The sequence below is a fragment of the Rana temporaria genome, chromosome 10, assembly GCF_905171775.1.
Source record: "Rana temporaria chromosome 10, aRanTem1.1, whole genome shotgun sequence".
NCBI classification, from domain to species: Eukaryota; Metazoa; Chordata; class Amphibia; order Anura; family Ranidae; genus Rana; species Rana temporaria.
The window spans coordinates 8,320,281-8,392,369 of NC_053498.1; the positions used below are offsets into that span (position 1 = coordinate 8,320,281).

General features: G+C 44.6%; 1 protein-coding gene and 2 long non-coding RNA genes across 3 annotated transcripts; all 3 read right to left on the reverse strand.

Annotated features, from left to right (window-relative positions):
- Nucleotides 1-8,124: 8,124 nt before the first annotated feature.
- LOC120915969 lies at nucleotides 8,125-19,272 on the reverse strand. The gene is made up of 5 exons (XR_005743922.1): nucleotides 19,081-19,272; nucleotides 14,791-14,843; nucleotides 13,493-13,540; nucleotides 9,618-9,787; nucleotides 8,125-8,307 (listed from the first exon to the last, which is right to left on the reverse strand). It is a non-coding gene; the product is annotated as an uncharacterized LOC120915969 (long non-coding RNA).
- A 15,220-nt stretch (nucleotides 19,273-34,492) lies between these two features.
- On the reverse strand, nucleotides 34,493-43,209 carry LOC120916266 (zonadhesin-like). Its single transcript, XM_040327142.1, has 4 exons — nucleotides 43,109-43,209; nucleotides 39,729-39,781; nucleotides 37,502-37,540; nucleotides 34,493-35,026 (listed from the first exon to the last, which is right to left on the reverse strand). Exons 2-4 carry the CDS (start codon nucleotides 39,766-39,768, stop codon nucleotides 34,632-34,634), a joined length of 474 nt encoding a protein of 157 aa, XP_040183076.1. The 5' UTR covers nucleotides 39,769-39,781; nucleotides 43,109-43,209; the 3' UTR covers nucleotides 34,493-34,631.
- A 15,643-nt stretch (nucleotides 43,210-58,852) lies between these two features.
- On the reverse strand, nucleotides 58,853-66,078 carry LOC120916269. Its single transcript, XR_005743977.1, has 4 exons — nucleotides 66,020-66,078; nucleotides 63,601-63,653; nucleotides 61,956-61,985; nucleotides 58,853-59,133 (listed from the first exon to the last, which is right to left on the reverse strand). It is a non-coding gene; the product is annotated as an uncharacterized LOC120916269 (long non-coding RNA).
- Between the last annotated feature and the right edge of the window lie 6,011 nt (nucleotides 66,079-72,089).

The window sequence follows — 72,089 nt, forward strand, 5'->3', positions numbered from 1 at the left end:
AGACTGGGTAATGTGTTGGGATCTATACTGGTATGGACTGGGTAATGTGTTGGGATCTATACTGGTATGGACTGGGTAATGTGTTGGGATCTACACTTGGTATGGACTGGGTAATGTGTTGGGATCTATACTGGTATGGACTGGGTAATGTGTTGGGATCTATACTGGTATGAATGGGGTAATGTGTTGGGATCTATACTGGTATGGACGGGGTAATGTGTTAGGATCTATACTGGTATGGACTGGGTAATGTGTTGGGATCTATACTGGTATGAATGGGGTAATGTGTTGGGATCTATACTGGTATGGACGGGGTAATGTGTTAGGATCTATACTGGTATGGACTGGGTAATGTGTTGGGATCTATACTGGTATGGACTGGGTAATGTGTTGGGATCTATACTGGTATGGACGGGGTAATGTGTTATGATCTATACTGGTATGGACTGGGTAATGTGTTGGGATCTACACTTGGTATGGACTGGGTAATGTGTTGGGATCTATACTGGTATGGACTGGGTAATGTGTTGGGATCTATACTGGTATGGACTGGGTAATGTGTTGGGATCTACACTTGGTATGGACTGGGTAATGTGTTGGGATCTATACTGGTATGGACTGTGTAATGTGTTAGGATCTATACTGGTATGGACTGGGTAATGTGTTGGGATCTATACTGGTATGGACTGTGTAATGTGTTGGGATCTACACTGGTATGGACTGGGTAATGTGTTGATATCTACACTGGTATGGACTGTGTAATGTGTTGGGATCTACGCTGGTATGGACTGGGTAATGTGTTGGGATCTATACTGGTATGGACTGGGTAATTTGTTGGGATCTACACTGGTATGGACTGGGTAATGTGTTGGGATCTATACTGGTATAGACTGGGTAATGTGTTGGGATCTATACTGGTATGGACTGGGTAATGTGTTGGGATCTATACTGGTATGGACTGGGTAATGTGTTGGGATCTATACTGGTATGGACTGGGTAATGCGTTGGGATCTATACTGGTATGGACTGGGTAATGTGTTGGGATCTATACTGGTATGGACTGGGTAATGTGTTGGGATCTATACTGGTATAGACTGGGTAATGTGTTGGGATCTATACTGGTATGGACTGGGTAATGTGTTGGGATCTATACTGGTATGGACTGGGTAATGTGTTGGGATCTACACTTGGTATGGACTGGGTAATGTGTTGGGATCTATACTGGTATGGACTGGGTAATGTGTTGGGATCTATACTGGTATGAATGGGGTAATGTGTTGGGATCTATACTGGTATGGACGGGGTAATGTGTTAGGATCTATACTGGTATGGACTGGGTAATGTGTTGGGATCTATACTGGTATGAATGGGGTAATGTGTTGGGATCTATACTGGTATGGACGGGGTAATGTGTTAGGATCTATACTGGTATGGACTGGGTAATGTGTTGGGATCTATACTGGTATGGACTGGGTAATGTGTTGGGATCTATACTGGTATGGACGGGGTAATGTGTTATGATCTATACTGGTATGGACTGGGTAATGTGTTGGGATCTACACTTGGTATGGACTGGGTAATGTGTTGGGATCTATACTGGTATGGACTGGGTAATGTGTTGGGATCTATACTGGTATGAATGGGGTAATGTGTTGGGATCTATACTGGTATGGACGGGGTAATGTGTTAGGATCTATACTGGTATGGACTGGGTAATGTGTTGGGATCTATACTGGTATGAATGGGGTAATGTGTTGGGATCTATACTGGTATGGACGGGGTAATGTGTTAGGATCTATACTGGTATGGACTGGGTAATGTGTTGGGATCTATACTGGTATGGACTGGGTAATGTGTTGGGATCTATACTGGTATGGATGGGTAATGTGTTATGATCTATACTGGTATGGACTGGGTAATGTGTTGGGATCTATACTGGTATGGACTGGGTAATGTGTTGGGATTTATACTGGTATGGACTGGGTAATGTGTTGGGATCTATACTAGTATGGACGGGGTAATGTGTTGGGATCTATACTGGTATGGACTGGGTAATGTGTTAAGAATGAAAGGATCGCACATCATTTGATGGAAATGAAAATTATCCCCCTACAGAGGGCTGAATTCAAAGACACCCCGAAAATCAAAGTGAAAAAATTATGCAGCAAGCTTGTTCATTTTGCTGAAATTTCATTGTAACAATTCAGAATGGTCCTCAGTAGTTAGTATGGCCCCCCAAGTGCTTGTATGCATGCCTGACAACATCAGGGCATGAGACGACGGATGGTGTCCTGGGGTATTTCCTCCCCGATCTGGACCAGGGCATCACTGAGCTCCTGAACAGACTGAGGTGCAACCTGGCGGCACCGGATGGACCGAAACATAATGTCCCAGAGGTGTTCTTTTGGGATTTAAGTCAGGTGAGCGTGGGGGGCCATTCAATAGTATCAATTTCTTCATCCTCCAGGGACTGGCTGCATGCCCTCACCACATGAGGCCGGGCATTGTCGTACACCAGGAGGAACCCAGGACCCACTGCACCAGCGTAGGGTCTGACAATGGGTCCAATGATTTATCCCGATACCTAATGGCAGTCAGGGTGCCATCGTGTAGCCTGTAGAGGTCTGTGCGTCCCTCCATGGATATGCCTCCCCCGACCATCACTGATCCCCCACCAAACCGCTCATGCTGAATGATGTTAAAGGGCAGCATAAAGTTCTCTGCGGCTTCTCCAGACCCTTTCACGTCTGTCACATATGCTCAGGATGAACCTGCTCTCATCTGTGAAAAGCATGGGGCAGTAGTGGCGGACCTGCTAATTCTGGTGTTCAATGGAAAAGGCCAATCGAGCTCCACAGTGTCCAGCAGTAGACACAGAGCACACTAGAGGACGTCGGGCCCTCAGGCCACCCCCATGAAGTCTGTTTCTGATTGTTTGGTCAGAGAAATTTACACCAGTGGCCTGCTGGAGGTCATTTTGTAGGGCTCTGGCAGAGCTCATCCTGTTCCTCCTTGCACAAAGGAGCAGATACCGGTCCTGCTGATGGGTTAAGGACCTTCTACGGCTCTGTCCAGCTCTCCTAGAGTAATCGCCTGTCTCCTGGAATCTCCTCCATGCTCTTGAGACTGTGCTGGAAGACACGGCAAACCTTCTGGCAATGACACGTATTGATGTGCCATCCTGGAGGAGTTGGACTGCCTGTGCAACCTCTATAGGGTCCAAGTATCGCCTCGTGCTACCAGTAGTGACACTGACCCTAGAGGGTCCAAGTATCGCCTCGTGCCACCAGTAGTGACACTGACCCTAGTAGTGACACTGACCCTAGTAGTGACACTGATCCTAGCCAAATGCAAAACTAGTGAAAAACAGTCAGAAAAGATGAGTAGGGAAAAAAAAATGTCAGACACCTCCACCTGAAAGTTGGCTGCATTTGCTGTGCACAGTTGGCTGCACTTGCTGGGCACAGTTGGCTGCACTTGCTGGGCACAGTTGGCTGCACTTGCTGGGCACAGTTGGCTGCACTTGTTGGGCACAGTTGGCTGCACTTGCTGGGCACAGTTGGCTGCACTTGCTGGGCACAGTTGGCTGCATTTGATTGGCATATTGGCTACATTCGCTGGGCACAGTTGGCTAAAAATGATCGGCACAGTGGCTGCATAGGATGGGGCACAGTTGGCTGCATAGGATGGGAACAGTGGCTGCATAGGATGGGGCACAGTTGGCTGCTTTTGCTAGGCACAGTTGGCTGCACTTGCTGGGCACAGTTGGCTGCATTTGATTGGCATATTGGCTACATTCGCTGGGCACAGTTGGCTACAAATGATCGGCACAGTGGCTGCATAGGATGGGGCACAGTTGGCTGCATAGGATGGGGCACAGTTGGCTGCATATGATGGGGCACAGTTGGCTGCATAGGATGGGAACCGTGGCTGCATAGGATGGGGCACAGTTGGCTGCACTTGCTAGGCACAGTTGGCTGCACTTGCTGGGCACAGTTGGCTGCATTTGATTGGCATATTGGCTACATTCGCTGGGAACAGTTGGCTACAAATGATCGGCACAGTGGCTGCATAGGATGGGGCACAGTTGGCTGCATATGATGGGGCACAGTTGGCTGCATAGGATGGGCCACAGTTGGCTGCATATGATGGGACACAGTTGGCTGCATAGGATGGGGCACAGTTGGCTGCATAGGATGGGGCACAGTGAGGCTGCATTTGAAGTTTTTGCTTCAGTTTTACCAGAATTTTTTAGTTTGTTTGCGCCCTCCCAAAAATTTGGAGCACCAGCCGCCCCTGGTTGCAGTTCCATCTTTGTTGCATTTTTTGATAACTTTTTCTCCAGTATTATGACTGTAAAGCTTTGCTGATCTTCTTGTTGCCTTCACCTTTCTTGTGTAAGAAATTGTTTTCTCTTTCTCAGCATTTGATTGGCATATTGGCTACATTCGCTGGGCACAGTTGGCTAAAAATGATCGGCACAGTGGCTGCATAGGATGGGGCACAGTTGGCTGCTTTTGCTAGGCACAGTTGGCTGCACTTGCTGGGCACAGTTGGCTGCATTTGATTGGCATATTGGCTACATTCGCTGGGCACAGTTGGCTACAAATGATCGGCACAGTGGCTGCATAGGATGGGGCACAGTGGCTGCATAGGATGGGGCACAGTTGGCTGCATAGGATGGGGCACAGTTGGCTGCATATGATGGGGCACAGTTGGCTGCATAGGATGGGAACAGTGGCTGCATAGGATGGGGCACAGTTGGCTGTACTTGCTAGGCACAGGTGGCTGCACTTGCTGGGCACAGTTGGCTGCATTTGATTGGCATATTGGCTACATTCGCTGGGAACAGTTGGCTACAAATGATCGGCACAGTGGCTGCATAGGATGGGGCACAGTTGGCTGCATATGATGGGGCACAGTTGGCTGCATAGGATGGGCCACAGTTGGCTGCATATGATGGGACACAGTTGGCTGCATAGGATGGGGCACAGTTGGCTGCATAGGATGGGGCACAGTTGGCTGCATAGGATGGGGCACAGTTGGCTGCATAGGATGGGGCACAGTTGGCTGCATAGGATGGGGCACAGTGAGGCTGCATTTGAAGTTTTTGCTTCAGTTTTACCCGAATTTTTTAGTTTGTTTGCGCCCTCCCAAAAATTTTGAGCACCAGCCGCCCCTGGTTGCAGTTCCATCTTTGTTGCATTTTTGGATCACTTTTTCTCCAGTATTATGACTGTAAAACTTTGCTGATCTTCTTGTTGCCTTCACCTTTCTTGTGTAAGAAATTGTTTTCTCTTTCTCCGGCCTTGTGACATTTCTCTTCTATGTGGCGCCATTGCTGACACCATGAAATGGGAGGGGTTTTCTTTGTTAAGCAACATCCTTTTATAATCAACTGTCTGCTGGACATCTGTTTAATAATTAGGATTTTGTTGTCTAAAATGTAGCTTTGCTCCTAAGACTTTAGTTAGGGGTGTATTTAATTTTGCAACATGGTCTTGAATAGTGATGACACTCCTTGTACTCATACGTTGGCAGTACGTCAAAGAAGCTCTGCAGCACAGAAAGAAACACAAATGATGCAACCAGTACATGATTGATAACGACCAGGGCTTTTTTTTCTCGGAAAATAGGTACAGGAACTCAATCATGATGATTCCCCCCCCCCCCCCCCCCACGGCGCTTAGACCCACCCTCCAAACCACATCAAACAGTGAGTGTGGTCAAATGTCACTAACAGTTGGAGGGTCTTAAAGGGCTTGTAAAGGTAAATGTTTTTTCACCTTAATGCATCCTATGCATCCTACCGACCTAGACTGAGATTTTTTTTTTTTTTAACTGGGCTATTTATTACACACACGCCACAGCTGCACAGGACAGGGGATGAATGGGAAGCGCTCTGTGCTCAGTGGCTTCCTGTTCATTCACAAACGGAAGCATAGTAGACCGTGTTTACTATGCTTCAGTTATGAATGAACACAGTGAGTGAGTGTGTTAACTTTGATCATTTAGAAAAGGAAGGCACTGGTAAATGACACAGTGGCAGCGAGGAAGAAGACAGCGGTGGCGAGGAAGAAGACAGTGGTGGCGAGGAAGAAGACAGCACAAGAAGAAGACAACACCGGAAGATGACAGCTCTGGGAGATGATGGTTCCTGCAATATACAGTGGGCTAGATTCAGGTAGGGGCGCGCATTGTTACGGCGGCGCAGCGTATCGTATTTACGCTATGCCGCCGTAAGTTAGAGAGGCAAGTGCTGTATTCACAAAGCACTTGCCTTCTAAGTTATGGCGGCGTAGCGTAAATGGGGCCGGCGTAAGTGCGCGTAATTCAAATGTGGATGAGGGGGGTGTGTTTTATGTTAATTCTTGGTGACCCGACGTGATTGACGTTTTTCCCGAACGGCACATGCGCCGTCCGTGGAATTTCCCAGTGTGCATTGCTCCAAAGTACGCCGCAAGGACTTCATTGGTTTCGACGTGAACGTAAATTACGTCCAGCCCTATTTGTGAACGAATTACGCAAACGACGTAAAAAAATTCAAATTTCGACGCGGGAACGACGGCCATACTTAACATTGCATGCGCCTCCTAATAGCAGGTGTAGCCTTACGCCGAAAAAGACTAACGTAAACGACGTAAAAAAAAGTGCCGGGCGTACGTAAATTTGTGAATCGGCGTATCTAGGTCATTTGCATATTCTACGCCGAAAACGTCGGAAGCTCCACCTAGCGGCCAGCGTGAGAATTCACCCTAAGATACGACGGTGTAGGAGACTTACGCCAGTCGCATCTTAGGCTAATGTCGGCGTATCTTGCTTTCTCAATACAGAAAGAAGATACGCCGGCGCAGCTTTGAATTTACACGCCGTATCTATAGATACGCCGGCGTAATTCATTGCTGAATCTAGCCCAGTGTGTTTACAGAGAAAAAAAAAAGTAGAACGCAAAATGCATGGAAGACGCGGGTTTAAAAACGCACTCCAAAACGTGCTGGAAAAATGCATCAAGCGCAGCCGCATAGATGTGAACCTAGACTTAGTGGGCCAGATTCAGAAAGAAGATACGACGGCGTATCTCCTGATACGCCGTCGTATCTCTGAGTACGGCCAACGTATCTATGCGCCTGATTCAGAGAATCAGTTACGCATAGATAAGCCTAAGATCTGACAGGTGTAAGTGTTTTACACCGTCGGTTCTTAGGCTGCAATTTCATGCTGGCCGCTAGGTGGCGCTTCCGTTTGTTTACGCGAGGAATATGCAAATTAGTATTTACGTCGATTCAGAAACGAACGACCGCCCGGCGCTTTTTTTTTATGTTGTTTGCATTCGGCTTTTTCCGCCGTATATTTACCCCTGCTATATGAGGGGTATGTGCGGCGTATCCTATGTTAAGTATGGCCGTCGTTCCCGCGCCGAGTTTTGAAATGTTTACATCGTTTGCGTAAGTCGTACGCGAATACGGCTGGACGTAATTTACGTTCACGTCGAAAGCAATGACGTCCTTGCGACGTCATTTGGAGCAATGCACACTGGGATATTTTACGGACCGCGCATGCGCCGTTCAAATAATATGGCAAAAACGCGGGGTCAAGCCCAATTTAAATAAAACACGCCCCCTACATCCCCATTTGAATTACGCAGCCTTACGCCGCAACACATACGTTACGCCGCCGTAACTAAGGGCGCAAGTTCTTTCCGAATAAAGAACTTGCGCCCAAAGTTAGAGCGGCGTAACGTATCGGAGATACATTACGCGGGCCGGACAGATACGCCATTGTATCTGAATCCGGCCCAGCGATTGGATTGACCCCAGGACCTAAGGGATCAACATTTTTGGCATTAATATATCATTGCTCAGCTTTGGCATCCCTTATATAAGGATCAGGTATTCTCTGGCGACCTTATTTGTCTTCTGAATGCTTCTCTCTGGAATGGATATCTTTTTGTTCCAGCACACTGCACATAACTTGTAATTTTATGAGATCCGGTTCTATTATAAGGACATTGTTCCCATGTCCTCCTGATGAAGATGTTTAAACACTTGAAACGCGTTGTAATCAGTCTTAAAAATGTGATAAAAAATTGTCATGTTTATAACATAGGTATTACATCAAGCAGGATTTCTAAATTCCATGATAATCTTTATTTATAATGAATTTAGGAAATGAAACAACACATGTACTTTCTGTGCATATTTAGTATTGGTTGAATTTTAGATGTATTTTTTTTTTTTTTTTGCTCTTTACAAGGACAGGTTACATGGCGTTTGGCACTGAATATTCCACAGCCAGAGGTCTTCTCTTCTATAATAAAGAAAAACAAAGAAATTAAAAAAATATATTTTATGGGTTGCAAATATAATAGAAGAAGCACCAATTTTTTTCTTTAATGTGTTTATGTTAAACATGTATAGGAAAAAAAAAGGCAGCGCTGCTCCAACCCCTCCAAATCCGTATCAAATGTTACATAACTGCAATAACGATCTCATGATTAAAGTGCTAGTGCAAAAAGTGTAACAAATATTTAATCAAAGTACCACATATATCATATATAAAGTGCTAAATATATATATATATATATATATATATATATATATATATATATATATATATATATATATATATATTTAAAGTGGAGGTTCACCCGGAAATGTAAATTTTTAACATTAGATTGAGGCTCATTTTGTCTAGGGGAATCGGCTATTTTTTTTTAAAATCAAAGCAGTACTTACCGTTGTAGAGAGCGATCTTCTCCGCCGTTTCCGGGTATGGGCTGCGGGACTGGGAGTTCCTATTTGATTGACAGTCTTCCGACAGGCTTCCGACGGTCGCATCCATCACGTCACGATTTTCCGAAAGTAGCCGAACGTCGGTGCGCAGGCGCCGTATAGAGCCGCACTGACGTTCGGCTTCTTTCGGCTACTCGTGACGCGATGTATGCGACCGTCGGAAGCCTGACGGAAGACTGTCAATCAAAATAGGAACGCCCATTCCCGAAGACCATACCCGGAAGCGGCGGAGAAGATCGCTCTCTACAACGGTAAGTACAGCTTCGATTTTAAAAAAACTAGCCGATTCCCCTAGACAAAATGATCATGAATCTAAGGTTAAAACATTTTTTTCGGGTGAACTCCCGCTTTAAAATGTGAAAAATAATTCAAAATAATCAATAATTCATAAAGTGCTCTGTGAGAACGTTGAATGACAAAACGCATAGGGCGGAGCAAGGACAGCTGACAGCTTGGCAGTACCGTCCGGAGACGACAGGCGATACAAAAGAGTGTTTTTACCCTAGTGTTGGGCAGACACTATGGACATACGAGTGGAAATACATATGTTTAAAAAAAAAACTTTTTTTTTTATATGTTTATCAATTTTTGAGAGAAAAGATAGGGGTACAAAAGCTCAAAAAAAGTTTTTCGGAAGGAACCATAAAACCTTCGCCATACACAATAAGCCTGATTTTAACAATCTCACACTGTTGTGACTCTGTGTCATGCCGATCCTGGCGCCGAGCTTCCTGCATAGGAAATGTGAACACTTGGGGAAATTATGAATTCTCCTAATTTAAAACATAAAACGCAGCAAATAATGACCTAATTTGGGTTACTTACTCTTTAGCATTTTTTTTCTGGAACACAGCGATTCCCTTTTATACGATGTCTGCTCTTCATACATCTACAGCCGTATTCACACACCGAAATACACACCTTACCGGGGGGCTGACAATAAGCTGAACAGCTGGAGCACCGGGACATCTCGGCTCCAAAGGGGCAAGCTTTACCTGCAGTGAAAATGTATTAATCATATTAAAAAAAGAACAGAAAGATAAATAAAGTTCTCAAGTCATGTAAATATTTAATTTTCCCTTTCCTGAATGCATCTATTTGAAAACATATATTTTGTTATAAACCATAAAAAATCAATACAAGCAGGGATGGACTGGCCATTGGGACTACAGGGAGTTTCCCGGTGGGCCGATGGCTCAGGGGGCCGGCTTCAGTGACAGCGGACCGCCGCCCCCCCTCCGCTCCTCTGTCTCTCCCTCCCCACAGGGAGGACAGAGGAGCATGGGGGGAGGGGACAGACAGCTGACTCAACAGCTATGGCCTGGGAGTTTCTCACTTCTGCCTAATCTTGTCCCATAAGGGGGGGGGGCACCGAACTGATTCTTTGCCCCGGGTGAAATATTGTCTAGCTTCCCCTCTGGTACTGCCTATAAGAGTACCAGTACCAGATGTTCTACTCTAATAAAGTAAAATGGTTAGTGACTAGTGAAGGGGGAGAGGGGGCTTGGGGGTGGCCGGGGGGGTGCGGGAGTTGTCCGGCTACCATGGGAGAGACCTGTCAAAGTGGGCCAGTCTGGATGAAGTCCAGGGCCAAATTTTTGTCCCAGTCCAGCCCTGAATACAAGTGATATCCGTCCTTCCTTCCTTCCTTCCTTCCTTCCTTCCTTCCTTCCTTGCTTCCTTCAACCTCCTGTCCTTCCTTGCTTTCTTCTCACCCTTCTTTAAACCATTCTTTTTAACTTTCCTTGCATTCCTTTCTTCCTTCTTCCCCTTCTTCCTTCCTTTTCCCCACCCTTCTTTCCCTCATCCTTTTTATCTGTCCTTACCCTCCTTTCTTCCTTCCTCTCCCCTTCTTTTTACTTTCTTGCTTCCTTCTTCATTCCTTCATTCTATTCTTCCTTCCTTCCTTCCTTCCTTCCTTCCTTTCTTTTCTCTTCTCCTCTCCCACTATTCCTATCTTTTTTCCTTCCTTAGGCTCCATTCACATCTAGGTGGACGAAATCGCGGCGTTTTGTACCGCGATTTGCGGCGACAAAACGCAGCGATTGTCCGCCTAGATGTGCCCCTAGGATGTGCCCCTCTATGGAGATGGTTCCTGAACGCCCGAAAGCCGCCTGAAAAAAAGGTCCGGAACCTTTTTTTCAGGCGGCAGGCGTACGGCGTTCGGCGTGGAGATGTGAACCATCTCCATAGAGGGCAATGTGTTTCCAGCCCTCTGGCGGCAGCGGCGTCACACTACAGGCGACAAAACGCCTAAGTGTGAATGGGGACTTTTTTCTTTCAATTTAAGAATTTAGGGCCTTCGTGTGTCTTTCTATAAACACTGAAGGCATCTATTTAAAAATATATTTTTGGTTATAAACCATAACAAATAAATTCCTTCTTTCCTCCCCCTATCCTTCCTCCCTTGCTTCCACCCATCCTTTTTAACTCTCCTTACATTCCTTTCTTCCTTCCTCCCCTCTTCTCCCTCCTTCCTTCCTTCCTTCCTTTCTTTTCTCCTCTCCCTCTTTTCATATGTTTTTTCCTTCCTTACCTCTTTCAATGGGAAAAGGGAATTTAGATGAACATGTGTCTTTCTATAAGTGTTGAACGCATTTTGTTGTAAACCATAAAAAATCCACCCCCTACCCTTACTCCCACACAGTGGTGGCTGGTGCTCCAAAGTCACTTCACAGTCGTGCCTAAGGCATGCTGAAGTTGCGCCAAAGTAAAGCCGAATTTGTGCCGAAGTCGCGTTGAAGTCTTGCTGAAGTTGCGTCAAAGTCTTGCTGAAGTCACATCAAAGTCGTGCCAAAATCAGGTGAAAGTCACGGCGAAGTCACAGCAAAGTTGTGCCAAGTCATGCCGAAGTCCCGCTGAAGTCACAGTTAAGTCATGCCGCAGTCGCATCAAAGTCACAGCGAAGTCTCAGCGAAGTCATGCTGAAGTGGCATCAAAGTCCCACCGAAGTCACGCCAAAGTCATGCTGAAGTCGTGTTGAAGTCATGCCAAAGTCGTGCTGAAGTCACATCAAAGTCGCAGCGAAGTCATGCCAAAGTCATGCCGAAGTCATGCCGAAGTCACGCTGAAGTCGTGTTGAAGTCGCAGTGAAATTGCGTCAAAGTCACAGCGAAGTTATGCTGAAGTTGCATCAAAGTCACGCCGCAGGTCAAAGTCACGATGAAGTCAGGTCAAAGTCACGGTGAAGTCGTGCCAAAGTCACGGTGAAGTTGTGCCAAAGTCACGTTGATGTCGTGTCAAGGTCACGGTGAAGTCGTGCCAAAGTCAGGTCAAAGTCACGGTGAAGTCGTGCCGAAGTCAGGTCAAAGTCACGGTGAAGTCGTGCCGAAGTCAGGTCAAAGTCGCGGTGAATTCGTGCAGAAGTCAGGTCAAAGTCACGGTGAAGTCGTGTGAAAATCATGGTGAAGTCGTGCCGAAGTCAGGTCAAAGTCACGGTGAAGTCGTGCCGAAGTCAGGTCAAAGTCACGGTGAAGTCGTGCCGAAGTCAGGTCAAAGTCACGGTGAAGTCGTGCCGAAGTCAGGTCAAAGTCACGGTGAAGTCGTGCCAAAGTCACGGTGTTGTCGTGCCAAAGTCACGGTGAAGTCGTGCCGAAGTCAGGTCAAAGTCACGGTGAAGTCGTGCCGAAGTCAGGTCAAAGTCACGGTGAAGTCGTGCCGAAGTCAGGTCAAAGTCACGGTGAAGTCGTGCCGAAGTCAGGTCAAAGTCACGGTGAAGTCGTGCCGAAGTCAGGTCAAAGTCACGGTGAAGTCGTGCCAAAGTCACGGTGTTGTCGTGCCAAAGTCACGGTGAAGTCGTGCCGAAGTCAGGTCAAAGTCACGGTGAAGTCGTGCCAAAGTCACGGTGTTGTCGTGCCAAAGTCACGGTGAAGTCGTGCCGAAGTCAGGTCAAAGTCACGGTGAAGTCGTGCCGAAGTCAGGTCAAAGTCACGGTGAAGTCGTGCCGAAGTCAGGTCAAAGTCACGGTGAAGTCGTGCCGAAGTCAGGTCAAAGTCACGGTGAAGTCGTGCCGAAGTCAGGTCAAAGTCACGGTGAAGTCGCGCCGAAGTCAGGTCAAAGTCGCGGTGAATTCGTGCAGAAGTCAGGTCAATGTCACGGTGAAGTCGTGTCAAAATCACGGTGAAGTCGTGCCGAAGTCAGGTCAAAGTCACGGTGAAGTCGTGCCGAAGTCAGGTCAAAATCACGGTGAAGTCATGCCGAAGTCAGGTCAAAATCACGGTGAAGTCGTACCGAAGTTAGGTCAAAGTCACGGTGAAGTCGTGCCAAAGTCGTCTGGCAAAGTCGCGTAACTTTCAGGTCGCGGCAGTGTGAACCGAGCTTTAGGATGTACCTGAGTCTTTCTATAAACACGGAATGTATCTTTTTAAAAATATATATTTCCATAAAAAATAAAGCTGAGATTTTTTCCTTCCTTCATTCCTTGCTTCTTTCCTTCCTTCTCGCCTTCCTTCCTTCCAAAAGAACATGCAGGGAGCACGTGTGTGGTGAATGCACTCTGTACTCCTATACATAGATTTTAAAATGCTACAAAAATATCATTTTATAGACTTTAAAAAATGAAACAATAAAAATGATAAAAAGCTTCCTATGAGAACAGCTCTGGCACACTCCCCTCCCCCTACGCGGCATACAAGCGTCTCTCCTAATGATATGGATAGAAGTCATACTGTGAAATGCTTAAAGAAATGAATACATCAAACCTTTGGGTCCGTTATTATAATACAGTTCGCTAATTGTCATCGGAAAAACTGTGGGGAAAAAAGGAATTTGTGTTAACGTAAGCAATAAGAAATAAAATAAATACATAAATATATACATAGGGCTAGATTCGCAAAGCACTTACGCCGACGTATAACAAGTTACGCCGACGTAAGTGCAAATGTGCGCCGTCGTATCTGTTCGCCAGACCCACAAACAGATATGCGCCTAAGACCAGGCTACACCCGGCCGACGTAGCTTGCTTAGGCCGGCGTAGGGTGGGCGCACATTTAGGCTGGGTGCATGGTGCCGCTCCCATTGATTAGCCATTCAAACATGCAAATGAGGGAAATACGGCGATTCACGAACCTGCGTGCGTCCGACGCAGGCTACGTGAGGTGGGCGTAAGTTGTACGTCCGGCGTAAAGTTAAGCCCCATAAAGGAGGTGCAACCCGGCAACAGACATGCAAAGGTCTGCACCAGGGAACACAAGCCGGCGTATTTTACGTTGGACGTGTGTCTGGCTGGGCGTAGGTTACGTTCACGCCGTACGCAGTGATCCGGCGTAGTTTAGGCAGTTGTTCCAACGTGGTTGTGAGCAGGCGCAGGGGGGATGCGTCCACGTCACGGCGCATGCGCAGTTTCTGATACGTATCTGTCTGGCGCTCGGACCATCATTTGCATGGGGTCACGCCCACTTCCACCTACGACGGCGTACGCCTTTGATTCCCACGCCACGCTGGCGCAGCGTTGGGAGCACTGGCTTGCTGAATAAATTGCTTGCCTCTCTGCGCTGCGTTGGCGTAGCGTACATTGGTTACTCTACGGCGGCGTAATGTGCGCCCACACTCTGTGAATCTGGGCCATAGTGTGTATGTATAAATATATCTATCTATCTATATGTTTATATATATATATATATATATATATATATATATATCTATCTAGATGGAGATACACATATATATATATATATATATATATATATATATATATATATATATAAAATCTATATCTATAGATATAAATATATCTATATATCTCTATCTATCTATCTATCTATCTATCTATCTATCTATCTATATATATATATATATATATATATATATATATATATATATATATATATATATATATATATATATATATATATATCCTACATATACTGTATGTATTTTTTTTTTACATATGCTTTAGCTGTGGGAATTATATTATTTCTGAAATAAAATTATAAAAAAAAAAACAATAAAGCACCTTATAATATAATATTCTAGGTTATTTGTTTAGTAAATACAGTACCTAATAGAAGCACAAAAAGGACCCTAAGAGCCATCATGGTCACTGCTTTATTTCTAAAAAAATAAATAAAAAATATAACACTTGAAAGGTTACTGATTACATACATATACAAATAAATAAATACTTTTTTTTTTTTAAGGAAGCATACAAAGTATACACCTCACCAGAAGAAGAGAGTCTAACAATACATACATTATGCTATGTTAGAGCCCTTTCACATTGGTGCGTTTTTGCGGCGGTTTTGCCGCGTTTTCGAGGTAAAAATAGCGCTATTAAAACGCTCCAAAAACGCCCCTCTCCATTGAAATGAATTAAAAACGCGTTAAAATCGTGGTAAAAACGCGGTAAAATCTGTGTTTTACCGCTATTTTAAGGCGTTTTTGGTGTGAAAGGGCTCTTAGAGTATATTGGGAGCTTACTTAAGTCTGACTTAAAAATGTTTGTAACAAAATTTGTCAAATGCGGAAATCTTTCTTCTTCTTCTTCTTCTTCTTCTTCTTTTTCTTCTTCTTCTTCTTATTATTATTATTATTATTATTATTATTATTATTATAATATAGGATTTATATAGCGCCAACAGTTTGCGCAGCGCTTTACATCAGGGAAGACAGTACAGTCACTATTAAGCTGCTTAGGTAGAATTTGTTTGAAATGTATTATTTTTTTTTCATAGTGACTAAGTTACATAGTTAGGTTGAAAAAAGACACAAGTCCATCTAATTCAACCAAAAAATGTAAAAATATAATCCCACATACACAATCCTTCACTCACAGTTCAACTTTTTCCTTGAGTTATTTATTTATTGATTTATCTGTTTATTTTTAGAGAGTGTATTTAGGGAAATTATTTTGATTCATTTTAGCATTCTTTAGCATTATCTTTGTTTGTACGTTGTTGTAAATTGTGTTATTGTACTAATTTTGCTGCCTGTGTTTTTTTTTCTGATAATAAAAAAAAAAAAAACTAGTGCTGCCAAAGAGCTGTTATTTTTTTTCTATTTGTGTATTTTGCAGAAGAATAGGTCCAGGATTGTTGAATGGAGCTTCTGTAAAAATCACAAAAAAAAAAAAAAAGCACTACACCCCACCTTCATTTTACTAATACATCTGCTGAAGACGTAATTTTAACTTAAGTAATTTTTGAAGAAATTTCTGAAGAGCGCTCTCAATCTAGCTCATCCCTCATCCACCAGTTTTTGTCTCAGTAACAAAGACTGATTAGTCAATAAAACATTTCCCGGCAAAAAAAAAAAACATTATTTGGCTGTTTCTTGCACTGTTTGCATGTTTATTATTGATTTAAAACGGAAAATACCGCAACTGGCCACTAGATAGCGCTAATAAGTACCCGGTGGTGCTTAGTGCCATCTAGTGGACAGATACAATATTTGCTATTTTAAAACTATAGAAAAATATTATACCAGCACATGAAATAGCTTAACATTTTGTGTTTGATTTATTTTTTTCTTTTCTTGCTCCTTTCACAAATAGATTTATATTAGAATTCTAGATTTTTGTTTTGAAAATCATTTCCCCCCCCCTCCAATATACCCTTTATTAATCCTGTTTCAGGGTAGCTATTGATTGGCTGCTGTAGTGTGGGCATCTCATCTGAAAAACAAAAAAAAAAAACACTTCCCCCTGTGGATGTGATGTAGGAATTTGGGGCCAGATTCACGTAGGGCAGCGGCGGCGTAACGTATCCTAGATACGTTACACCGCCGCAATTTTTCATCGCAAGTGCCTGATTCACCAAGCACTTGCGATGAAAACCTACGCCGGCGGCCTCCGGCGCAAGGCGGGCCAATTCAAATAGGCGTGTGCCATTTAAATTAGGCGCGCTCCCGCGCCGGACCTACTGCGCATGCTCCGTTTCCTAACTCCCGCCGTGCTTTGCGCGCCGTGACGTCATTTTTTTGAACGGCGACGCGCGTAGCGTACTTCCGTATTCCCGGACGGCTTACGCAAATGACGTTAAATTTTTAATTTCGACGCGGGAACGACGGCCATACTTTAGACAGCAATACACTTGCTGACTAAAGTTAGGGCACCAAAAAAAACGACTAACTTTGCGACGGGAAATTAGACTAGCGGCGACGTAGCGAACGCGAAAAACCGTCGTGGATCGCCGTAACTCTTAATTTGCATACCCGACGCTGGTTTACGACGCAAACTCCCCCCAGCGGCGGCCGCGGTACCGCACCCTAAGACCTGACAGTGTAAAACAATTACACCTGTCGGATCTTCTGGCTATCTATGCGTAACTGGTTCTATGAATCAGCCGCATAGATAGAAACAGAGATACGACGGAGTATCAGGAGAAACGCCGTCGTATCTCTTTTGTGAATCTGGCCCTTAGCGTTGATCCTCCTCCCTGATGGCCAGGAGCAGAATGGTTTCCACGCTAATCAAAAACATGGATTTCTGTTTTTCTTTAGTCAAAGCACTCCACCCTTATAGTTAAAAAGCACACTTAGGGAACACAGTTAACCCTTTGATCGCCCCCTGGTGTTAACCGCTTCCAAGCCAGTGTCATGTATACAGTGACAGTGCATTTTTTTTTAATACTAATCACTGTATTGGTGTCACCAGTTCCCAAAAAGTGTCCAATTTGTCTGCAATGTGGCAGTACCGCTAAAAATTGCTGATCGGTAGAAAAAAATATTTGAAAAAATAAAAAAGTTCCTAAATCTATGCCTAATGGCCGTGCAAGAAGGGTCGTAGGCGCCACGCGCCGCGGATCCCAGCGCACTTGATGTCCGCCGGCGAGCCACGATCACGGTGAGGACAGGCAGAATGGGGAATTGTAAACAAGGCGATTTTCCGTTCTGACAGATGACAGAAGACTGTTCCTAGTGATCTCTGCCATGTCCCCGGCAACCCATCCCCCCCTACAGTTAGAACACACCCAAGGGAACAAACGTAACCCCTTGATCGCCACCCTAGTGTTAACTTCTTTCCTGCCAGTGTCATTTTTACATTGATCAGTGCATTTTTATAGCACTGATCAATGTAATAATGTCACTGGTCCCCAAATAGCGTCATTTGGGGTCAGATTTGTCTGCCACAATGTCGCAGATCACCACCATTACCAGTAAAAACAATAAAAAAGTCCCTACATCTACCCTATAGTTTGTAAACGCTATGACTTTTGTGCAAAACAATCAATACATGTAGACCCCCTTCAGGATGACCACTCCCCCAAAAAGTGCAGACCCCCTTCAGGATAAACCACCCCTCCATCAGTGCAGACCCCCCAGGATAAACCACCCCCCAAAAAAGTGCAGACAGCCCCTCAGGATAAACCACCCCCCCCAATAAGTGCAGACCCCCTACAGGATATACCACCCCTCCATCAGTGCAGACCCCCCAGGATAAACCACCCCCCCCCAAAAAAGTGCAGACAGCCCCTCAGGATAAACCACCCCCCAATAAGTGCAGACCCCCTACAGGATAAACCACCCCTCCATCAGTGCAGACCCCCCAGGATGAACCACCCCCCCAAAAAAAGTGCAGAAAGCCCCTCATGATAAACCACCCCAATAAGTGCAGACCCCCCAGGATAAACCAGCCCCCCAAAAAGTGCAGACAGACCCTCAGGATAAACCACCCCCCCCCCCAATAAGTGCAGACCCCCCAGGATAAACCACCCCCCCAAAAAGTGCAGACAGCTCCTCATGATAAACCACCCCCAACAAGTGCAGACCCCCAGGATAAACCAGCCCCCCAATAAGTGCAGACAGCCCCTCAGGATAAACCACCCCCCAATAAGTGCAGACCCCCTTCAGGATAAACCCCCCTCCACCAGTGCAGACCCCCCAGGATAAACTCCACCCCAATAATTGCAGACAGCCCCTCCGGATAACCCTCCTCCATCAGTACAGTCCCCCCTCATGCACACCTGAGCGGCGGGCAGAGGCTTCAGCGTGCAGCCGCCCCGGACAGTTGCTTGCTCAGACTGTCACTCTCCGGGAGTCTCACTCAGGAATAGCGTGTCGTGGCACATTGTGGCTGAAGAGCCCTGCCTCCGGGACCCTCCACCGCGCTCGGAATGATGTCACCCCTGTGCGGGTGTCACCCGGGTGCCGCACCCGCACCCCCCACCTAGCAACGTCACTGATGTCGCATGACCTCGCAATTGTCAGTTAAAGTAACGCAGTGCCATATCGCAAAAAAATGGCCAGATCATGAAGGGGGGTAAATCTTCAGGAGGTGGAGTGGTTAAGTTGCTCTTGTCGCTCTCTGTCTGCATAGTTGTTATTATTAGGAAAATAAAGCGAGTGATCTTACCTCTCCGGATGGAGACAGAAGAGCTGACACAGCAGGTGACCGTCCCAGACAATGGAAATCAATGTTCTGTACGGCTCTTCGTACTGTACATCACACACTGGCCAGCTATACGAATCGCAACACACAGTCACAGCCCCAATTTTATAAACAAATCACCAATTAGAAACTGCACCCTGTCCCTCAAGGGAATACGTGGCGACTCACCTGAGCCGTAATATTTCCTGCAGCAACTGGAGCGAGACTGGCACATCCCGGATCTTAGGGAACAGAGCTGAACATGACGCCAAACTCCGGCGTAACCGCTTGTGTACCACTTTTATTGCTGTCACAAGTAATGTAAACATCCCTTGTGACAGTAATAGGTGGTGACAGGTACTCTTTATGGAGGGATCGGGGTCTAAAAGACCCCCGATCCCTCCTTTGCACTTCAAAGTATTCAGATAACTGAAAACAACGATTCTGAATACTGTGTACTTTTTTTAAATCCGGCGCCATTGGCAGCTGAGAAACCCGGAAGTGACGTCATGACGTCGCTTCTGTGTTTAAATTGCGGAGACTGAATCAAAGCCGTTTACGGCTTAGTTTCAGTCTGCGCCTGGACACTGGAGGCGCCGGATCGAGGATCTGGTCTCCCGGTGGGACGGGAGGCCCGGTCAGAGCGGCGGGGGGATGTCCCCTCCCGCTCCTCCGGCATAACAACCGAGCGGCTTTTAGCCGCATCGGTTGTTATGTCTGGATAGCCGATCGCCTGCTCTAAACAACGGTACCGGGATGATGTCTGCAGCTGCGGGCATCATCCCGGTATAACTCCCGAAAGCCGAGGACGCATATATGCGTACGCTCGGCGTGAAAGGGTTAAAATACTTGCATTTCCATCTTCTGTGTACCGTGGGAGACCAGCTACAGTGACTGCAGTCTCCTGGGTTTAGTAGCACTTTAGCAAAAATATTTATTTTCTTCACACAAATATTTTTCTTTATTTCCTATATGGAATCATTTCATAATGTGGATTGTGAAATATATTTTTTTATTTTTTTTTTACATTGCAAGTATGTGACACAAAAAAAGTTGATTTCAATTTAAAACAGAGGTCCATCAAACAGCAGCATGGTATGCGGGATTTTTTTTTTTAACCAAACCATTTTCCAGGTCTCTTTCAGTAGCAGGCCTGTAAAGGAATCTTTATCAAAACGAAACAATGTATCAGCTTTAACCACTTAAGGACCGCCTAACGCCTATATACGTCGGCAAAATGGCACGGCTGGGCACAGGCACGTACAGGTACGTTGCCCTTTAAGTGTCCAGCCGTGGGTCGCGCGCGCACCGCCGGCAAGCGTGCTCGCGACCCGGTCCGAAGTTATGGGACCGGACCCGATCGCCGCCGGTGTCCCGCGATCGGGTCACAGGAGCTGAAGAACGGGGAGAGGTGAGTGTAAACTTACCTTCCCCGTTATTCTCTGTGGCAGTATCATTGATCGTCTGTTCCCTGGCGGGCGGGCTTCACGGGCGCGCAGCCGCAACAACCGCTTCTTGAAGGGGACGTATATATACGTCCTTTTGCCTGCACGTGCCATGCTGCAGATGTATATCTGCGGGCGGCAAGAAGTTAAAACATATGTATTTCCACTCGTATGTCCATAGCGTCCGCCAGACACTAGGGTAAAAACACTCTTTTGTATCGCCTGTCGTCTCCGGCTAGGACCGCCAAGCAGCGAATAAGATCTAGGTGTGACGTCAGCGTCCTTGCTCCGCCCTATGCGTTTTGTCATTCATTTGTCATATGGAACGACGATCAGTGATGTCACACATCCAGCCACGCCCCCCTACAGTAAGAAACACACAATAGGACCCACTTAACCCCTTTAGCGCCCCCCTAGTGGTTAACCCCTTCACTGCCAGTGTCATTTTCACAGTACACAGTGCATTTTTATGGCACTTTTCGCTGTGAAAATGACAATGGTCCCAAAAATGAGTCAAAAGTGTCCGAAATGTCGCAGTCATGAAAAAAAAAAAAACGCTGATCGCCGCCATTACTGCTAAAAAAAAATATTAATAAAAATGCCATAATACTATCCCCTATTTTGTAAACACTATGGCCCAGATTCTCATACATTAGCGTTGCTCCTGGGCAGCGTAATGTATGAGCTCTACGTTTCACCGCCGCAGGTCTACAGGTTTAAATCCTGATTCTCAGAACACTTACCTGTAAACTTGCGGCGGTGTATCGTTAGATAGCTCGGCGCAAGCCCGCCCAATTCAAATGGGGCGGGCACCATTTAAATTAGGCGCGCTCCCGCGCCGAGCGTACTGCGCATGCTCCGTCGGGTAAATTACCCGACGTGCATTGCGCTAAATGACGTCGCTCCGTCGTCATTTGCCTAGATGTATACGTAAATTGCGTCCAGCGCCATTCACGGACGTCTTACGCAAACGACGTAATTTTTATTCAATTCGACGCGGGAACGACGGCCATAGTTAACATTGGTTGCGCCTGCTAATTAGCAGGGGCAACCTTACGCGTCGGGTACGCTACGCAAACGACGTTAATTCGCTATGTTCGGGAATCGCCGTACTTACCTCATTTGCATAGACGACGGGGAAAAGCGACGATGCGACACCTAGCGGCGGGAAAAAAAATTACTTTTAAGATCTGACAGCGTAACAGCCTTACGCTTGTCAGATCTAATGGGTACCTATGCGCAACTGATTCTAAGAATCAGTCGCATAGATACCCGGGGCCAGATGAGGTGTTACGACGGCGCTAATGGTGTTGCGCCGTCGTAACGCCTTCGAGAATCTGGGCCTATAACTTTTGCGCAAACCAATCAATAAACGCTTATTGCGATTTTTTTTTTACCAAAAATATGTAGAAGAATACGTATCGGTCTAAACTGAGGAAAGAAATAGTTTATAAATATATATATATTTTGGGGATATTTATTATAGCAAAAAGTAAAAAATATTGAATTTTTTTCAAAATTGTCGCTCTTTTTTTGTTTATAGCGCAAAAAATAATAACCGCAAAAGTGATCAAATACCACCAAAAGAAAGCTCTATTTGTGGGAAAAAAAGGACGCCAATTTTGTTTGGGAGACACGTAGCACGACCGCGCAATTGTCAGTTAAAGCGACACAGTGGCGAATCGCAAAAAGGGGTAAGGTCCTTTACCTGCATAATGGTCCGGGGCTTAAGTGGTTAACACAACAATTTTTTTTAACTTTGTTAAAATATTTTTATTTGCTTCCTAGGCGATAATTTCACAAAGTCAACTGCAAAAGAATCTTAACAATATTTTGATTGCAACAAAAAAAAGAGAAAGCATGGATAAATAACAGTTGTGAGAGTTGCGGGAAATGTCTTCAGTGGTATCTTTTTCTTAGAAGTCCTTCGATTTCTTCCCGGAATGGATGACCTTTCCAAAAAAAAAAAAACATAAAATACATAAAAATTAAAACCTTGTACATTACCTGGTCTTAACCACTTCAGCCCCGGAAGAATTTACCCCCTTCCTGACCAGAGCACTTTTTGCGATTCGGCACTGCGTTGTTTAAACTGACAATTGCGCAGTCGTGCGACGTGGCTGCCAAACAAAATTTACGTATTTTTTTCCCCTCACAAATAGAGATTTCTTTTGGTGGTATTTGATCCCCTCTGCGTTTTTTTATTTTTTGCGCTATAAAAAAAGAGCGACAATTTTGAAAAAAATTCGATATTTTTTCTATAATAAATATCCCCCAAAAAATATAAATAAACAATTTTTTTTCCCTCAGTTTAGGCCGATACGTATTTTTCTACCTATTTTTGGTAAAAATTGCAATAAGCGTTTATTGATTGGTTTGCCCAAAAGTTATAGGCCCAGATTCTCAAAGCACTTACGCCAACGTATAGCACGTTGCGCCGACGTAAGTGGAAATTTGCGCCGACGTATGTGTGCGCCAGACCCACAAACAGATATGCACCTAAAAACAGGCTACACCCCGCCGACGTAGCTTGCTTACACCGGCGTAGGGTGGGCGCACATATGGGCTGGGCGCATGGTGCCGCTCCCATTGATTAGCCATTCAAACGAGGGAAATACGGCGATTCACAAACGTGCGTGTGCCCGGCGCATGCTACGCGAGATGCGCGTAAGTTGTACGTCTGGCGTAAAGTTATTCCCCATAAAGGAGGTGCAACCCAGCAACAGACATGCACAGGTCTGCACCAGGGAACACAATCCGGCGTATTGTGCGTTGGCCGTGTGTCTGGCTGGGCTTACGTTATGTTCACGGCGTACGCTGTGATCCGGCGTAGCTTAGGCAGTTGTGCCGGCGTGGTTGTGAGCAGACGCAGGGGGGTGCTGTGCATGTGTCCACGTCACGGCGCATGCGCAGTTCGTGGGTTCGCAGGTCGCCGTTCGCAGGTCGCCGTTCAAAAAATTACGTTGGTGCGACGTCATTTCGCGCAAAGCACGGCGGGAAATTTCAAAACGGAGCATGCGCAGTACGTTCAGGGCGGGAACGCGCCTAATTTAAATGATACACGCCCCATTTGAATTAGGCTGGCTTGCGTTATTAATCTATTAATTTGATTACATTATTGATCACAGCATTTGTTATTGATCGTTAACTCTTGTAACTGATATTTATTTTTATTTTTACACTGCAGTATGTTTGTGTTCCTTGCAAGTAAATAACTTACCTGACCACCGAACTTAGAGCAGAGTTTTGGTCTCAAGCACCTTCCCTTGCTTATGGCGAGCCTCCTATCCCGACACACGCAGCCCCGGATACACTTTTCGGCGCAGTCGCTCTCAGGGAAACAGAATTGGGAACATTTTGCACAGTCAGCCCATTTTGTGCCTTCGGGACAAGATTTAACTGTAAAGAGAAAGACAAATGCTATAAGGGGATACATTTCCCTTTCTATTCCCTTTCCCTTCCCTGTCCATTTCCTTTTCCCTTAATTTCCTTTCCTACTTCTTTCATTTTCATTTTCCTTGTTCTTTCCCTTTTTTGCCTTTTCTTTAATTTTTTTTTTTCATGTCCTTTTCTATTTCATCTCCTTTGATTTTCCTTTCCCTTTCCTTCTTTTTCATTTTAATTAACTTTTTTCCTTTTCCTTTCATTTACTTTTCCTTATTTTTCCATTTTCCTTTTCACTTCCTGTTCTCTTTCTTTTCTTTTCCTTTTCATCACATGTTCCCTTACTATAATTTCCTTTGTATTTTCTCTGTCCTTTTAATTTGCTTTGTCCTTTCCTTTACATTTTCTTAATTTTGTTTTCCTTTTTTATTTGCTTTGTGATTTTGTTTTCTTTCTCTTCCTTTTCCTTTTTTTTCCTTTCCTTTTATATTCCTTTTTAGTTTCTTTGTATCTCATTTCCCTTTCCTTTTATTTTTATTTTTCCTTTTCAGTTCCTTTTCCTATGCCTTTCCTTTTAATGTTCCATTTCCTTTCCATATTCTTTTGTTTTCCTTTTTCTTTCCTTTTCATTTTTCTTTCCTTTTTCCCCTTTTACTTTTTTTTATCTCTTTTGCTTTTTCTTTCTATTTAATTTCCCTTTTTCTTTTATTTCCCTTTTCATTTTCCTTTTATTTTTATTTCCTGTACCTTTTTATTTTCCTTTTTTTAACTTTTAATTCCCCTTTCTCTTTTTTCTCATTCTCTTTGCTTTTCTATTCCTTTCCCTTTTAATTCCCCTTTCTCTTTTTTTTCTCATTTCCTTTGCTTTTCTATTCCTTTCCCCTTTTAATTTCCCTTTCTTTTTATTTGCTTTTCCATATCATTTTTTTTTTGTTCAATTACTTTTAATTTCTTTTTCCCTTTCTTTTTCTTTCCATTCCCTTTTTTTTTCTATTAATTTATTAATTTTCCTTTTCATCTAATTTTCCTTCCACCTTATTTTTTTTTTAGTCAGCACCCAAAGCCCCCCCCCCCCCCGACCTCTAAGGGGCCCGGTGGTCCCCAGGGCCCCGGATGGCATCCCCCCTTTTTAAATTTTTTATTGTTCTTGTTCGTCAGCACCCAAAGCCCCCCAACCATAATTTGCGGCGACAGCTCCCCCCCCCCCATTTTCTCGATTTGCAGCGGCCCCCCACTTCTCAACTTGCGTCACCCCCCCCCCACTTCTCAACTTGCGTCACCCCCCCCCACTTCTCAACTTGCGTCACCCCCCTGCTTCTCAACTTACGACACTCCCCCCCACTTCTCAACTTGCAACACACCCCCCCGGTTCTCTGCTCCAGGGGGGGGCCCATGCCTGAAGCTGTGTAAGGCCCCCAAAATTCCTGATGACGGCCCTGACCATAAATAATTATAACAAACAATAATATAATAATAATAAAAGTATTCAATAATATAATTTTAACACTGAAATTTGCTCAGTTGCAGAATTGTCACTGTCATTACTTTCAGTGTTTGATGACGAATTTCCCCACAAATCGCTATCATTTAATTCTGCAAGTGATTCTAATTTATTATCGCTGTTTCCTAGCTGCTCTAAAAGCACTATATAAAACACATGCAGGACACAGGGCAGACCACTAGGGGTGTGTATTTATTTCATACAGTACTGTAATCTGTAATCTGTAAGATTTTATTCTCTAGGGTGTCTGCTAAAAAAAAAAATATATCATGTTTGGGGGTTCTGATTAATTTTCTAGCAAAAAAATTGTGATTTTTACATGAAGGCGAGAAGCGCCAGAATAGGCGCGGTTATAAAGTGGTTAATCCAGAGCTGAAACTACAGATAACATTTATTTTTTGTTTTTTTTCTCCAAAAGTCTGGGCATCTTACCTAAAGGGTACTCTTGTTGACATGCGTATTTACTCCGACATTTTCTATAATACATGCGATGGTCTTTCTTCTCACAAACACAGCCTATCCTGCAGCCCTGGACACATTTATTCCCCTCGATTTTGCAGTAGTCATCGCAGCCCGAGCAGGAACTCCACACCATGCCCCCTGGACATTTGTCACCTTAAAATTAGTATAGGAGAAAAAAACATGAGTTCAAGTTTTCTGATTTCTTCTGTGTGCATGAAAAGGGCTCTTTGGAGATGTAGTTCTGGGGGCGTGTCTATGTCAGTAGGAAATCACCTCCCAGTAGCTGCCCCAGCAAAAATTTTACAAGCTTGTTGAAGTCACAGGAAGTAACATAAGCTGTTTCTTGCTTTAGGAACAAGGTAGGAAGAAAAAATAATATGGGGACATGAACTGGAGTTGAAAAGGAAGATATAAGGGCTAAGGGGCAGATCCACAGAGAGAGTACGCCGGCGTATCTGCTGATACTCCGGCGTACTTTCAAATTTCCCGCGTCGTATCTTTAGTTTGAATCCTCAAACCAAGATACGACGGCTTCTGGGTTTCGATCCGACAGGCGTATGGCTTCTTACGCCTTCGGATCTTAGATGCAATACTTTGGCGTCCGCTGGTTGGAGTTCGAGTCGTTTTCCGCGTCGGGTATGCAAATAAGCTATTTCCGACGATCCACGAAAGTACGCGCAGCCGTCGCATTCTCTTACGTCGTCTCTAGTTGGCTTTTTCTGGCGTATAGTTAAAGCTGGTGTTTTGCGGCGTATAGTTAGACTTGCCATGTTAAGTATGGCCGTCGTTCCCGCGTTTAATTTGATTTTTTTTTTTGTGTAAGTCGTCCGTGAATAGGAAAGGAAGTAATTCATGTCTAAGTTAAAAAAAAATTACGTCCTAGCGACGTCAATTAGCGCAATGCACGGTGGGAAATTTCGGGACGGCGCATGCGCAGTTCATTCGGCGCGGGGACGCGCTTCATTTAAATGAAACACCCCCCCCTGGTCATATCATCAAATACCACCAAAAGTAAGCTCTATTTGTGGGGGGAAAAAGGAAGTCAATTATATTTGGGTACATTGTCGCACGACCGCGCAATTGTCAGTTAAAATAACGTAGCTCTGTTTCGCCAAAAAAAAATGGCCTGGTCATGAAGGGGGTAAACCTTCCGGGGCTGAAGTGGTTAATAGGTTAATCTTTTACCTTCTTTGGGAATGAAGGGGCACTGATAAGCTGGAATGCACATCTCATTGTGTCTCAGGTATCCGTCCTCTTTACAAGCGCAGCCCTCTTCGCAGTCTTTTTTCTCGCAGACAATTCCTTCCGTTGGACATTTGGACCAGCACCCTGCACAAATGGACATTTCCATGCCAGGTGGACACGCTGTGTTCAAAAACAGCACAGTTATTATATGTTTGTCATCTTCCTTATACAGTATACATACCAGTTGCCTCCACAGTCCCTGGCTAAGCATAGGACGCATTAAGGCAGGCATGTCCAAAGTCTGGCCCGCGGGCCAATCGCGGCCCACGTTCCAGGTTTTGAACGGCCCGCCTGGTTGTCTGGACATATATATCTTTCGTGGCCCCCAACGATCTCCCAGCACCGGGGCCACAAAAGATATATAACTTTTATCACTAAATGGTGCATCGCGGGCCGAATCCTGCCCACCGCTAACATCATTCATTACATGGGAGGCACGGCAGGTCTCCCCCTCCCCACACACCTTATTCACAGAAGCCCTGGAAGCCCTGCAGGTCCGGACAAAGGGCGGGATCTTTCAAGTTACAAAGCAGGTGATTGGTTGCTAGACAGTGGGGCGGTCCCAACAACCAATCACCCGCCTTTAACTTGAAAAGTCCCGCCCTTTGTCTGGACCTGCCATGCGTGCTTTCCGGCTTATGTGATTGAGGTAGGGTAGTGTGGGGAGGGGGAATGCTGCCTTGATGAAAGGGACAGTCTGAGTCTAATATTGAGATAGTCTGTTATGGGGGAGGGAGTCTGTAATGGGGGAGGGAGTCTGTAATGGAAGAGGGAGTCTGTTATGGGGGAGGGAGTCTGTAATGGGGGAGAGGTCTGAGATGGAGTGGGGTCTATGAAGTAGGCTCTGTGATTGGGGGGGTCTGTGATGGAGTGGGGATGGACTGGGCATCTGTGATGCACTGGGCATCTGTGATGCACTGGGGATCTGTGATGCACTGGGGATCTGTGATAGACTGGGGATCTGTGATGGACTGGGGATCTGGCATGGTCTGGGTATCTGGGATGTAGTGGGGATCTGTGATGGAGTGGGGATCTGTGATGGAGTGGGGATATGTGATGGAGTGGGGATGGAGTGGGAATCTGTGATAGAGTGGGGATCTGTGATGGAGTGGGGATCTGTGATGGAGTGGGGATCTTTGATGGAGTGGGGATCTTTGATGGACTGGGGATCTGTGATGGAGTGGGGATGGACTGGGGATCTGTGATGGACTGGGGATCTGTGATGGACTGGGGATCTGGGATGGACTGGGGATCTGGGATGGACTGGGGATCTGTGATGGACTGGGGATCTGGGATGGACTGGGGATCTGTGATGGAGTGGGGATGGACTGGGGATCTGTGATGGAGTTGGGATCTGTGATGGAGTGGGGATGGACTGGGGATCTGTGATGGAGTGAGGATGGAGTGGGGATCTGTGATGGAGTGGGGATCTGCGATGGAGTGGGGATGGACTGGGGATCTGTGATGGAGTGGGGATGGAGTGGGGATCTGTGATGGAGTGGGGATGGACTGGGGATCTGTGATGGAGTGGGGATGGAGTGGGGATCTGTGATGGAGTGGGGATCTGTATTGGAGTGGGGATCTCTGATGGAGTGGGGATGGAGTGGGGATCTGTGATGGAGTGGGGATCTGTGACGGAGTGGGGATCTGTGATGGAGTGGGGATGGACTGGGGATCTGTGATGGAGTGGGGATGGAGTGGGGATCTGTGATGGAGTGGGGATGGAGTGGGGATCTGTGATGGAGTGGGGATGGACTGGGGATCTGTGATGGAGTGGGGATGGACTGGGGATCTGTGATGGAGTTGGGATCTGTGATGGAGTGGGGATGGACTGGGGATCTGTGATGGAGTGAGGATGGAGTGGGGATCTGTGATGGAGTGGGGATCTGCGATGGAGTGGGGATGGACTGGGGATCTGTGATGGAGTGGGGATGGAGTGGGGATCTGTGATGGAGTGGGGATGGACTGGGGATCTGTGATGGAGTGGGGATGGAGTGGGGATCTGTGATGGAGTGGGGATCTGTATTGGAGTGGGGATCTCTGATGGAGTGGGGATGGAGTGGGGATCTGTGATGGAGTGGGGATCTGTGACGGAGTGGGGATCTGTGATGGAGTGGGGATGGACTGGGGATCTGTGATGGAGTGGGGATGGAGTGGGGATCTGTGATGGAGTGGGGATGGAGTGGGGATCTGTGATGGAGTGGGGATGGACTGGGGATCTGTGATGGAGTGGGGATGGAGTGGGGATCTGTGATGGAGTGGGGATCTGTGATGGAGTGGGGATCTGTGATGGAGTGGGGATGGAGTGGGGATCTGTGATGGAGTGGGGATCTGTGATGGAGTGGGGATCTGTGATGGAGTGGGGATGGAGTGGGGATCTGTGATGGAGTGGGGATGGAGTGGGGATCTGTGATGGAGTGGGGATGGAGTGGGGATCTGTGATGGACTGGGGATCTGTGATGGACTGCCACAAAGGCAAGAGAATTCTTGTTGGGCAGTGTAGACCAAATTTTAATGGTTCAAAGAATGTCAGGCAAACTAGTCGGCCCTCACGCATGTTCACTTCATCAAATATGGCCCTCTTTGAAAAAAGTTTGGCCACCCCTGCATTAAGGTGAAAAAACACGAGGATTTACAAAATAAAACTAAAATTCTCCTGCCTTTAGAAACACTTTAGCATAGAGCTTGCTAACAAAATTCAAATGTATTTAAGACTAGGTCAGAGGAAGATTTCCTGCCATCCCATTGAACCAATAGTTCAGGTCCCACTACGCACTGTAGATGTAATTTTTTTTTTTTATATTGGCTAAATAAGGAAAATTGACCTTCTTTGTGTGCACAGAAATTGCAACTCTTGCCACCCCCGCCTAAAACCAAAAGCCAACTCAGGAACCCAGTTTTCTGGGCGGCATATTATCCATAATAGACAATACCTTTACTGCTACTTTCATTTCTTTCCGAAGAAGAATAACCTTGGCCTCGGCAGCTTGCCAGAGCTGTAAATCAAAAATCAAGATGGTAATTAAATATTACAACAAAGGGCACCGGAGTGTACTATTATTTAAGTATTGTGGATCTTTAGTTGGAAAATAAATATTTTACGAACAATGTTGTCAAACATCAGTTTATGTAAATAAAAAGAAAAAGGAATTGATCTGTGACATGCTGTACTTGTGATGTGCATGCAATTGAATTATGTTTGTTTGTTTGTAAAAAAATATATATAAAATATATATAAAATAAAATATAGAATTAAAAGAAAACGAAAAAAAGAAAAGGAAAAAGGAAAGGGCCAAAAACAAATATATTACATTTTAGGTTGATCAGATTTACATACCAGTCAAAAAAGAAAAGCCCAACCATGGCACTACCTGCTTGGAGTTTCCTTGGGCACTCCAAAGACATGCTAGTAGAGTTGGGCCAAACACCCCCAAACACCGTCAAATGACAGCTGGGCGGTGCGGCTCTTGTTCTGGGTGGACGTCATATGACGGCTTCCCAAAGCGACCGCTCTCGAGCACCCACGAGGGTGCACAGCGCGGCGATCCTAGCCAACGCCGCGTTGCTAGGATGCGGCGCGACCCTGAAGGCGGCTCTTTAACCATGTGATCGGCTGTGTGCAATCACGGCCGGTCACATGTAAACACGGAGATCCCAGTAAAAAAATTCAACGCTGAAATATTTCTATATAATGCCTATTTTGTGCCTTTTTAATAATTTTTTAAATGATCATTTTGTTACAACATGATGCATGTCAGTATTGTTTTAAGCATGAAGAAATACAGTAGACGCAATGGGGCAGATCCACAAAGAAATTACGCCGGCGTATCTATTGATACGCCGGCGTAATTTAAAATTTTGCGTGTCGTATCTTTGTTTTGTATCCTCAAAACAAGATACGCCGGCATCTCGGCTAGATCCGACAGGCATACGTCTTAGTACGCCGTCGGATCTAAGCTGCAATTTTTCGGTGGCCGCTAGGTGGCGTTTCCGTCGAATTCCGTGTCGAGTATGCAAATTAGCTAGTTACGGCGATCCACGAACGTACGACCGTCCGGCGCATTTTGTTTACGTCGTTTGCGTTCGGCTTTTTCCGGCGTATAGTTAAAGCTGCTGTTATGAGGCATCCTCAATGTTAAGTATGGCCGTCGTATCTGCTGATACTCCGGCGTATTTTCAAATTTGCCGCATCGTATCTTAATTTGTGATTCACAAACAAGATACGGCGGCTTTTGGCTAAGATCCGACAGGCTTACGGCTTCGTACGCCTTCGGATCTTAGGCTGCAATACTTCGGCCGCCGCTGGGTGGAGTTTGCGTCGTTTTCCAGCGTCGGGTATGCAAATGAGGTTTTACGGCGATCCACGAAGGTTTTTGCGTTCGTTACGTCATCGCTAGTCGTTTTTTCCCATCGCAAAGTTACGGCTGCTTTAACATGGCTTAAATTTAGACGAGCCATGTTAAAGTATGGCCGTCATTCCCGCGTCGAATTTCAAATTTTTTTTTTTTTGCCTAAGACGTCCGGGAATACGAAAGTACGTTACGCACGTTGCCGTTCCAAAAAATGACTGCACTTCGTGCAAAGCACGATTTCAAAACGGAGCATGCGCAGTACGTCCGGTGCGGGAGCGCGCCTAATTTAAATAGTACACGCCCCATTTGAATTAGGCGGGCTTGCGCCGGACGCCTTTACCTTACACCGCCGTAAGTTTACACGCAAGTGCTTGGTGAATCAGGCACTTGCGCTGAACACTTGCGGCGGTGTAACGTATAGACAATACGTTACGCGGCCGCAGTTATATGTGAATCTGGCCCCATAAGCCTTCAATGACAGATTCGACCTTAATTTGGATTTTCGGACGAATGCATTTTTTTTTACGAAAAACTAAATAAATAAAAACGAATTTCGGGAGTAACTAAATAAATACAATTTTTGGACGAAAACGAAATTACGAAACGAAAAATTTCAGTGTGCACATGTCTATTAAATATTGAGGACTTTTTCATTAATATTAAAATGTTTTAAATAAATATTAAAACGTTATCTTACCTGTTATAAATAGATAGCAGAAGATTTTCCATTTCATTTTTTTTTAACTCTGTTAATAATCTAGAAATTAAACACAGCAAATGTTTTTTTTTTTTTCTTTTTTTCCTTTTGTTTACTTTAGTTACATTTTTAACATAATTACCTTTAAAAAGGGAATACAAAGAAAACATTTAATCACTGGAAAGAACTATGGGTTTTCAGTAATTTATAAACTATCAAGAAACCACCTATGTATGCAAAAGGTGAACAAAATAAATATAAATAATGCCTATATTAAATTTTTCAAAATTGTTTGAGGTATAACTAATAAGCAAAAAGTCTTGTGCCAATTCCCGTGTGTCTTTCGAATATGTGGCTCAGTGGAAAAACAATTTCAAAGTCATTTTAGGTTGGTAACATTAAAAATGTAACAGTTTCCTTTTGAAAAATATCTTTTGGAATCACAAACACAATAAGTATCTTTTTGGTAAAGAAACACGAAGGATTGGAGGAATAAATAGCACTCACCTTTGTTACCTTCTGAGTTAAACTGATACATTTCAAGATCGGCCAGCATCCTATCAGGGGAGTTGATCGATTTTTCACCTGTAAGGTTGTTGTGCCCCTGCATTGTGTGCTACAGTTACTATGTCAGCTTCACCCCTGTGTAACAATGAGGTGTACTATCTGATGAATGATGTACACAAAAGACATTGAAATTTAAAGTTAAAGGAGTTGTAAAGGAAACAAATGTTTTGCCTAAAATTAATGGGGCAGATCCACAGAGCGAGTACGCCGGCGTATCTACTGATACGCCGGCGTACTTTCAAATTTCCCGCGTCGTATCCTTAGTTTGAATCCTCAAACCAAGATACGACGGCATCTGGGTTAGATCCGACAGGCGTACGCCTTCGGATCTTAGGTGCAATACTTCGGCGTCCTCTGGGTGGAGTTCGCGTCGTTTTCCGCGTCGGGTATGCACATGACCAGAGCACTTTTTGCGATTCGGCACTGCGTCGTTTTAACTGACAATTGCGCGGTCGTGCGACGTGGCTCCCAAACAAAATTGACGCCTGTTTTTTCCCCACAAATAGAGCTTTCTTTTGGTGGTATTTGATCACCTCTGCGGTTTTTATTTTTTTTGCGCTATAAACAAAAATAGAGCGACAATTTAAAAAAAAAAAAAAAGAAATATTTTGTACTTTTTGCTATAATAAATATCCCCAAAAAACATAAAAAAATGTTTTCTTCGGTTTAGGCCGATACGTATTCTTCTACATATTTTTGGTAAAAAAAAAAAAAAAAATCGCAATAAGCGTTTATTGCAAAAGTTATAGCGGCTACAAAATAGGGGACTGTTTTATGGCATTTTTATTAATATTTTTTTTTCTAGTAATGGAGGCGATCAGCGTTTTTTATCGTGACTGCGACATTACGGCGGACACATCGGACACTTTTGACGCTATTTTGGGACCATTGTCATCGATACAGCGATCAGTGCTATAAAAATGCACCGATTAATGTAAAAATGACACTGGCAGTGAATGGGGTTAACCAGTAGGGGGCACTGAAGGGGTTAAGTGTGTCCTAGGGAGTGATTCTAACTGTGTGGGGGCGGGGCTTACTGTGACATGACACTGATCGCTGCTCTTGATTACAGGGAGCTGTGATGAGTGTCCTGTCACTAGGAAGAAAGGGGAAAGGCTTGTTTAAGCGCTCTTCCTCTCCGTGAGACGATCGCGGGTATCCCCAAGGACATCGAGTGCGCGGGACACCCGTGTTCGGACTCACGGAGCTCGCGGCGGGTGTGGGCGCCCACAATGCCGCATCTTAAAGGGGACTATATATATATACACGTCGGTCTGCCCACAGGAGGCACTGTGTCGATGTATATATATGCGTGACCCGGTCTTTAAGCGGTTAATATTTTTTTCTGACATCTTAACCACTTCAGCTCTGGAATGTTAACCCCCCCCCCTTTCCTGACCAGGCCATTTTTTTCGATTCAGGACTACGTTACTTTAACTGACAATTGCGCGGTCGTGTGACGTTGTACCCCAAAAAAAAAAATCCCCACAAATAGAGCTTTCTTTTGGTGGTATTTTATCACCTCTGCTGTTATAAACAAACACATAACCATCTCTGTCGACGTATAAGTTTGTGCGCTGGTCGGCAAGTGGTTAGAAAGTACACAGTGGACTAAATTGTTTTATTTATTGTCCATAATATTCCATAATATTCTGTACATCTTTGTACCAAACAAATCAACATATTGTTGAAGATCCTCCTTAGCATCCAACTGTTGTATTGTTTAGTCTCGGAGACAAAGTAGTTATTATAACGTGCTTTTTATTAACAAATTCAGGCATCCATAAAACACACACGTTAATAATAACAAGAACAGGAACAGGAAATGGAATTAACATGACAGAGCATAGAAAGTATTATAAAGCAACTGCAAACAGTGACATCTATTGGTCAGAGGTATAAACATCAGGCCTACTGTGTCCTGAGCCCTTGCACTTTCTTATTGGGATACATTCCTTGCTGCCTTCTTTAGACAGAATATATCCGGGTTTGCATACGCAGCGAGGCGCACACGGCTTCGCATTCTCTTCCTTGGAAAACAATTGGCCGCAGGCGATGGGTGTCTTGGAGCAGGCTTTGAAGACCGTGTTTTCTGGACACTTAATTCTGCATTGAGATGTTGGGACACATTTGTCGTCCTGAAAGTAATAGCCTGGCTTGCAGATGCAGCCATCTAACATACAACCCAAACATATATAACGGGGTGGATTTGCAATGTCGGAGCAGTGCGGCATTCCACACGGGTTGCAGCCCGGTACTTGGTTAGGTGGACAGTCAGCTATAAATGGCGAAAAAAAAGAAACATTAAAGCAAATATACAAGATACATTACATTTTTGGCAGAGTACTGAAAGTTTGAAACCCCTTCTAGATTTTTTTTTCTTTTGTCTATTGGGGAAATTTTTCTTCACTTCCTGTTCCAGATACGAGGTGGTGCTGATAAGTATTGAGCCTTACCCAGAAAAAATTGAGCTAGGAAGTTGTAAATTGCAGGGTGAACTGACCAATTTGTCTATATTCAAGGGTGCAAAAATCAACTTCCTATGGGGTGGCGTTCTTGTCGTTTTCCGCGTCGGGTATGCAAATTAGCTATTTCCAACGATCCACGAACATACGCGCGGCCGACGCATTCTCTTACGTCGTCTCTAGTCGGCTTTTTCCGGCGTATAGTTAAAGCTGGTATTTTGCGGCGTATAGATAGACTTGCCATGTTAAGTATGGCCGTCGTTCCCGCGTCGAAATTAGATTTTTTTTTTTTTGCGTAAGTTGTCCGTGAATCGGGATGGACGTAACTCACGTCTAAGTTAAAAAAATGACGTCCTAGCGACGTCATTTAGCGCAATGCACGGCGGGAAATTTCTGGACGACGCATGCGCAGTTCATTTGGCGCGGGGACGCGCTTCATTTAAATGAAACCCGCCTCCTGATCGCCGATTTGAATTCCGCCGCCAGAAATACACTACGCCGCCGTAACTTACGGCGCAAAATCGTTGAGGATTCGAAATTCCGCCAGAAATTCTCTGTGGATCTACCCCTATGATTTTAACTTATCTTTCTTTTTCAGGACCAAAGTCAGGGGCGGCCCGTCCATTAGAGGCGCCGCCCCCACCTATCCTCGCCACCCCCTATATGCATAATGGATAGATTCATGCATAGCATGGATCTATAAAGTGCCGCCGCGGCCGCCCCCTATTCACCCCCTTCGTGTCACCGGGCATATGAATTACAGAGGCCAGGGGTTTTATTTTTTAAGTGCTGATCATGGCCGCTATCAGGAGGGTACAGGCAGTACACCTGTAAGGGGCCCAGATGGTGACTCCCCCCCTTTTTTCTTTTCTTTTTTTAATTAAAAAAAAAATATTTATTTTTTACATATTTTTTATTTAATTTTTTTGTTTTTACTAAAAGGGCCCAGAGGGCCCCGGGTGGCAACCCCCCCCCTTTTATATATATATATATATATATTAATTTTTTTATATAAAAATAAAAAAGGGGGAACCTCCGGGCCCTTTAATAAAAAGAAAAAAAAGAAATAAAAAATTATATATATATATATATATATATATATATATATATATATATATATATATATAATTTTTTATTTCTTTTTTTTCCTTTTTATTAAAGGGCCCGGAGGTCCCCCTTTTTTATTTTTATATAAAAAAAAATATATATATATATATATATATATATATATATATATATATATATATATATATTTTATTAAAGGGCCCAAAGGTCCCCCTTTTTTTATTTTTATAAAAAATCTTTTTTTTAATATATATATATACTTTTTTTTATTAAAGGGCCCAGAGGTCCCCCTTTTTTTTATAATTTTTTTTTTATATATATATATATATATATATATATATATATATATATATATATATATATATATAAAGATCTCTGTGACTGTGCCCGTGGGACCCGCAAACTTGATGTCCCGCGATCGTGTCACAGAGCGACAGAACGGGTGTAAACAAGGCATCTCCCTGTTCTGCCTAGTCACAGGACAGCGATCGTCTGCTCCTTTTTCATCGGGAGCAACGATCAGCGTCGTGTCACAGTAAGCCCCACCCCCTAACAGTTATAATCACTCCCTAGGACACACTTAACCCCTTCCTAGCCCCCCTAGTGGTTAACCCCTTCCCTGCCAGTCTCATTTATACAGTAATCAGTGCATTTTTGTATCTGTATAAATGTAAATGGTCCCAAAATAGTGCTAGAAGTGTCCGATGTGTCCGCCATAATGTTGCAGTCATGATAAAAATCGCAGATCGCCGCCATTACTAGTAAAAAAAATATTATTAATAAAAATGCCATAAAACTATCCCCTATTTTGTAGACGCTATAACTTTTGCGCAAACCAATCGATAAACGCTTATTGCGATTTTTTTTACCAAAAATATGTAGAAGAATACGTATCGGCCTAAACTGAGGGGAAAAAAAGTTTTTTGATATATTTTTTGGGGATATTTATTTTAGCAAAAAGGAAAAAATATTGCATTTTTTTTCAAAATTGTCGCTCTATTTTTCTTTATAGCACAAAGAATAAAAACCGCAGAGGTGATCAAATACCACCAAAAGAAAGCTCTATTTGTGGGGGGAAAAAAGCACGTCAATTTTGTTTGGGAGCCACGTCGCACGACTGCGCAATTGTCAGTTAAAGCGACGCAGTGCCGAATCGCAAGTGGGGGCTGAAGTGGTTAAAGAATCACAGGTAACATTCTACATTCTAAAATATATATTCTTACCTGCAGCTGCAGTTTTGTCCACAAAAACCATAGTGAGAGCTGTAAAGAATTCAGAAATTAGAATATTTAGTCATATGTTTCACTTAAAGGGGTTGTAAAGGTAATTTTTTTTTCCCTAAATATCTTCCTTTACCTTAGTGCAGTCCTCCTTCACTTACCTCATCCTTCCATTTTGCTTTTAAATGTCCTTATTTCTTCTGAGAAATCCTCACTTCCTGTTCTTCTGTCTGTAACTCCACACAGTAATGCAAGGCTTTCTCCCTGGTGTGGAGAAAGCCTCCTGAGGGGGCGAGCAGGAGAGTCAAGACGCCCTCTACTTTGCAGATAGGGAAAGGAGCTGTGTATTAGTGGGCATCCTGACTCTCCTGTAGTCCAAGGGAGGGGGCGAGCACGACACTCCACACCAGGGAGAAAGCCTCGCATTACTGTGTGGAGTTACAGACAGAAGAACAGGAAGTGAGGATTTCTCAGAAGAAAAAAAACAATTGTCCCTTTAATAAAAAATAAAATATAAGGGCTAGATTCAGCAACAAGATACGCCGCCGTAATTTCAAATCTGCGCCGTCGTATCGTTACGCTGATTCTCAAAGGCAGATACGTTTAAAAAATAGGCTTCCTCCGTCAACGTAACTTGAATACGGCGGCGTATAATCGCGTGCAATTTTACGCTGGCCGCTAGGGGCGCTTCCGTTGTTTTCGGCGTAGAATATGCAAATGACCTAGATACGCCGATTCACAAACGTACGTACGACCGGCGCAATTTGATTACGTCGTTTACGTTAGGCTTTTTCGGCGTAAGGTTACTCTTGCTATTAGGAGGCGCAGCCAATGTTAAGTATGGACGTCGTTCTCGCTTCAAATTTTGAATTTTTGACGTCGTTTGTGTAATTTGTTCGCGAATAGGGCTGGACGTAATTTACGGTCGCGTCGAAAGCAATGACGATTTGCGGCGGAATTTCGAGCATGCGCACTAAGGAGCAGATCCACAAAGATCTGCCCCGGCGCAATGTATCTGAGATACGCTACGCCGCCATAACTTACTTTTTTAGTTTTGAATCCTGGAAGAATTCGCGTTGTAAGTTACGGCGGCGTAGTGTATCTCTCACGGCGTAACGGCGCCTAATTCAAATCGGCGAGTAGGGGGGGCGTGTTTCATTTGCGCCGTCCCTAAATTTCCCGCCGTGCATTGCGCTAAATGACATCGCAAGGACGTCATTGTTTTGACGTGGACGTAAATTACGTCCATTCCGATTCACGGACGGCTTACGACGGCCATACTTAACATGGCAGGTTTAACTATATGCCACAAAACAGCAGCTGTAACTATACGCCGGAAAAAGCAGACTAGAGATGACGTAACAGAATGCGACGGCCGCTTGTACCGAAGTATTGCATCTAAGATCTGCCGGATCTAACCCAGATGCCATCGTATCTTGGTTTGAGGATTCAAACCAAAGATACGACGCGGGAAATTTGAAAGTACGCCGGCGTACTCTCTTTGTGGATCTGCCCCTGGGATTCTTTCACGAATGGCGCATGCGCCGTTCGTAAAAAAACTTAAAATACGAGGGGTCACCATTAATTTAAATAAAACACGCCCCCCCCCTCATCCTCATTTGAATTAGGCGCGCTTACGCCAGCCCCATTTACGCTACGCCGTCGTAAGTTAGGAGGCAAGTGCTTTGTGAATACAGCACTTGCCTCTCTAACTTACGGCGGCGCAGCGTAAATACGATACGCTGCGCCGCCGTAACAATGCGCAGCTCTACCTGAATCTAGCCCAAAATAAATAAAAAAAAGGGTGGGTTGCCATCTGGGGCCCTGGGGACCTCTGGACCCCCCTTTTTTTTTTAAAGGGGGTTGCCACCCAGGCCCCTGGGGACCTCCGGGCCCCTTACAGGTGTACTGACTGTACCCCCCTGATGGCGGCTCTGAGGGGGAGCCTTGCTGACATCCATCGTCCAATCATGTGCAAGCAAAAATGCTGTTTTTTTTTTCTTGCATGTGATTGTGTATTCTTTGTAAAGTGAAGCTTTACCTCATTTACTAAGCTTTGGTGCAACTGCACTTCCAAAGTGCCAGTCTATTTGTCTGTAGTGAATCTACCCCATTTTTTTTCCCATTAAAAACTGTTAAAAATGTACGATTACAGAACTGCATAAATTTTTTGCCTAGATTTCAACTTTAAAAATATAAACCATTCATTGGAAAAGTAAATCCCACGTACCTAGAGCCATCAAAGGCAGTGCAAGTTGGTAAGTCCTCATTTTGTATCGGATGCTAGAATTAAAGAGACGTGATACAAGTCAACTCATTAACCACCAATACTGGGAGTAGACAATTTATTATAAACTTAATGTAATTAGTTCTCTGCTTGCTCGTCTGAACATTGTGTAATTTGAAAGACTGTTTAATTAAAAAGTATGTAAAAGCAAAATTGTTTTGCGTTTTGGATGGTAGGTGGAGGCGTTAAAACCTGTCAGTACGAGGATCCCTTACAGGACCCAGCACAACTCACCTGACACAGCCTTTGCCTGGGAAACAACAGTGATTGGCCAGCTCACATTTAAATCACCTGTATCATCATCCAATCAGTGCTTGTGACAGAGTTACCATTGTTTGAATCAGCCTGACATTCTGCTCTGTGTACTTCGTGTATGACCCGGCTCGTTTGACCCTGTTTGTTCGCTTCTGATTCGGTACCGTTTGAACACTGATCTACCTGTGTATGACCCAGCTTGCCTAGACTACGCTTTGCCTGATTCTACTGTAGTACATCCATCTGCAGCGGTGAACTACAAGCACCAGCAAACATCCATCTGCAGCGGTGAGCTACAAGCACCAGCGAACATCCATCTGCAGCGGTGAGCTACAAGCACCAGCGAACATCCATCTGCAGCGGTGAGCTACAAGCACCAGCGAACATCCGTCTGCAGCGGTGAACTACAAGCACCAGCAAACATCCATCTGCAGCGGTGAGCTACAAGCACCAGCGAACATCCATCTGCAGCGGTGAGCTACAAGCACCAGCGAACATCCATCTGCAGCGGTGAGCTACAAGCACCAGCGAACATCCACCTGCAGCGGTGAACTACAAGCACCAGCGAACATCCATCTGCAGCGGTGAGCTACAAGCACCAGCGAACATCCATCTGCAGCGGTGAGCTACAAGCACCAGCGAACATCCATCTGCAACGGTGAGCTACAAGCAACAGCGAACATCCATCTGCAGCGGTGAGCTACAAGCACCAGCGAACATCCATCTGCAGCGGTGAGCTACAAGCACCAGCGAACATCCATCTGCAGCGGTGAACTACAAGCACCAGCGAACATCCATCTGCAGCGGTGAGCTACAAGCACCAGCGAACATCCATCTGCAGCGGTGAGCTACAAGCACCAGCGAACATCCATCTGCAGCGGTGAACTACAAGCACCAGCGAACATCCATCTGCAGCGGTGAGCTACAAGCACCAGCGAACATCCATCTGCAGCGGTGAGCTACAAGCACCAGCGAACATCCATCTGCAGCGGTGAGCTACAAGCACCAGCGAACATCCATCTGCAGCGGTGAGCTACAAGCACCAGCGAACATCCATCTGCAGCGGTGAGCTACAAGCACCAGCGAACATCCATCTGCAGCGGTGAGCTACAAGCACCAGCGAACATCCATCTGCAGCGGTGAGCTACAAGCACCAGCGAACATCCATCTGCAGCGGTGAACTACAAGCACCAGCGAACATCCATCTGCAGCGGTGAGCTACAAGCACCAGCGAACATCCATCTGCAGCGGTGAACTACAAGCACCAGCGAACATCCATCTGCAGCAGTGAACTACAAGCACCAGCCAACATCCACCTGCAGCGGTGAGCTACAAGCACCAGCGAACATCCATCTGCAGCGGTGAGCTACAAGCACCAGCGAACATCCATCTGCAGCGGTGAGCTACAAGCACCAGCGAACATCCATCTGCAGCGGTGAGCTACAAGCACCAGCGAACATCCATCTGCAGCAGTGAACTACAAGCACGCTGCTATACTGCCTGAAATACTGCTGCCCAGCAACCTCAATGTGAAAGCCGGAGGGCTTTCACACTAAGGCGATGCGCTGGCGGGAGAGAAAAAAATCTCCTGTCAGCAGCATCTTTGGAGCGGTGAGAAGAGCGGTGTGTATACCGCTCCTTCACCGCTTTTTCCCATTCAAAACAATGGGAAACCGCGGTAATACCACCCGCAATGCGCCTCTGCAGAGGCGCATTGCGGGCAGTATTAACCCTTTAACGGCCGCTAGCGGGGGTAAAATACTGCACCGCTAGCGGCCGAATCCCGCGGCAATTCCGACGGTATAGCGCCGCTACTTTTAGCGGCGCTATACCGCTACCGCGCCTCCCGCCCCAGTGTGAAAGCGGCCTAAGTCTCGCCTTCCCCCACGGCAAATGAACTAGAGACGGTTACATTCTTAATATGTAAGAGCTTGTTTAGTTAGGCCCCTTTCACACTGGGGCGGGAGGCAGATTTTGACACAGGGTTTCACAGTATTTGATATGCAAAGAATTTTCTCTCTGCTCTCAGGCAACAGTCAGCCCAGGTTCACACTGGGTACGATTTGAGATGCGATTTCACATGTCAAATCGCATCTCAAATCGGCGGCATTTGCCGGCAATTGTCGGCAATGGCACTGTCCTAATTGGTGCGACGCCACATCTGCGGCGCTGCACCGATTTAAAAAAGTACTAGTTCCTGTACTACTTTTTGCGATTTCGGGCCGCGATTTACATTGAAGACTGCACAGATGTCTCTTAAATCGCAGCCGAAATCGCGGTAAAATCGCCATTTTATACAGTGATTTTGAATTCGCAGCAGTGTGAACCTAGCCTCAAAGTCTGAGCAATCTGCCAAGTCTGGGCAGTCTGCCAAGTTTTGAAAACATTCTATCAGTGGAATGTTAAGTCTAAACATTGTATCAATTTGACTTTTACATCCAAGGAATAGACTTCTGTATGTAAATTAGGAACGTTTAACCACTTAAACACCAAACCTTTTTCTGACAGCTCTTTTCAAGTTAAAATCATTTTTTTTTTGCTAGAAAATTACTTAGAACCCCCAAACATATTAAAATATATATATATATATATATATATATATATATATGAATAATAATAATAATGTTGTTGCAATATTTTCTGTTGCACTGTATTTGTGCAGCGGTGTTTTAATTGCAATTTTTTGGGAAAAATGTACTTTAAAGAATTGAGAATGCAGCTCTAATGGATAGCCAGAAGGCACATGAGCCTGGAGGGTGCCCATCCCTCCTTAAAGGCACAGGGGCACACTGGACAGCAGCATATAGCACAATGGCAGCAAAGGTGTCTAGTGCACCCCTTCACCAGTATTCCAACAGTACAAACAAATGGCAACTCCCCCAACCTTTAACTGGCCTTTGCAGCAAGGAGCACATGGAAGGGCGATGCATGTCATATAAAACCGAGAAAATTCCCAGCTCAACTTACCGACCAGCCTACAACCAACCAAATTATCCTGTCCTCAACTTACACTATTGGTGTCTTGTGTTTGTGGCCAGGTTTGGACCCATAGAGATGAGAGAACGTACCTGTGTGACTTGACCCCTCGACGTCAGATCCAAACTTATCTCTGGTGATCATCTGGATAGAGTTCTTGTATCCTTATTTATATATACGGTCATTGCTGAATCACCATATTGCTCCACTAATTGTATGTAAATTTTTGTTACATGCTTGCCAAAAGTTGCCTATAGCGTAATTACCATAGGCGTGCACACGGAATGTGCCTGGGCACACCCTAATGCCCGGGCACACCCAAGGATCAGAATGTGTTTGTGATTGTGTATAGCAAAAAGGAAATAAATATTGCTTTTTTTTTTCAAAATTGTAGCCCATTTTTTAGTTTATTGCGCAAAAAAAGAAAAAAACGCAGAGGTGATCAAATACCACCAAAAGAAAGCTCTATTTGTGGTGAAAAAAAAGGACGTCAATTTTGTTTGGGTGCCACGTCGCACGACCGCGCACTTGTCAGTTAAACTGATGCAGGAATTGCAAAAAGTGCTCTGGTCAGGAAGGGGGTACATTCATCCGGAGCTGAAGTGGTTAAAAATAAGGCTGGTGTTTTCACAGGTAGTGGTTTTGAGAGAGCCCCTTCAATTACTGTATAGACACAACAAGCAGGATATTTCTTTTAGACCCCATTTACACCTAAGCCTAAGCCAAGCTAAGCTTGAGTTTTCGGGGTGTTTTTCATGCATTAATGCACGGCTAGGGCTGCCCATTCCCTTAAATGGGCTACCCTATGCATGGTATGTACCCCAAAGAAGCTCCAGGACCCTTTTGGCAGTGGAGCATCAGACGTTTTGTCAATGAGTGAAACATCCCCTCATTGTACCCCCCCCCCCTCCGGTTCCACATTTGCCACCTTTCGGGGGGAGGGGGACAGCATACCTGAGCCGCAGGTATTGATGTCACGGCTGGGGCTTCCTCCTCCTCCCTCCTCCTCCTCCTGTCGCCAGGCCAGTAGGAGAGAGGAGCGGAGCCTCATGCATGCGCAGTAGAGTTCCTGGCGTGAAGCCGAAAGGCTACACTGCCGTGTTCCCTTAAGCCTCATACACTCGTCCGAGGAACTCGACGGGCGAAACACATAGTTTTGCTCGTCGAGTTCCTTGTGAAGCCGCCGAGGATCTCGGCGAGCCAAATTTTCCCATTCCCGTCGAGGAAAAAGAAGACATGCTTTCTTTTTGGCCCGACGAGATCTTCGACGGTTTCCTCGTCGAAAAGTGTACACACGGTTTCCTCGGCAAAACAAAAACCCAGCAAGTTTCTTGCTGGTTTTTGCCAAGAAACTCGGTCGTGTGTACGAGGCTTCACTCGCAATGGAGGCGACATGCACCCGACAGCTGATGGAAACATCAGCTGCATTGCTGGACTCTAGCTCAGGTAAGTGTTTGATTATTAAAAGTCAGGAGCTACAGTATGTGCAGCTGCTGGCTTTTAATGTTTGCAGCTGTGGGCGGACCTCTGCTTTAATAAAACAGAAAAGAACAAAAAAAAAAACAAAAAAAAAATCAGCAGTAAAATAATAATTAAATGGGGAAGGAGATCAAAGAGTTAATAAAGGGGTTAAACAGAGGAACATTTTATTAAAAAAAAAAACGATCTGCAGCTCAAGGTTTATCCCTTTGATCTGCAGTTGAATAAACAGAATGATACAAAGTAACAATCTGTTACATTGTATATTTATATAGTGTCTAAGCAAGTGTTATTTATAAACACTGTCAGACTACTTTTTTTTCTACAGCTGAAAATGTCATCTTTCTCTGTGTACAAAACAATGCCAGCTTTGATTAAGAAAGGTTACAATTGCTGTTTACTGGGAAGGGAGGTCCTGTCAAACAGGCAGAGAGCATGGATATCAGTGGCAGTGTGTCCATAAAGGGAGCAGGAGCGCCTACCCTCTCTCCTGCACCCGTCAATCACAAGTAGATAGAGTAAATGGGCCAGATGCATGTAGCTTGGCGCATCTTTCTACCGGCGTAGCGCATCTCATATGCACTACGCCGTCGTAACTCTGAGAGGCAGTGGCGGTTCGTCCATAGAGGGCGCTGGAGCGCCGCCCCCTCTGGCTCTCACCGCCACTGAGTGAAATAACATAGATTCATGCATTGCACGAATCTATGTTATTTTCGCCGCTGTTATTCAGATGGTCGGCGCTCAATGTCCGGCCATCTGAATAACGCCAGCTGGTTGGCTGTAGGGAAATGTCTATCAAAGCCAACGGCTCTGATAGGCTTTCCCAATACAGCCATCTGGTCCTGGAAGCTTATTCACGGAGCGCACAGACTGTACGCCCCTTGAATAAGATGACAGGCGTCTCAGCCAATCACGTTGGCCGGTTCTGGCTACCTGTAACCTGATTGGCTGAGACGCCTGTCAGTCATCGAGGGCGGGAGAAGACATCGTGGGACGTGGATGCCTGACTCCAGTAAAGGTAAGTGCCGGGCGGGCGAGGGGGGAGAACGCAATTTACAGGGCACAGCGGCGACCATTAAAGGGCACAGTGGTGACAATGGATGGCACAGTGGTGACAATGGATGGCACAGTGGCTGCGTTTAATGGCATGGCACAGTGGTGACAATGGATGGCACAGTGGTGACAATGTATGGCACAGTGGCTGCGTTTAATGGCATGGCACAGTGGTGACAATGTATGGCACAGTGGCTGCGTTTAATGGCATGGCACAGTGGTGACAATGGATGGCACAGTGACTGCGTTTAATGGCATGGCACAGTGGTGACAATGTATGGCACAGTGGCTGCGTTTAATGGCATGGCACAGTGGTGACAATGTATGGCACAGTGGCTGCGTTTAATGGCATGGCACAGTGGTGACAATGTATGGCACAGTGGCTGCGTTTAATGGCATGGCACAGTGGTGACAATGGATGGCACAGTGACTGCGTTTAATGGCATGGCACAGTGGTGCGAATTGATGGCACAGTGGTGCGAATTGATGGCACAGTGACTGCATTTGATGGCATGGCACAGTGACTGCGTTTAATGGCATGGCACAGTGGTGCGAATTGATGGCACAGTGGTGCGAATTGATGGCACAGTGACTGCATTTGATGGCATGGCACAGTGACTGCGTTTAATGGCATGGCACAGTGGTGCGAATTGATGGCACAGTGGCTGCATTTGATGGCATGTAACAGTGGCTGCGTTTGGGCACAGTGAGACTGCAATTTTTTTTTTTCCTTTGCGCCCCCCCAAAAATTTTGAGCACCAGCCGCCACTGCTGAGAGGCAAGCTGAGTATTCACAAAGCACTCACTCCCTACTTAGCGCCAGCGTAATGTAAATTGGCCGGCGTAAGCCCGCCTAATTCAAAGTAGGAAGGTAGTGGGCGTGATACATGTAAATTAACCGTGACCCCATGCAAATGTAGGGCTGAACGAACGGCGCATGCGCGCGCATGCTCAGAATCACGTCAAATTTACTCCCTAAGATACGACGGCTCAATGCCTACGACGTGAACGTAACCTACGCCCAGCCCCATTCATATACAACTTACAAAAACGAAATAAAATCCGATGGCTGTTCCGTCGTCCATACCTTTGCATGGGATGCTCCTCCTATAGGTGGAATAACTTTATGCCGGACGTACGCCTTACGTAAACGGCGTATACTATTGCGATGGGCGCAAGTACGTTTGTGAATCGGCGCATCTAGGTCATTTGCATATTCGACGGGTAGATCAATGGAAGCGCCCCTTGCGGCCAGAGTAAATATGCGCCCAGGAAACTTACGTTGGTCGGATGAAGCCAAAATTCAGGTGTATCTTGTATTAAGAATCAGGCGCATAGATACGACGGCGCATCTGTGCACTTACGCAGAGTATCTACACATACGTCTGCGTAAGAGCTACGTGAATCTGGCCCAATCTATCTATTGTCGCCGCTGCCGCCCCCATATTTAGGTGTCCGGCCCCTTGCCGGGCGCCGGGGCATCTGATTTACAGCGGCAGGAGTGTTTTTGGAAACACCTGATTAGAACGCCAGAGGCTCTAATAGGCTTCCAAATGGGAAAACAGTGGGCGCAATGCTGTGCATTCGCTGTTTACAAAGTGTTGTGTTAGGTAAGCGAGTAAATCGCTTCCCCCAACACTGGCCCGCCTCTCAGCCAATCAGGTGACCTGTCACCTGATTGGCTGAAGTGACAGGCGCAGTGATTGGATGCCTATCATGCATCCAATCATAGCAGAAAACGGAAGAGGATGGGAGAAGACCTCGAGGACTCGGAGGGAACGTGGAAGACAGCGCCGTGACCCGAGACAGGTAAGTGTCAGGCGGGGGGGCACACTGGCAGCAATTAATGGGGCACAGTAGCGGCAATTGATGGGGCACAATAGCGGCAGTTGATGGGCAAGTAGCGGCAAAATTGCTAGGGCACACTGGCGGAAATTGATGGGGCACAGTGGCTGCGATTGATGGGCACAGTGGCTGCGATTGATGGGCACAGTGGCTGCGTTATAGGGCACAGTGGCTGCGTTTGATGGGCACAGTGGCTGCGTTTGATGGGCACAGTGGCTGCGTTTGATGGACACAGTGACTGTGCTTGATGGGCACAGTGACTGCGTTTCATGGCACAATGGCGGCAATTTATGGGCACAGTGGCTGCATTTGAGGGGCACAGTGACTGCGCTTGATGGGCACAGTGACTGCGTTTGATGGCACAATGGCGGCAATTTATGGGCACAGTGGCTGCGTTTGATGGGCACAGTGGCTGCTTTTGATGGGCACAGTGGCTGCGCTTGATGGGCACATTGGCTACATTTGATGGCACAATGGTGGCAATTTATGGGCACAGTGGCTGCGTTTCATGGGCACAGTGGCTGCGTTTCATGGGCACAGTGACTGCGCTTGATGGGCACAGTGACTGCGCTTGATGGGCACAGTGACTGCGTTTTATGGGCACAGTGGCTGCGTTTGATGGGCACAGTGGCTGCGTTTGATGGGCACAGTGACTGTGCTTGATGGGCACAGTGACTGCGTTTCATGGCACAATGGCGGCAATTTATGGGCACAGTGGCTGCGTTTGAGGGGCACAGTGACTGTGCTTGATGGGCACAGTGACTGCGTTTCATGGCACAATGGTGGCAATTCATGGGCACAGTGGCTGCGTTTCATGGGCACAGTGGCTGCGTTTGATGGGCACAGTGGCTGCGCTTGATGGGCACAGTGGCTGCATTTGATGGCACAATGGTGGCAATTTATGGGCACAGTGGCTGCGTTTCATGGGCACAGTGGCTGCGTTTCATGGGCACAGTGACTGCGCTTGATGGGCACAGTGACTGTGCTTGATGGGCACAGTGACTGCGCTTGATGGGCACAGTGACTGCGTTTGATGGCACAATGGCGGCAATTTATGGGCACAGTGGCTGCGCTTGATGGGCACAGTGGCTGCAATTGATGGTTTTTTTTTTCAGGTTGTTTGCACCCCCCAAAAATTTTGAGCACCAGCCGCCACTGGTGGATATTCTATACACGTCCTGTGTACAATGATGACCTTTTTTCTGCATGTGTATTGCTCCCAAACTCTTCAACTAGTTACAGCGATCGAAATGGAACGCCAGCCCCTATGTTTTACCTGATTGTGTGGATATTACGTGAGAATAGGGTGTTGATTTACTAAAGGCAAACAGACTGGAGGTTTTCCCGTTGCTTAGTAAATGAGTTTAGCTAATATCCATCTTATAATCATGTGCAAGTAAAAAACATTTTTTTTTTCCCCAACATGTGATTGGGTATTGTCTACGAAGGGAATGTTCATCACATTCACTAAGCTTGGGGAAATTCCCTTGCAAAGTAAGCAGCTCAAAGGTGCAACTAAAGAATTTCACAATCGGCCCTGCAAACAATTGTTCTCTTTCCCCAAGCCTCACAGCTATTCTGGATTTCCTTCTTCATCATCCAATCTGCATAATTTATTGCGTAGTTGACCTTTTTATATTAAGTGAGTATCCATGATGTGTAATCTTTTTATTGTTATTGCAATACATATAACCCTCTGTTCATTTACAGGACTGCAAAATATGTGGCAGACATGGGCGTCCGCTGAAATTTTTTCAGGGAGGGGGGGGGGGGGCGCTTCCGCAGCGGCGATACACATTTAACCCTTTCTTCAAACGCTAGCAGGGGTTAAAAGCGCCCCGCTAGCGGCCGAATAGCGCAGCTAAAACGAATAGTAAAGCAGCACTTTTTAGCGACGCTTTAACGATAACGCGGCCAGTTGGCAGTGTGAAATAGCTCTTGAGATAATTCAGCTTCACTCCATGCCCATATAAATATTGCCTAGAGAATGTACAGACCACCCTTCAGCACAGACCCCCCCCTTCAGCACAGACCCCTCCATTCAGCACAGATAGACCCCCCTTCAGCACAGCCCCCCATTCCACACAGACCCCTCCATTCAGCACAGACCCCCCTTCAGCACAGATGGACCTCCCCTCCCCCATCCCATTCAGTACCTCAGATCAGCCATCAGCACGGCCGGATCACAGCAGGTTCCCTCCCCCTGTGTACACATAAACACTGAAAGGGGAGGCGGCTTCACTCTACTCGCTGTGTCTGTGTGACATCCGGCCCGGGACCGCTCAGACAGCCCGCGGCCGCAAGACTCTTCAACACCTTCTCGATTTTCCAGGGGGGGTCAATTGCCCCCCCTTGCCCTATGGAGCGGACGCCCATGGTGGCAGACATATATATATATATATATATATATATATATATATATATATATATATATACAGTATATATTGTATAACTTTATGACCACTGGCAGGCAGGGCCGTCTTTAATGCTGATTGGACCCTGGGCAAAAAAATCTTGGGCCCCACCCCCATGCAATTTTACTCTCCGCCTGCTCTGAGACATACAATAAATATCAGCTAGATTTTAAATCAGTTTATTGTATCAGATCAGGCAGTGATTGCGATTGGTTGCCAGAGGTCACAGAATATCATTACCACTTACTGACTGGTTGCTAGAGGTTACAGCACACATTGCGGCTCACTGATTAGTTGCTAGAGGTTACAGCACACATTATGGCTCATGGTAGTTTGGATAGATAGACAGACTGGGGCAGATCCACAAAGCGAGTACGCCGGAGTATCTACTGATACGCCGGCGTACTTTCAAATTTCCCGCGTCGTATCTTTGGTTTGAATCCTCAAAACAAGATACGACGGCATCTGGGTTAGATCCGACAGGCGTACGGCTTCGTACGCCTTTGGATCTAAGATGCAATACTTCGGCGTCCGCTGGGTGGAGTTCTCGTTGTTTTCCGCGGCGAGTATGCAAATTAGCTATTTCCGACGATCCACGAACGTACGCGCGGCCGTCGCATTCTCTTACGTCGTCTCTAGTCGGCTTTTTCCGGTGTATAGTTAAAGCTGCTGTTTTGCGGCGTATAGTTAGACTTGCCATGTTAAGTATGGCCGTCGTTCCCACGTCGAAATTTGAACTTTTATTTTTTTTTGCGTAAGTCGTCCGTGAATCGGGATGGACGTAATTCACGTCTATGTTAAAAAAAATGACGTCCTTGCGACGTCATTTAGCGCAATGCACCGCGGGAAATTTAGGGACGGCGCACGCGCAGTTCATTCGGCGCGGGGACGCGGTTCATTTAAATGAAACACGCCCCCTAATCGCCGATTTGAATTCCGCCACCAGAGATAGACTACGCCGCCGTAACTTACGGCGCAAATTCTTCCAGGATTCGAACTAAAGCCAGGTAAGGTACGGCGGCGTAGCGTATCTCTGATACGCTGCGCGGGTGCAGATCTCTGTGGATCTGCCCCACTGACAGTATTGATCCTCTTGTAAGTGTAATTAATAATGGACAATAACTTTTATTCAATCTCTATTACTCTCCTCTATTTTAAGTAACTGCTATCTGCAGTGATCACATACAGGGAAGAATGCTCCGACTCGGCACCGGAATACTTCTACTCTTCCTGGGTAGAGTGAAAACCCAAATTTACATTTACATCATTGACACTTTTATTGCTAAACATGGGTTTTATCATTTCAGACCTACGTGTGTTCAGCGCACAGTGATGATTAACTTAAAGTAACACTAAACTTTGTTTTAAACACTTTGCATCCTGGCCAATTCTGACACGTCGCTTCTACATGTAAAAAACATAGGGCCAGATTCACGTACAGGCGCCTATCTTTAGGCGGGCGTAGCGTATCTCAGAAATGCTACGCCGCCGTAACTTAGAAAGGCGAGTACTGTATTCACAAAGAAGTTGCGCCTTTAGTTTCAGCGGCGTAGCGTATATCGGGCAGCGTAAGCGTGTTCTATGCTAACTAATTGTGACCCCACGTATTTGACGTTTCTTACGAACGGCACATGCGCCGTCCGTTAAAGAATCCCAGTGCGCATGCTCCAAATTACGCCGCAAATCGTCAATGCTTTAGACGTATACGTAACTTACGCACAGCCCTATTCGAGAACGACTTACGCAAATGACGTAAAACGTAAAAAATTTTACGGTGGCCCGACGTCCATACTTAACATTGCGTACGCCTCATATAGCAGGGGTAACTTTACGCCGGAAAAAGCCAAACGTAAACGGCGTAAAAAAATGCACCGGGCGGACGTACGTTTGTGAATCGGCGTATCTACCTAATTTGCATATTCCTCACGTAAATCTACGGAAGCGGCACCTAGCGGCCAGCATAAATATGCAACTAAGATACAACGGCGTAAGAGGCTTACGCCAGTCGGATCTTAGCAAAATTCCGGCGTATCTTGTTTTCTGAATACAGAAAAAAGATACGCCGGAGCATCCTAGAAGTTACACGGCGTATCAATAGATTCGCCAGCGTAACTTCTTTCTAAATCTGGCCCAAATTTTATTTTTTGCTAGAAAATCACATAGAACCCCCAAACATTATGTATGGTTTTTTTTTTGCAGAAACCCTAGGGAATACAATGGCGGTCATTGCAACTTTTTATCTCGCACGGTATTTGCGCAGCAATTTTTCAAACGTGTTTTTTTGGGGGGGGGGGGGAACTGTTTTGTGCTTTAAAAAACAGCAAAGTTAACCCAGGTTTTTTTTTGCATAATGTGTAAGATGAAGTTACGCCGAGTAAATAGATACCTAACATGTCACGCTTCAAAATTGTACACGCTTCGGTACTTAAAAATCCCCATAGGTGACGCTTTAATTTTTTTGACTGGTTACATGTTTTGAGTTACAGAGGAGGTCTAGGGCTAGAATGTAAGCTCTACGAGTCAGACCCTCCTGTACCTTCTGTATTGAACTGTACTGTAATTGTTGTCCCCTCTATACATTGTAAAGCGCTGCGTAAACTGTTGGCGCTATATAAATTGTGTATATAATAATAATAATATTCAGGAGGAGCTAAAAGCCATTTGTCTATTCTTCTGTTTTAATAATTCCCACTAGATGGCACCATAACACTCTAAAGTGTATGATGTTCTGTGTGGTAGAGCATTGTGTGGTAGAGTAATAATAATAATAATATATTGCAATATAATATAATATAATATATATATATATATATATATATATATATATATATATATATATATATATATATATATATATATATAAAATATATATATATTATAATTATATTATATTGCAATATATTATTATTACTCTACCACACAATGCTAAATATATATATATATATATATATATATATATATATATATATTGTATTATATTAAATAAATATATATATATATATATATATATATATATATATATATATATATATATATATAATATATAATTTATTATAATATTTTATATATATTTATTATAATATTTTATATATATATATATATATATATATATATATATATATATATATATATATATATATATATATATATATATATATATATATATATATATTTATATATATTTATATATACAGTGTATATATATATATATATATATATATATGTATATATATATATATATATATATATATATATATATATATTTATTATATTATAATATATACATATATATATATTATAATTATTATAAACTGGTATGTATACAGTATATTTGGCTGAAATTGGACTTATTATTAAAAATAACGAAATTCGATGATAAGGTATGACCCAAAAAAAAAAAACAACCAAAGAACGAATGAAAAAAAAAAGGAACACATTTTTAGGCTCCATTCACACCTAGGCGTTTTAACGCCTGAAGCGCGACGCTACAATACGCCGGAGGGTCGAAATTACATTAGTCTCTATGGAGACTGTTCACATCTCAACGCCGAACGCTGAAACGACGATCGCCTGAAGCTCAAACAAGTCCCGGACCCTTTTTTGTCGCGCGTATCGGGCGGTTTGGGCGTATTTGAGCGTTTCCATTTCCCATAGAAAGTAATGGAAACGCTCGATTCAAGCGACAACGAGCGTTTGCTACGGGCGTTTCGTTGCTTTAATCAATAGAACTTGTCGCCCATGCAGAAGATTAAAAAAATCTACCAACATAGCAACAAGTGATGAAAAGATGATCATTTTTCCTATTGGCTAAAATAAAAAACGTCCAAGTAAAAAACGTCGGACAACGCTGTATGCAAACGCGCAAATAAGCATGAATACGCGCGACAAAACGCCGGAAAAAAACGCCCAAAAAAAAGACCGAACGACCGACGCTCAGGTGTGAATGCAGCCTTACGGTAGTGCACATTTTTTTTTATTACAAAAGTACAAACGAATGATCACTGCCCCCTCGGCTCTAACTGGCCTTCTCAGGAATGAACACATGGAAGGGCAACGCATGTAAAAAAAAAAGCAAAGAAAATTCCCAGCTCAAATTGCCAGCCAGCCTGCAACCAACCAAATTATCCTGTCTAACAGTTTGCATTTAATACAGGGCTTTAGTTTGAACTCTATACGTTTGAGAGCCTCCATAGTAGAAGCACATTCATTAAAATGGATAGGCAGAGGGCTGGTGAGCCTGGAGGGAGCCCACCCCTCCATAAAGCCACAGGGGCACACTGGACACCCAGCATATAGCACTATGGCAGCAAATGTGTCCAGTATTCCAACAGTAAAAACAAATGGCCACTGCTTCCACCTATAACTGGCCTTTGCAGCAAAGAGCACATGGAAGGGCAACGGATGTAAAACAAAATCAAAGAAAATTCCCAGCTCAACTCACCAGCCAGGCTGCAACCAACCAAATTATCCTGTCTGCATTAAAAACAAGGGTTTCATTTGGCTGCCTAGTTTTTTCCCCCCTAGAGTTTTAAAGGAACTGTGACAGCAAGGTAAGTTTTAACCACTTAAGACCCGGACCTTTAGTCAGCTAAAGGACCCGGCCAGTTTTTGCGATTCGGCACTGCGTCGCTTTAACTGACAATTGCGCGGTCGTGTGACGTGGCTCCCAAACAAAATTGGCGTCCTTTTTTTCCCCCACAAATAGATCTTTCTTTTGGGGTTATTTGATCACCTCTGCGGTTTTTATTTTTTGCGCTATAAACAAAAACAGAGCGACAATTTTGAAAAAAATTCTATATTTTTTACTTGAAGGGTCTGGTATGGATATTTGGGGGGAACCCCACGTCATTTTTTTTTTAAATTGATGGCGGGGTTCCCCTTAATATCCATATCAGACCTGAAGGGCCTGTTAATGGAATTTGGGGGGACTCCCATGCTTTTTTTCTTTTTATGAATGAATCACCTCTGAATTGCCAGAGCCGACAATTCATTAGAGCCGAAAGGCCGGTTTTAAATGCCTTTTTTTTCTTTCAGAAATGACACTTTGTGCAGGGACAGTTCTATGTACGGGAAACATGCACTTTTTCACATGCTGACTTTACACCCCCCCTAGGTACGAAATTTAATGTAATATTTCACTTTTATTGTTTCACTTTTAGCATTATTAAATTCACTGCTCCTGAAAAAACGGCCGTTGCATTGATACATGTTTCCTGGGACAGGACCCAGGTCCCCAAACACTTTTTAGGACAACAAATTGCATATTAGCCTTTAAAATTAACACTTTAGATTTCTCCCATAGACTTTAACAGGGTGTTCCGCGGCTTTTCGAATTTGCCGCGAACACCCCTAATTGTTCGTTGTTCGCCGAATAGGCAAACAGGCAGTGTTCGAGTCGAACATGAGTTTGACTCGAACTCGAAGCTCATCCCTACTGATCACCAATGTAAGGGACATTCTTCTCACTGATCACCAATGTAAGGACATTCTTCCCACTGATCACCAATGTAAGGAACATTCTTCCCACTGATCACCAATGTAAGGAACATTCTTCCCACTGATCACCAATGTAAGGGACATTCTTCCCACTGATCACCAATGTAAGGAACATTCTTCCCACTGATCACCAATGTAAGGAACATTCTTCCCACTGATCACCAATGTAAGGGACATTCTTCCCACTGATCACCAATGTAAGGAACATTCTTCCCACTGATCACCAATGTAAGGGACATTCTTCCCACTGATCACCAATGTAAGGAACATTCTTCCCACTGATCACCAATGTAAGGAACATTCTTCCCACTGATCACCAATGTAAGGGACATTCTTCCCACTGATCACCAATGTAAGGGACATTCTTCCCACTGATCACCAATGTAAGGAACATTCTTCCCACTGATCACCAATGTATGGGACATTCTTCCCACTGATCACCAATGTAAGGAACATTCTTCTCACTGATCACCAATGTAAGGAACATTCTTCTCACTGATCACCAATGTAAGGAACATTCTTCCCAGTGATCACCAATGTAAGGAACATTCTTCTCACTGATCACCAATGTAAGGAACATTCTTCCCACTGATCACCAATGTAAGGGACATTCTTCCCACTGATCACCAATGTATGGGACATTCTTCATATCATTAGTCTGTATTGTGGTTTGAAAACTGTCACATGACATAAAAAAAAGTATCGGTATTCGGTATCGGCGAGTACATGAAAAAAAGTATCGGTACTTGTACTCGGTTCTAAAAAAGTGTTATCAGGACAACCCTTATGATAACCAAAACATGTTTTCAAGTCTTAAATCCTATGGATCCTTGCTGTGGGAGGTGCCCCTAGGACTATACATGATCGACTTTACCTGGGGATGTGTTTCACATGTGTGGTCTGAACACCGTTTACATATGCGGGCGCTGCTCACGTTATTTTGAATAATTTCTAACTTCGGATAAATCTGTATTTGTGACGTTCACTAACAGCCCAATTTGAAAAGAGATTCCAATACCTATAATTTAATTATTGGCTATTATTTCAGATTTTCGCGTTTTCGATTTTCCGAATTATCGAATTTCCAAATTTTTGAATTTATGAATATTCCGAAAAATTTGTTAAGTGGGTTTTCGGTAATTCTGATCTTTCCAAATTAACGCATTTGTCAAAAATCATAAAAAAAAAAAGCAAATTTGGAACAAAACGAATTGGACACGTCTACCTAGAACTGGCCTTTGCTGCAAGGAGCTCATGGAAGGGCAACGGATGTAAAACAAAACCAAAGAAAATTCCTAGATTTATATCACCAGCCAGCCTGCAACCAACCGAATTAACCTGTCTAATAGTTTGCATTAAAAACATGAGTTTAGTTTGGCTGTCTAGATAATTTTTTTCCCTAGAGTTGTAGATGAATTTAATAGTTAGTTATAATTTCAGTTATTATTTCCGATTTTCTAATTTTTGGGGTTTTCAAATTATTAAATTTACGAATTTTCTAATTTTCGTGTTTAAGAATATTCAGAAAAATTCATTAAACGCGTTTTCGTTAATTCGGATCTTTCCGAATCAACAAATTTCTCGAACTTTGTTAAATAAACAAATTTGTAACGAAACAAATTGCACACGTCTACCTATAACTGGCCTTTGGTGCAAGGAGCACATGGAAGGGCAACGCATGTAAAACAAGACCGAAGAAATCACCAGCCAGCCTGCAACCAACCCAAATTATCCTGTCTAAAGCCCTCTACACACGATCAGATATCTGATGGAATCTAATCCGATGAATTTTTTCGTCGGATATCCGATGAAGCTGACAGTCTTGCCTACACACCATCAGTCAAAAAAATCAGACCGTGTCCAACGCGGTGACGTAAAACACAACGACCTGCTGAGAAAAATGAAGTTCAATGCTTCCGAGCATGCGTCGACTTGATTCTGAGCATGCGTGGATATTTGGCGGAAGGACATCTAAACATAGACAAAATTGAGAGTATAGCCTCATATAAACAATAATATGTAAAAGTAATGTACCATCATCCCAGTTAATTGCGAAAAATGGGGAGCATGGGGGGAGGGGAACAGTTGCTGAGGCTGAACAAAATCTAAACATAGACGATCGTTTTTTTTTCTATTGTTTTTTTTTATCCATAGGAAAAATTTAAAACATGTTTTATTTTTTTTCTCCGATGGAAAACAAACCGGTGGGGCCCACACATAATCAGTTTGTCCGATGAAAACGGTCCATCATTCTGTTTTCATCAGACAAACCGATCGTGTGTACAGGGCCTTAACAGTTTGCATTAAAAATAGAGGCTTCGTTTGGCTGCCTAGTTTTTTTTTTTTTTCCCCTAGAGCTGTAGACAAATTGCCACAGCAAGGTAAGTTTTAAAGCGGAGGTTCACCCGTACATAAAACTTTTTCCCCTTAGATGGATGCTCGTTTTGTCTAGGGGAATCGGCTAGTTGTTTTAAAATATGCGCTGTACTTACCGTTTACGAGATGCATCTTCTCCGCCGCTTCCGGGTATGGGCTGCGGGACTGGGCGTTCCTATTTTGATTGACAGTCTTCCGAGAGGCTTCCGACGGTCGCATCCATCGCGTCACGATTTTCCGAAAGAAGCCGAACGTCGGTGCGCAGGCGCAGTATAGAGCCGCACCGACGTTCGGCTTCTTTCGGCTACTAGTGACGCGATGGATGCGACCGTCGGAAGCCTCTCGGAAGACTGTCAATCAAAAAAGGAACGCCCACTCCCGAAGACCCATAACCGGAAGCGACGGAGAAGATGCATCTCGAAAACGGTAAGTACTGCTCATATTTTAAAACAACTAGCCGATTCCCCTACACAAAACGAGCATCCATCTAAGGGGAAAAATTGTTTTATGGGTGAACTCCCGCTTTAAGTTGGATCGATAATAGAAGAACAATGGAAGAAGCATACTTGTTGGTTCTAGAATGTACAGTGGAACCTCGGATGGCGAGTAACGCGGTTAACGAGCGTTTCGCAATACGAGCGACTGTATTTGAAAAAAATCCTAACTCACTATTGTCTCGCAAAATGAGCAGGATTCAGGCTAAAGCGGTGTGCAGTACCGCGTTTGGCCTGAGGTGGGGGCGCCGTAGCCGAACGGCGCCGTTCGGGAATACTCAGACTCGGAAAGACATGGAAATATTCCGACCCCAAGCCTTTCCAGGGTTTGTGGAGGTCGGGCCTTACCCTCCGTTTCCGAGGCTCTCTGGTGCCTCCCCCGCCTCTGGCCTGCATGCGGTATTGCATCCCATTAAAGTCAATGCGGAACAAATTATTTTTGTTTCCATTGACTTCAATGGGGAAACTCGCTTTGATATGCGAGTGCTTTGGATTACGAGCGTTCTCCTGGAACAGATTATGCTCGTAATCCGAGGTTTCACTGTATTGTTTTAATTATTTATTAGACTGTATGGCGGACTGTAGACGGAGGACGGTGATGTCAAACTAAAGTTTCTCTGTGTTTTTCACACACCGATAAATAAAGGATGAATATGTGGAATAAAAAAAAAAAAATGAGAATCTTTTTAGTTATTTTTTATTAGACGTAAAAAGACACATGAAACGATACAATGCGTCTTAATTCCACTTCACATCTCTGAAATGTCTTCATGTTTTAGGTAACTCCTCAGCAATTCGCTGGCAGAACGCATGTATTATCATTGCGTGAGTGGCGGATGTACGGCGATTGGCAGACACAACCGCCTACGCAGATTCTAGGGCACACCAATGGTCCTTGTTCTTGGCAGCTCTTCTGGCAGTGGCCCTCACAGTGAGAATAGACTTCATTTGGTGGACAATCTTTGGGGAAGAAAGCAGGAAGAGAATTAGGCCGTGAAAGGTCATTAATAAAATATTTTTATCTTTATAGCTATAAAAAAAACATAATTAAGAAAAATATGAAAATCCCCCAAAAATTTGCCTATTGTGTTTTAGTTTGTTTCAAATGATTTTATTTCATTATTTATCCACTTAAGACCTGGACCATTATGTAGGTTAAGGACCTTGCCCCTTTTTGCGATTTGGCACTGCGTCGCTTTAAGCGAAAATTGCGCGGTCGTGCGACGTGGCTCCCAAACTAAATTGGCGTCCTTTTTTTCCCCAGAAATAGAGATTTCTTTTGGTGGTATTTGATCACCTCTGCGGTTTTTATTTTTTGCGCTATAAACAAAAATAGAGCGACAATTTTGAAAAAAAAAACACAATATTTTTTACTTTTTGCTATAATAAATATCCCCCAAAGAATATATAAAAAAACATATTTTTTTCCTCAGTTTAGGCCGATACGTATTCTTCTACCTATTTTTGGTAAAAAAAATTGCAATAAGCGTTTATCGATTGGTTTGCGCAAAATTTATAGCGTCTACCAAATAGTTTTATGGCATTTTTATTATTTTTTTTTTTACTACTGATGGCGGCGATCGGCGATTTTTTTCGAGACTGCGACATTATGGAGGACGCATCGGACAATTTTGACACATTTTTGTGACAATTGTCATTTTCACAGCAAAAAGTGCTATAAAAATGCATTGTTTACTGTGAAAATTACAATTGCAGTTTGGGAGTGGTTAAGTGGTTAAGTGTGACCTCATATGTGTTTCTAACTGCAGGGGGCGGGGCTGGACTTGTGACATCATTGATCGCCTTTCCCTATATCAGTGAACAGTCGATCAATGACAGTGCCACTGTGACGAATGGGGAAGGTGTGTTTACACTCACCTCTCCCCGTTCTTCAGCTCCAGTGACCGATCGCGGGACAACGGCGGCGGTCAGGTCAACGGGTCCTGTGGGCGCGGTCACGGAGCTTCGGACCGGGTTGCATGCGCGCGCCGGAGGCTGGGCTTAAAGAGACACATACAGGTATGTGATTGTGCCCAGCCGTGCCATTCTGCTGACGTATATCGGCGTGAATGGGTCCTTAAGTGGTTAACGACGCGGCCTGTTTATTTACGTCGGCAAGGCAGCATCGGCTGGGCAAAGGCACGTACAGCCGCGGGTCGCGCGCCGCCGGCGAAGTGCACGCAACCCGGTCCGAAGCTCCGTGACCGCGCCCGCGGGACCCGATCACCGCCAGGGTCCCGTGATCGGGTCACAGAGCTGAAGAACAGGGAGATGTAAGTGTAAACAAACCTTTTCCTAGTGGCATGTCAGTGATTGTCTGTTCCCTGTCAGCGGAACAGACGATCAGTGCCGTGTCAAGCCAAGACACGCCCCCCTACAGTAAGAAACCGTTCCTAGGGAACACTTAACCCCTACAGCGCCACCTAGTGGTTAACCCCTTCACTGCCAGTGTAATTTTCACAGTAACCAGTGCAGTTTTTGGCATCGATCGCTGTGAAAACGACAATGGTCCCAAAATGGTGTCAAAAGTGTCCGATGTGTCCGCCATAATGCCGCAGTCATGATAAAAATCGGTGATCGCCGACATAAAATTTTTTTTATTAAAAATGCCATAAAATAGTCCCCTATTTTGTAGACGATATAACTTTTGCGCTAACCATTTAAAAAAAAAACTATTATGATCTTTTTTACCAAAAATATGTAGAAGAATACGTATCCGCCTCAACTGAGGAAAAATTATTTTTATATATCTTTTGGGGATATTTTTTTATAGCTCTATTTTTGTTTATAGCGCAAAAAAAAAACAAATAAAAACCCCAGAGGTGATCAAATACCACCAAAAGAAAGCTCTATTTGTGGGGAAAAAAAGGACATCAATTTTATTTGGGAGCCACGTTGCACGACCGCGCAATTGTCAGTATTTTTATCTATTCTACTCTATTTGTTTCTAGTCTATTCTATTATTTGAAGTTTTTTTTTTTAGAAGATGGTTATATTCTTTATATTGTATTCTATTTGTTTCTAGTCTATTCTATTATATATATATATATATATTTTTTTTTTTTTTCTATTCTATTCTTTTATTTTCTATTCTTTTGTATTCTCTTTGGAAATTGGAAAACTATTAGAATTTGAAAACTTTTCTTATCCAAAGTTTAAAACTATGATGCCGCACGCACACAATCATTTTTCGGCATGAAAAAAAAAACGTCATTTTTTGGCATGTAGAAAAAAATGTTGTTTTTTCCAACTTCATCATTAAAACGACGTTGCCTACACACGATCGTTTTGAAAAAATGCTCTAGCAAAGCGCGGTGACGTACAACACGTACGACGGCGCTATAAAGGGGAAGTTCCATGCGGATGGCGCCACCCTTGGGGCTGCTTTAGCTGATTCCGTGTTAGTAAAAGACGATTTGTGCTTTTCTGTCTGTTACAGCGTGATGAATGCGCTTACTCCATTACGAACGCTAGTTTTACCAGAACGAGCGCTCCCGTCTCATAACTTGCTTCTGAGCATGCGCGGGTTTTTAACGTCGTTTTAGCCCATACACTATCATTTTTTACAACCCGAAAACGACATAGTTTAAAACGTTGTTAAAAAAATGCAGCATGCGCGGAAAAAAAAAAAGTGTCGTTTTTCAGAACCCGAAAAATTATGTGAAACCCACACACCATCATTTTAAATTACATTTTTTAATGCCGAAAAATGATCGTGTGTACGCGGCATTAGAATTCGAAAAAACAGGTTGTAACAACCAACAACGAGGAAAAATACTTACTGAATCCATCAACACCAAATGAATAGAGGGCTGCAGAAATATAAAAGAGATTAAATTAGTTCACAAAAAATGGCAACATATAGTAGAAGAATTCGTAACATAATAACGAGATGGGATCAGTGATGAAATGATTCCCAGGAACAGAGTACATGTAAATTAAAAGCAACAATAAAACATATACAGTGTAACCACGGATTGCGAGTCTCGCGGTTAACGAGCGTTTCGCAATACGAGCATTGTATTTAAAAATTTCCTAACTTGGTTTGCGAGTGTTGTCTCTCAAAACCAGCAGTATTCAGGCCAAAGCGGTATGCAGTACCGCGTTTGGCCTGAGGTAGGGGGATGCCAGAGCCGAACGGCGCCGATCGCGGAAATGCACGGAAAGGCCGAGGACAGCTCGGTTGACCTTGGCAAACCTCAGAAAGGCTCGGGAACAGAGGCCCAGATTCACGTAGAATCGGGCAAATCTGCGGCGGCATAACGTATGACATTTACGTTACTCCGCCGCAAGTTTTACGGGCAAGTGCTTGATTCACAAAGCACTTGCCTGTAAAGTTGCGGCGGCGTAGCGTAAATCCCCCGGCGCAAGCCCGCCTAATTCAAATGATCCGGGTAGGGGGCGTGGATCATTTAAATTAGGCGCGTTCCCGCGCCGAACCTACTGCGCATGCGCCGTCCCTAAAATTTCCCGACGTGCATTGTGCTAAATGACGTCGCAAGGACGTCATTGGTTTCGGCGTGAACGTAAATTACGTCCATCCGTATTCGCGACCGACTTACGCAAACAACGTAAAAATTCAAAAGTCGGCGCGGGAACGACGTCCATACTTAACATTGGCTGCGCCTCCTAACAGCAGGAGCAACGTTACGACGAAAACGACTTACGCAAACGACGTAAAAAACTACCGCCGGGGCGCATGTACGTTTGTAAATCGGCGTAAGTAGCTAATTTGCATACTCTACGCTGAAAACGACGGAAGCGCCACCTAGCGGCCAGCGTCAGAATGCACCCTAAGATACGACGGCGTAAGAGACTTATGCCAAGTCGTATCTTAGGCTAATGTCGGCGTATCTAGCTTTCTGAATACAGAAAGTAGATACGCCGGCGCAGATTTAAATTTACGCGGCGTATCTATGGATACGCCGGCGTAAATTCTATCTGAATCTACCCCAGAGTCTTTCTGAGGTTTACCAAGGTCAGCCGAACTGTCCTCGAGCCTTTCTGGCCTTTGAGTCTTTTCGGCGCCCCCCCCGCCTCTGGCCACATGCAGTATTGTATGCCATTGAAGTCAATGCGGAATGAATTATTTTCGTTCCCATTGACTTCAATGGGGAAACTCGCTTTGATATGCGAGTGCTTTGGATTACAAGCATTCTCCTGGAACTGATTATGCTCGTAATCCGAGGTTCCGCTGTATTGCATTGTGAATGTGGTCAGTCTTTTAAACCTGGAACATTTCATGAGAAAAATGGGATCTGGGACAAATTTGTTGATCTCTGGAGATCCAGGGTTACGGGAAACTGAGCCCCATTGATAATCGGGGTCCAGTCCTCGGGAATTTGGGTTGTAACAAGTCTGTATTATAATAATAATAATAATAATAATAATACAAATTCAATAAACAATATTAGGAAGGGAACTCACCCAATGAGAAGAGGAGAAGTATAGCGACGGGTTTCATCATTTTCTTTTCTGATCTGTGAAATAATAAATATACAATGGGGTATTTACTAAGACATAAGGCTTAAAGTGGTTGTAAACCCCCCCCACCCGGAAGTTACACCTACGGGTAAGCCTAGATTAAGGCTTACCTTACCTGTAGGTGTTTGCAATATCTCCTATGCCTGCACGGTTTAGGAGATATTTGCCAATAGATGAACACCGTTGTCTACAACGCATGCGCGCCGTAGACAACGGTGCGGGCGCAGTAAAAAACCTATTCAGAAAAACAGCAGTGCCGTATTTGATGGCTCCCGCGCGCATGCACGGGAATGACGTCATCACCGCTCCGGCCAATCACAGTGCCGGAGCGGCGATTCCTGGAAGTAACCTTCCGGGTATCTGTGAAGAGATGCCTGCAGCCCCGGAGCGGGAGATGAGGACGGCTTCGGGGGCTTTGATTCTAAGGTACTGTAAGTAATTCATAATGAGCTAGTATGGTAGTCATACTAGCTCATTATGGCTTTGTCTTGCTGTCTTGCAGGTGTTTTTATTTTTTTTCAAGTAAAAAAATTACCTTTAGAAATTTTTTTTTTTTTTTACCTTTACAACCCCTTTAATGTAATAATCTATTGTACTGTTTGCCAAAACCATTATTATTTGCAGCAATGAGAGCGGAAATAACAATCGCATAGATGGAAATAATGAGTAACACGTGAATTGAGCCTCCACAGTCCAATCATACATGAATCCCATTACTGCCCCCCCCTTTTTGTTGCAGAATAATGCACAATAATACATGTCACCATAGGCGTGCGCAGGGGGTGTGCCAGGTGTGCCTGGGCACACCCTAATCACGCTGTGCAGTGCAGATTCACCCTGCTGACATTTCCCCCCAAATAAAATTGTAAAAAAATAAAATAAAAAATAATACAAAAATAAAAAAACTACTAGACATGTGCAGAACGAAAACATTTGTTTTGTTATGTTTCGCCTCGTTATTTATGTCAATTTGTTAAATTCGTTTTCAAGATTAGTTTTGTTTCGAAATCATTTTCGAATAGTTTTCCAATTTCCAAAAATAATAAAATAGAATAAAAAATTAAAGGAATAGAATAGAAAAAAAAATTCTATTTGATTCCTTTAGTTCCTATACTATTTTATTCTTTTGGAAATTGGAAAAGTATTCAAATTCGAAAAAGTATTCGAAAACTAGTTTGAATTTGAATTTTGTCCAAATTCGAATTTCATTATTTCGGATTCGTTTCAATTTGGTACTATTCTAATTCGGATTTCCAAATAACAAAAATTTGTCCGAATTTTTATTTTGGAACTAAACGAACCGCACATGTCTAAAAAGTACCTCTGCTCTACTGACGCCGCCCACTGCCCTACAACATTTTTACATTTATTTAGAGTGCGTGTATGCATACAGGTGTTTTTGAGCTTTGGGGTGCACACCCTAATGCCACAGGCTGCGCAAACGCCTATGCATGTCACCATCATATGTCATGTGACAAGCTAAGCTCTATAATGACTATAATGATCATAGCACACAATGGTCACATTTTAGAATCCCAACACCAAGGCCCAGATTCTCCTCCAGCGGCGTAATTTTGTGCGGGCGTAACGTATCCGCTTTACGTTACGCCTCCGCAACCTACACGGGCAAGTGCTGTATTCTCAAAGCACTCGCTCCGTAAGTTGCGGCGGCGTAGCGTAAATCGGCCGGCGTAAGCCCGCCTAATTCAAATTTGGATCAGGGGGGGCGTGTTTTATGTAAAACTACTGTGACCTGACGTGATTGACGTTTTGCGGTACGGCGCATGCGTCGTCCGTGGAATTTCCCAGTGTGCATTGCTCCAAAGTACGCCACAAGGACGTCATTGGTTTCGACGTGAACGTAAATGACGTCCAGCCCCATTCACGGACGACTTACGCAAACAACGTAACTTTTTCAAATTTCGACGCGGGAACGACGGCCATACTTAACATTGGCTGCGCCTCATATAGCAGGGGCAACTATACGCCGGGAAAAGCCTAACGTAAACGTCGTAACTTTACTGCGTCGGCCGCGCGTACGTTCGGGAATTTGCGTATCTAGCTAATTTGCATACTTGACGCGGAATTAGACGGAAGCACCACCTAGCGGTTAAAAAAAAAATGCAGTTAAGGTCCGACGGCGTAAGAGACTTACGCCTGTCGGATCTAATGGATATCTATGCGTAACTGATTCTAAGAATCAGACGCATAGATACGACGGGTCGGATTAGGACTTACGACGGCGTACATGGCGCTGCGCCGTCGTAAGTCCTTTCAGAATCTGGGCCCAAGTTCCCATCTTAGAAGGACAATACAATCACATAATGTCCCCCCCCTTTGTAGAATAAATTTCCATACTTACAGAGCTGATGTCGGATCCGATCAGGAAGGATAAAGTGAGATGACAATGTGGTCGGTTGGAGATCTTTTATACCCTTATGTGTCCTGGGTGGGAGGGGCCAACCATAGGATGTGTCTAATGATTGGCAGAATGTGTGGCCCGTCCCACAACAAGGCGTGACCCTGTGACCTTCAGCAATGAGGATATGCCTATTAATATTTCATATATAATTAACCATAAAAAAATAAAATAATCCAAAAGGCAGCAGAGAAACATGTCCATTGCCTGTAAGTATTAGTGCAAAAATAAAAAACATATTTATCACACAAGTATCTTATAATTTCTACAGTAGGACATTTGGCCAAGTGACCTGAAAAGGATACAATAAAACCAACGTCCCCCTGGGCATCTATAATGCTCCCCCTTTTGTGTAGGCTTAAATATCGGGACCCAGAATATCTAAGTTAGGAATAGTCCTGTCTCGTACATATATGTAGCAATGCATGGATGTCACAGTCGGATTTTTCTTCAAAGTTTCACAATATCTCTTACATGATCCATTTTGGTTTCCATATACAATGTGGTAGAAGGTCTGCCTAACCAGTTTCGCTGGTACTTCATCAGTTGCACCAGAGGCCAAATGTAATTATCTTTAGCCTCTGACACAACTGGTGTAATAACGGAGAAACTGGTTAGGCAGACCTTCTACCAGTGGCGGTGCGTCCATAAAGGGCGCATGGGCGCCGCCCCCTCTCTCCTGCCACCTGTCTATCACCAATAGATAGACTCATGCATTGCATAAATCTATCTATGGTCGCCGCTCCCGCCCCCTATTCAGGTGTCTGGCCCCTTTTCGGGCGCCGGGCACCTGAATTACAGTGACGAGGTATTTTTTGGAAGCACCTGATTAGAGCCATAGGGGTAGATCCACAAAGCGAGTACGCCGGCGTATATACTGATACGCCGGCGTACTTTCAAATTACCCACGTCGTATCTTTAGTTTGAATCCTCAAACCAAGATACAACGGCACCTGAATTACAGTGACGAGGTATTTTTTGGAAGCACCTGATTAGAGCCATAGGGGTAGATCCACAAAGCGAGTACGCCGGCGTATCTACTGATACGCCGGCGTACTTTCAAATTACCCGCGTTGTATCTTTAGTTTGAATCCTCAAACCAAGATACGACGGCTTCTGGGTTTGATCCCACAGGCGTACGGCTTCGTACACCTTCGGATCGTAGATACAATACTTTGGCGTCCGCTGGGTGGAGTTCTCGTCGTTTTCCGCGTCGGGTATGCAAATTAGCTATTTCCGTCGATCCACGAACGTACGCGCGGCCGTCGCATTCTCTTACGTCGTCTCTAGTTGGCTTTTTCCGGCGTATAGTTAAAGCTGGTATTTTGCGACGCATAGTTAGACTTGCCATGTTACAGTAAGTATGGGCGTCGTTCCCGCGTCGAAATTTGAATTTTTTTTATTTTTTGCGTAAGTCGTCCGTGAATCGGGATGGACGTAACTCACGTCTAAGTTAAAAAAATGACGTCCTAGCGACGTCATTTAGCCCAATGCACGTGAAATTTCGGGACGACGCATGCGCAGTTCATTCGGCGCGGGGACGCGCTTCATTTAAATGAAACCCGCCCCCTAATCGCCGATTTGAATTCCGCCGCAAGAAATACATTACACCGCCGTAACTTACAGAGCAAAATCTTTGAGGATTCGAAAGAACACCAGGTAAGGTACGGCGGCGTAGCGTATCTCTGATACGCTGCGCCCATCTAATTCTCTGTGGATCTTCCCCATAGGCTCTTGATGGACACAGTGTCAGCAATTGATTGGCACACTGGCAGCAATTGATGGGCACAGTCTCAGCAATTGATGGGCAAACTGGCAGCAATTGATGAGCACAGTAGCGGCAATTGATGAGAACACTGGCAGCAATTTATGGGCACAGTGTCAGCAATTGATGGGCACACTGGTAGAAATTGATGGCCACAGTAGCGACAATTGATGAGCACACTGGCAGCAATTGATGGGCACAGCGCTTCATTTAAATTAAACCCGCCCCCTAATCGCCGATTTGAATTCCGCCGCCAGAAATACATTACACCGCCGTAACTTACAGCGCAAAATCTTTGAGGATTCGAAAGAACACCAGGTAAGTTACGGCGGCGTAGCGTATCTCTGATACGCTGCGCCCATCTAATTCTCTGTGGATCTGCCCCATAGGCTCTAATAGGCGTTCAAAAAGGTGAACAGCCGGCGCCATGCTGGGCGCTCGCAGTTCACTGAATGAATATTCGCTTTCCTAACACTGAACCGCCTCAGGTCTGTTACCTTTTACCTGATTGGCTGTTAAAACGACAGGCACTGTGGTTGGACGCCTGTCAGGTGTCCAATCATAACAGAGGACGGTAAGAGACAATTGGAGAAGACATTGAGGAGCGTGGAGGACACCGCTGTCCCTCTGAGACCAGGTAAGTGCCGGGGGGCGGGGGATGCAGACTGGCAGCATTTTATGGGCTCAGTAGTGGCAATTGATGGGCACACTGGCAGCAATTGATGGGCACAGTGTCAGCAATTGATGGGCACACTGGCAGCAATTGATGGACACAGTGTCAGCAATTGATGGGCACACTGACAGCAATTGATGGGCACAGTAGCGGCAATTGATGAGAACACTATCAGAAATTGATGGGCACAGTGCCAGCAATTGATGGGCACACTGGTAGAAATTGATGGCCACAGTAGCGACAATTGATGAGCACACTGGCAGCAATTGATGGGCACAGTAGCGGCAATTGATGGGCACAGTAGCAACATTTTATGGGTACAGTGGCTGTGTTTGATGGGCATAGTGGCTGCATTTGATGGCATAGTGGCGGCAATTGATGGCACAATGGCTGCGTTTGATGGGCACAGTGGTTGCGTTTGATGGGCACAGTGGCTGCTTTTGATGGGCACAGTGGCTGCGTTTGATGGGCACAGTGGCTGCTTTTGATGGGCACAGTGGCTGCATTTGCTGGGCACAGTGGCTGCGTTTGATGGGCACAGTGGCTGCGTTTGATGGGCACAGTGGCTGTGTTTGATAGGCACAGTAACTGCATTTGATGGGCACAGTAACTGTGTTTGATGGGCACAGTGGCTGCATTTGATGGCACAGTGGCGGCAATTGATGGGCACAGTGGCTGCGTTTGATGGGCACAGTGGCTGCGTTTGATGGGCACAGTGGCTGCGCTTGATGGGCACAGTGGCTGCTTTTGATGGGCACAGTGGCTGCATTTGATGGGCACAGTGGCTGCTTTTGATGGGCACAGGGGCTGCGTTTGATAGGCACAGTAACTGCATTTGATGGGCACAGTAACTGTGTTTGATGGGCACAGTGGCTGCATTTGATGGCACGGTGGCGGCAATTGATGGCACAATGGCTGCGTTTGATGGGCACAGTGGCTGCATTTAATAGGCACAGTGGCTGCTTTTGATGGGCACAGTGGCTGCATTTGATAGGCACAGTAACTGCATTTGATGGGCACAGTAACTGTGTTTGATGGGCACAGTGGCTGCATTTTATGGCACAGTGGTGGCAATTGATGGCACAATGGCTGCGTTTGATGGGCACAGTGGCTGCGTTTGATGGGCACAGTGGCTGCGTTTGATGGGCACAGTGGCTGCGTTTGATGGGCACAGTGGCTGCAATTTATGAGGTTTTTTTTTCAGTTTGTTTGCACCCCCCCAAAAAATGTTGAGCACCACACTGCCTTCTACCTCATTCCTTCTGGTGCTTAGACCCCCAATGGATTTCATGTTATGTGGATACTGATAAGTGTTGGTAAGTATATGGTACTATGATTATGTGGGATCTTGGCGATTTGGTGGTTGCCAGGTCCTATATTGGAGTCCGATCCTATATCCAATCCATCAGCAATTGATGGGCACAGTAGCGGCAATTGATGGGCACAGTAGCAACATTTTATGGGTACAGTGGCTGTGTTTGATGGGCATAGTGGCTGCATTTGATGGCACAGTGGCGGCAATTGATGGCACAATGGCTGCGTTTTGATGGGCACAGTGGTTGCGTTTGATGGGCACAGTGGCTGCTTTTGATGGGCACAGTGGCTGCGTTTGCTGGGCACAGTGGCTGCCTTTGATGGGCACAGTGGCTGCGTTTGATGGGCATAGTGGCTGCATTTGATGGCATTTGATGGCACAGTGGCGGCAATTGATGGCACATTGCCAAATGAAAAGTAAAATGTATTTAGTAGGAAAACTGCTTACATCAAGTAAGGATAAAAAAAACGCAGTAAAAAGCAAAGGGAGTAGTGACACACTCGCCTCCACACCTTACTTCTGTTAGACACCACCGGAACTGAAATCACAAGGCTCCACCCAACGCGTTGCGTCACTGGTCACGTGACTTCCAATAATATATATTTCTATATAGATATAGATATATATATATATATTTGTCTATATATATATATATATATATATATATATATATATATATATATATATATATATATATATATATATATACACTATGTTTTTTTATTATTTTAATGTTTTGGGGTTTAGCAATTAATTTGCGCAAACAAATTCTTTGTAGTTCAAATAATAGGGGTATGGCAAACTTTGTGATCAATGATGTCTGTATGTCCATCTCAGAAGATATTTTTGGAAAAATTATGACGGGGGGAGGGCTGATATCGCCTCTGTAGATTGAATAGAAGAATTGTATTGGGGAAAACTGACGGCACTCATGTAAAATGTAACAAAAGATAAGATCAGGTTTGTAAAATGAACAATAATTTCGGAAAAGTGGAGATATCACAGGAGTGACTTATAATTTATGTTTGGAAAAACTCACCTTTTTTTTTTTTTATCAAATTCTTTATTTATTTTTTTGCAAAATAAAAATCCCCTATTTATAGTGCCCGTAGGAGCAGGGCCGCCATCAGGAATTATGGGGCCCCTTACACAGCTTCAGGCATGGGCCCCCTGGAGCAGAGAACCGGGGCGGGGGGGGGGGGGCTGCCGTGAATTGAGAAGCGGGGGGGGGGCCCTTTACAAAAAAAGAATAAATAAAGAAAAATATATATAAAAAAAGGGGGGGTAGCCATCCGGGGCCCTGGGGACCCCTCTGGGCCCTTTAATAAAAAGAAAAAAAAGAAATAAAAAATATATATTATATATATATATATATATATATATATATATATATATATATATATATTTTTTTTTTTTTTTAAAGGGGGTTGCCATCCGCTCCCCTTACAGGTGTACTGCCTATACCCCCTGATGGCGGCCCTGCGTAGGAGTATACACACGGTGTGTCGGGCGTGCCTGGGTACACCCCAATCTGGGGGGTTGGCAACCCTTTAATTGTGATCTACTCATCAATTGTGGGCAGGTGATGGATAAAAAGTAGTGGTTGTCACCGGCGCAAACGAATATATAATGAATAAAAAATTATATTATAATGGCCTGCTGCAGTACTGTGTAAACCTTCAAAGAGGTTTGGATGAAAAAGCAAAAAAAATTTGTTACTGCGCTGGTCTAAATATATGATGTCACAAAAAGGTGATGGATAGACCAATATCCTTCCTGCCGACCCCCTAGTAACGATCACTGTGTTCATTCATAACTGAACCATAGTAAACTGTTTACCATGCTTCAGTTTGGGAATAAACAGGAAGCTGCTCTCAGCACAGAGCACTTCCCATTTGTTCACCAGTGCTGCTGATGCTTGGTGAATCTCAGTCCTCAGTCTCTTTCTCTAAACAGACCCCTGATATTTCACTAAAGCCCCCAGAGGGGCTCCTAAAAAACTGCAAAAAAAATTGTAAAAATATTGTCTGTGTGTGTTAAATATATAAATATAAATATATAAATATATATGACCCCACCCATCTCCATACCATCAAAACATCACTTCCGCCCATACAGTAGCTTTTAAAGGGCCATTTGAGGGTATGTGGCCTGGTACGGTTCAGGAGAGGGGGGGGGGCGCTGGCTAGGTTAACGTGCTCGGATAAGGGGTCTGGTGTGGATTTTTGGGGGAACTCCATGCCATTTTTTAAACATTTTT

Coding starts and splice junctions, on each gene's coding strand:
- LOC120916266 (XM_040327142.1), bottom strand. CDS start 39,768: ATGAGGACTTACCAACTTGCACTGCCTTTGATGGCTCTAG. Junction 37,541..39,728: donor ACTGCCTTTGATGGCTCTAG/GTACGTGGGATT, acceptor AATTCTTTACAG/CTCTCACTATGGTTTTTGTG. Junction 35,027..37,501: donor GGACAAAACTGCAGCTGCAG/GTAAGAATATAT, acceptor CGCCATTTATAG/CTGACTGTCCACCTAACCAA.